We start from the raw sequence: 72,089 nt of genomic DNA on the forward strand, positions 1-72,089 counted from the left end.
TGCACCATTACGAATCGAAACCGGGCGCTTCGGACATTTACGAATGCATGAACGGACTTGCTTTATGTGTGAAAGTAAAACTGAAACTGAGGAACATGTACTAATTGAATGTCCGCTTTATGACGATTACAGGAACGAACTTTATGAATATATAAACAGTGTAGATGAGAACTTTAACATGTTAACGAACCGTGAGAAACTGTCTTTTGTGTTGGGATGTCAAAACATTAATGTTATTTACAAATGTGCCAAAACCTGCAAATCCATTTTAGACAGAAGAAGACGTTTTTTATATCGATAACATTTTTTTAGACTGTAAAGTTATTTAAATTTTTTTAAGAAAGTTTTATAGTACATGTACATAGTTTTATAAAGTCCTTTTATTGTTTGATGAAATTTTACTTTGTTGTCTCTCATAATTCTTTTAAGAATGGCATTAATATATATTTATGTTTTTATGATATATGTAAATATTGTATTGTGTATATTAATGGTGAGACGTTAATAAACTATCTATCTATCTATCTATGTTTCGGAAATTTGTTTTGTTATAAAATTAGGTCGAAGCTTTTAAAACCGACAATACGATATAGGTTTTTCTCATTGTTAATGGCAGTGCGGATTACATATTACTTAAATCATTTTTAAAAAAACTTTGGTGGGGTAGTTGTCTCATTCGTACCATTTCTCCTTATTTTTATGTCATTGGTAGTATATAAAAGAAGTTGACTGGTTAATATAGTTTGAGTTAAATATGTTTCGGAGTGGATAATTTTTAAAATTATTATTATTAAAGAGTTGCCACATATTTAGATGTGCATCATACTTTAATTGACATGGCAGCAGAACTACATTTAAATTTAAAATAATCACTGAAGATTCAACAAATTGGAATATATAAAATTGCTTAAAAAAGAGCCACGAATAAAATGAAGTTGTTCTAAATGAAAAACTTGATACTCGTGAAACGATCAAACAAAATCGTACACAAACTATACGGACGCTGGTTAATCTGATCGGACGAAATCAACAATGATATGCACTATATCCGAAGTTCATTTCACGAAGCAATTGTTTGTCTTTTTTCAGGTAATACAAAGACGACAAGATAACCTTACTGATTTTTATAGAACTTGGTCAGACTATAAAAAGGGGTTTGGAAGTCTGAATGGCAGTTTTTGGTTAGGTAATATTGTTTAAATATTTCATTTTTTTCAATCATGATTTTTTTTTCATTAATATTTCTTACATGAATGTGTCTCTGTTGGCGCAGGACATTTGAGCGAAAAAAATAAAACTACTAGGGGATATTTCAGCGACAACATTAGATTCAATTTTCTAATTTCAGACGACATTTTTGTCGCTTATAAAGTAAAATCGACATTCAGTTATCACTATCAATTTACATAAGTCACTTTTAGAACGTAATGGTTAACTTCGAAAAAAAAAATTGTTATTTTTTATTTTTTTTTATATTTGTTTCAAAGATAAGTTATTCATATATACATTGTACGTACGTGTATCTGTAAATCCTTTTAAATTTGCACTGTATCTCCTCCGGCGGTGAAAGTATGGTTATTTCTTTTGAAGGTTTCCATTGTCAAAACATTGTTTTTTTTTTTATTATTCATGTATCTCTAGCGTGTTTTTTTTTTAAATTTAAAAATGGTTATGGCCAATCGTAAGAAGATAACATATCAGCTTACCGTTAACAATGCTGCTGAAGCAAATCTTGATCAAAATACTATCTTAAATAGCTTTTCACTACTATATCGGCGTTCCATGATGGCACTCTATGAAGATATTTTTTATCAAAATTGAGATATGGCAAGCGACTAGCATCTTCACTCGGCGACAAATAAAATTTAAAGCGGTACAGTGTCTGCGTTTTTTTAATTACTTTTGTAGATATATTGTAAAGAAATTATTTGTACTATTTTACACACTGATAGACGTTCACTAAACGGTCAAAACTTTACAACAGCAGCCGGTTAGTGTCAGGGTGGATATTTATTGTCAAGTCGTTATAACGACTAAGCTTACTTGTTATAACGACTAACCTTACTTGTTTTAACGACTTAACTTTATAAAAAAAGATGTGGTATGATTGCTAATGAGACAACTGTCCACAAGAGACCAACATGACACATACATACGATCTCTCATCACTCTCGTTTTCTGATATGTCGCGTGGGTGATCTAACGAAACCCGCTATGAGGTCACATGTGATTGATGATGATACATGTATGCAAATAAGTTGACGACCTATTAATAAGCCAATCAAAATAGTTTATGAATTGTTTGGACTGACGATTTCGTCGTAAATAAAATGAGTTACATCCCTTTACCTTACGATAAACTTTCAAGATTGTGGAAGACTCATTTGCATTGGTCAAAAAAGACACACATGTGACCTAAAAGCGGGTTTCGTTAGATCTCCCAAGCGACATATCAGAAAACAGGAGCGATGAGAGATCGGTTTTTAATTAGATTGGTTATGTATGTCATCGCTATATATTTTTGATTAATTCCGTCTTAAATTTGTTGGGGTTGAGATAGTACGTGCTAAGTTTTCATTTTTTATTAAGGAAACGACAATATTCACAAACTCACGTCAAGTGGACGGTATGAATTACGAGTGGATTTAAGTGACTGGGAAGGAGGAACATGGTACGCTGTGTACAAGACGTTTAAAGTAGAAAACGAATCATCCAAATACAAACTTACTGTTGGTGATTACAGTGGCACAGCAGGTATAGTAATTCAATATATCATAATTGACTATGGACATTTGTATTGGCCGTTTCCGCATATATTTGCCTTTGGTTATGCCTACGTACTCCTCGTGTATTTAATTACGTAATTGGAAGTCTTTATTCTTCATAGCTGTGTCTTTTATGAAATATTTCCCATGTTTCATTTTCCTCTTTTTTCATTTTAGTAATGGTCATAAATAATCTCATATTATGTAGTTCTTAAAATAAGTAACAAAATATATAAAGAAAGTTACACAAAAATACCAGACTGCAATACAAATTCAAAAAGTCATATGTAAAAACACTAACAAAATCAAACATTATCAATCAATGAAAAAAAGGGGAAAACAAATGTCTTATTCGTAACATTGTACAGGCAATTCCCGTATAATACTATTCAATGATCGACATATACAAGGGGTCGTGGTGACCAAGTCTTCTAAATAGTTCTACTGTAGCTGTAATCAATAGCCAGTCAACACGTCTGATGTTTTGAGTTCGAACCGCGCTCGTGTGGGTGCACTCGATTTTAATCTTAATTGACTAAGTTGTCAGTTGTCCTAGTTTCTCCAGGTATTCTGACTTCTATCACAAATAAAAACTGACAGTCACGAAAACAGCCCAAAAGTGACGCGTAAAAGTGACCTTTAAACAAAATAATTATAATCAATCAAACCTTTCACAATGTCACAATTTTCACAATCGAAATTGAATAAGATAAACGTTCGTCTCACTTCGAAAATTAATAAAATGACTCAGGTTACCTTCTGACTACTCCAGCTCTATAAGAAACGCATTGTGATGAAAAGTTTACATAATTATCAACAATATATCTGTTATTTTGCATTATATCACGGTGGGTAAGTTTGTTCGACAAAACAATGTGCTATGTTGCTGATTCAAAAGAGTTCTAAGTGAAACAAGGCAGCCACTTCATTTTCTCTTATTTCAATTTTAACAATGTTTAACTTAATTTGTTCATATGAGATAATGCAGCCATGAAATGTATCCTAAATGTCTTTTCCCATCGATTAAACACTAAACTCCGAAGCATAACATAAACCAAGTAAACAAGACTTACAAAGGCTAGAAATTCATGGCATGGAACAGTATTAAAAATACGACGGGTTTTTACATGCATTGTGAGATCCAAACCGTCCCCTAATCATCATTTTAATGTAGAACAAAACACTTATTGAAAGAATATTTACTGTGCAAACTAGGCAAAATTACAGTTATCAACAATTATCGATACTAACTAATAAAGGACTGCTGCCTGTAGCAGTCACCGACAAGACATGGAGTTTAGTGTGGTGGCGTTTTCGCTAAAATAATATATGCATTATTGTTTATGGGCCAGCCGAAGCCCACATTTTGTTGACGAATTCTCTCGCTGCGTTGATGACCCCATGCTGGCTATGGAATGTTCTCTGCTTTTTCGTCTGGTCAAATTCCTTTTAACACAATCATACTTTAATAATGGAATCTGGTATATCTCGTCCCTTTTCTTTAATAATGGAAATAAGGTAACAAATCACCATTCACATTTTGTCACCACACCTTCGTATCGGCGCTTTTAATATGTAGCGAAGTTAAGCCTATTTGTAACGCTCAAACTTAATCTAACATAAATCAATTGCGACAAGAACAAATAATAACAAAAAAAAAAAGAAACTGTAAAAAATTATCCAAAATGGATTGACACAATAGATCGGTACAAGTGTTTGTATATAAATTAAATAATAAAAAGTATATAAATTACAAAAGCTTTAATGATATACATTATCAAAGATTGCTTGCAGTTACTAAAGGCTGGCTAAACTAACTATACCTACTTATTTGAAATGATGCCGTCCTACATACTTGTTTAAAAGATGTGATACGAGTGCCAATGAGACAACTCACTATTCAAGTCACACTTTTAAAGGTAAACCAGTGTAGGTCAAAAGCAAGCTATAATGATAACAATGATAAAGTGTCCCAAAATAAACCTAGTTTTATAGTTATACCATTCAAACGGGAAAACCAACGGTCGAATCTATATAAAAAACGAGAAACACTTATGAAGCACATCAACATATGACAATCACTGAACATCAGGTCCATGTTTACCTATAATGAATGTGCGTTTATTAAAGTACTATGGAGATAAAACTGTTTTAATAATTGGTCAAGTTATGATATCTTTTTCGACTGTGTGTCATTTACGGAATAAAGTAAAATACAATAAAATGTTAAGCATTATATCTTGAGCAGGATTTACAATTGGTCTTTTTTATGACAGGTGATAGTCTCAAGTCTCATAATTCGGAAAAGTTCTCTACAAAGGACCAAGACAATGGCAGTGATTACAAAGACTGTGCCCAAGTAGCACAAGGAGGATGGTGGTATAACAGTTGTCATGAATCAAATCTAAACGGTATCTACAAAAGAGGCAAATCAGATCATTGGAACGTGGTTAGTTGGAGAGGAACAAAAGGAGACGAATATTCATTAAAGTTTGCTCGCATGATGATAAGGACATATTAAATGTAAAATGCACTGTTTACTTTCTACATATTGAAACAGGGAAAGACATTACATCTGACACGCAAATGCATATATTTGAATTTGAAAGTTATGAACTATGGTCAGAACACGCGATTTTTATCTAAACATTTCACAGTCCCTTTTTACGCAATCAATGGCGAAGATATTTAATGTTGAACTTATTTATTTGTTAGTGGTTTTCGGATCAGTGTATAAACTTCCAGTTTGACAAAACAAGTGGAGGTTTACCGTTTAACATCATCTAATTTGACCGTAGTATTCATTTCATAAATACTCTACTAGAGCAATTTAGTTGACACTTAAATTTTTCTAATAGGTTTTTTAGTTGCTCAACACTTAGTGTCGTAGTCATGTTTTTTTACTGATTTTGTTATAATTTTTTTTTTGATATCTGAGGATCACACCATTTTGTGTATTTTCATCTGAAATATTTTTGAATTTATTTTTAAATTAATATGGAAACATGTTTACAATTGTTAAGTTAGTCAGATATCATTATATGGATTGCGTTTATGTTATATAACTTGTCAAAACATAGACTTTTTTTAATGAGCGATTTTTCTTTTCCCCGGTTGCTGCACCAGGTCCTTCCACTGAACCGAACCAGGTCCTTCCACTGAACCTGGTGGTCGCAGTTGTAAAAAATACAAATAAGAAGTTCATTAGTTTAAATGTACTTTTGTCGTCAATGTCTTCATATTTCAAATTTGTTTGTGCATTTGGGTTATGTAAAAAAGTACTTTCAATGTATTTTCGGGATATTGTTTTCAAACCATCAGAGGAATTAACTGATTTAAAGGTTATTCCCAGCTCGTGCCATTTGAGATCGATCAGGTATATTAATGTAAAGATCCTTGATCCTTAAACCATATGTTCGAGAAGAATTTAGCAATTGAAAGAGTGTGTTCAGAGTATAATTCCTTGCTTTTGAAAAACGTTAAAATATTTTTAACTAGATGGGATGCCCGTCAGCCAACGTTTTGTTTTCGATTGCTACCATGTTTTGCTGATGGCTTATTTACCTTCTTTTGTGTTATATTTAAATCTTAATATATTAATACTCATAACATGTTTGGTGTCAAAACGGTAAGACACTATGTATGAGTAATCAAGATACATGTATGATAAGGGAGATTGTGTGTTAACAACTATAGCCTTACAGTACATTACATTTTAACGGATGTCGCTCTTTTGTAATGTTTGATAATTTTTGTAATACAATGTATAACTGTTGTAAATCATGAATTGTTGTTGTAAATAAAGAGTTTAGCTGAATATTTTCGTTAGTTATTGCAAGCTTTTGGTTTGCTGTCCAAAAAATGTCGTCTTATCAAAACACAAAGGAATATCTTTATCCAAGTGTTTTTCAAACGAAATTCTTAATTACCGCTTGTTTATCTTTAAGAGGCCACATAATAATGAAGAACGTTGAAATTGCAGTTGCATATCAATGTCTACCGATTAATTATATATAATAAGAGATTTCAAAAATCGTTTAACAATTGTAAGCCAGCGAACGTTTAACAAATAAATTAATTACAATAAACAATTTATTATGTTTTTGGACAATGTGCGGCCTGTTGGAAATGCATTTGGAAACAGTGTTATTCAAGCACTTTTGCTGGCTGATAGAGATATATCTTCTACATATTCTGGAATAGTTGGAGATTGCTATACATTGTCTAGATGAATAGTGTTGTCTAGCTTTGATGTAATTACATATGAATCAAAGACTATGCATATTAAGACATTTACTGTTTTAGTAGAAACGAAAAATAATGCATGCATATTCAAGGCAAACAAACAATTATTACAAAAGATAAAGTCTGTAAGGATTGTCGACCGCGATCAAAGACATATATACACATATGTGTATATATGTCTCTGCCATGACGAGGTACATTTTTTTCTTCACATTTTGATTTCTAAAATCAAAACAATTATGATATATAACTTTTAGTTACATATTCCAAAAGACAATAGCTAATCAGACATCAGGATAATCATTATTGAATTGTATAGTTGCCTTTGGCTTCAAACGCTTTGCACATTATTGAACACGGCTACACTAACAGTCAGAGCTGCCTCATTTTGATTTCTTGAATTCGAAATGAGTCTGTTTAAGATATGAGAGGCCTGGTTTGGGGAGAGGGGGTGATACTTGTATTCTTCAATGTAAGGGCACTATACTTTATTTTGTTTACCCATTATTCTCAATCTATTTATGTTTGCATCCAATTATGATCTATTCCTTTTCTGTTTCTTGTACATGTTCTGCAAATATTGATCTAATATTCTCCATTCTATTAACACAAAAGCAGAGTACCGTCAGGTGCAATCGAAAGTGTTCACTTGTCTAAAATTGTTTTTTTCAAAGATTTTATAGGGAATAAAGTGTGTGTGACATGGTACCTTTCTATCAAATTTGTGAATTCCAACATCTCAATCTCCGCACACAAGAAGTGACACCTCAATCAAAAGATCTATGTTATAGCCTCAAGATTGTTTCATCCTTTTTATTTATCATAATAAAACCGAAACTGCAACTTTTTTTCACACAAAAAAATATTTCGAATATTACGTAGTAAAATATCTTTCGTGGATTACACATGTTACAAGTATCACCTGTATTCATAAATGTATTTGTATAACTATTAAAAATAAACCATTATAGGTCAATGTACGGCCTTCAACACGGAGCCTTGGCTCACACCGAACAACAAGCTATAAAAGGTCCCAAAATTACTAGTGTAAAACCATTCAAACGGGAAAACCAACGGTCTAACCTATATAACAAAAAACGAGAAACGAGAAACACGTAAATATTACATAAACAAACGACAACTACTGTACATCAGATTCCTGACTTAGGACAGGTGCAAACATTAGCAGCGGGATTAAACGTTTTAATGGATCCAACCCTTCCTCTTTCTGAAACAATAGCATAACATCACAACATAGAAAAACACACGATAAAATATCAATTGGCAAACTAAACTCAATCAAAAAACGTATATTAATACACAATGAACAAATAAAGGAGTAGGTTCGATAAAGCCCTAAATTGGCCCCCTTTTTTAGCCTAAATTTCAAACTGGGATTTATTGACAAATACCACAATGAATAATACCTAATTTAGTGACAAGACAGAAAAAAAAAATTTTGTTGCAAAATTACGTTCTTGAATATTATTGATCACGTCACAAATAGTACTCTTTTTGATTTTGTACAAAAATACAAGGAAAATGGGTAAATTTCCATTGAATATTTGGACGGGAAACATAGAGCGCATACGTCGACAAAAAAGATCTTTGACAAGAATGTTTGTAAAGACATTTAACATGTTTAGCTTAATGTTAAGGTTGTCGACGGCTGCGCTCTATGTTTCCTGATCTTAAATTTGGCTGAAATCATGCTGATTTTGTCGAATTTCACCACAATCCCTTACTTTGACCTAACTCGGATGAAAAAATAAACGCTTTTAGAATAAAACTATGACAGAAATTGTTCTATAAAATTTTCTCACATGTATTTATGTCAACTTGAAACATTTTTTATCTTGTCCCATTGAACTTTATAATTGGGGCCAAATATGACCGTTACCGAACTTACTCCTTTGATCTGCGATATCTAAATGCAAATGCACAGTTAATAAAATATTAGAGACAAACATTCAAGACAAAAAAGCAAACAAACAAGTTCATACAAAGCCATGGCAAGACACCACTGAGAAATATCTTTGAGAAATTTTTAAGTAAAATGTCTATATGTACCACTTTTACCACCTAAATAGAAAAGTCTAAAACCAAATAGGACGATATTATTTTTTTTTAGACACTGCAACTTTATAAAATGACATCTGATTCCCCTTAGAAATGAGTAAAAAAAAGTATTTTAATGGTCTTCTCTTGAAGCGTAACACAATTGTATGTCCTTGAATCACATTAAACCTGTGTATAGAATACATAATAGTTTCTGTATCGGATATTAATTGGAAAACGACACACATTAGGCTTCCTGAAATTATTTCCCCTTTTGAAATGAACTATTAATTTTCCAAGATTGACGTATCTTTTTTTTCTTAATCACAATCATTGGCTTCTTACGCAGTTTTCAATTAGTCTGTCATCAAAGACCTTTCTACTTCTTTCGGACGGTCACACAATTTTATTTCATGAGTCATACTAACTACTATCATACATCAAAACATTATCCTACCCTTTTTACAATCAATGTCAAAAGAATGAGAAAGACAAACGTTTTTCATAAGAAAAAAAATGATTAGACCATTTTTGTATTTCTATAAAATGTAATCATAAATATCACAATATACAACACAGAAGAAACATATACTAATACAAAACAAAATATACATGTATTCTTCTAAATGGTACGCAGGTCCGTGTATATCTGCGTCCATTCGTTTTTCGTTTTGAAATATCAAAAACAAAAAACAAAAAACGAAAGTGTTTTCATTTTTCGTTTTTGATTTCTTAAAAACCAAAATGAAAAACAAAATTGTTTTCGTTTTTCGTTTTTGATTTCACAAAACAAAAAACGAAAAACAAAAGTATTTTCATTTTTCATTTTTGATTTCACAAGAACAAAAAACGAAAAACGAAAAACGAAAGTGTATTTATTTTATCTTTCAAACACTGTTTAATTGTCATTAAAAAATAACAGTGTTGTCATTTGCCATTCATTTAAAGGTTGTTAAAGTATACATGCACAGCGGTTGTCAGATCAATACTACTTTAATCGAAGATAATGTCGACGAATGCAAAAGTCTTTAGCAATCTAATACCCCAATCCCACTAGGCCACGATCGCACTACGATCTGCGAAAAAAAATGCAAATTTTGATGATCGTAGTACGATCGTGTAGATCGCAGTAAGGTCGTAGCACGGTCGTGGTGAAGTCTTCAAGATCGTGATGAGCGTGGCCAACTTTGAACATGTTCAAAACAATCGTGGTGCGGTCGTGATGAAAACAGGTCGTAATAGAAGCGTAGTGAGAGCGCACTAAGGTCGTGGAAAGATCGCAAAGGTCGCTGTGCCATCGTAGCGAGAGCGTAGCAAAAGCGTGGTTCTATTCGGAGAGACTGCGCTACGATCTCACAGCGACGTTATTACGACCATCACGTTCTCAACGCGACCCGACTACGCTTCCACTACGACCATACCACGTTTACACCACGCTGTTCAAGATCACAGTACGATTCTAGCACGCCCTTGCCGTCCTCATCCCGCTCTTCTTATGACCTCACTACGTTCCTACTACGACTTTCATTCTTATTGTCATTTTCACATAAAATATATGAAATCTCCATAGGTTTTTGTTTGTCTGTTTGTAATAAGAATTTCTTGTCCATTTTCCCAACCATGCTTCTCGTTTTTATATAGATTAGACCGTTGGGTTTCCTGTTTCCATGGTTTTACACTAGTAATTTTGGGGCCTTTTATAGTTTGCTGTTCGATGTGAGCCAATGTTCCGTGTTGAAGGCCGTACCTTGACCTAGAATGGTTTACTTTTATAAATTGTTACTTGGATGGAAAGTTGTCTCATTGACTCATACCACATCTTCCTTTATCTACTAATATTGACACATGTGCGTCATCTCTGCTATCGTTCACTAGAGGTCGTCGTTTGAGCTTGATGAACCAGCAATAGTTTGTAATTTATGTTGCATTGGTCTGTCCGTCATCTCTGCTGGATCAGGATTCGTTACTATCAGAACTCCCTTTGCCTCTACATCAACCCCTACTACCACGCCTACGTGTTCTAGTAGATTTTGGTGGCATGACTGTATTGTTTCAGAGAAATCTACGTGATAATCAGAAATAGAAATAATGGAACTGTATTGATATGGAACACGATGTTTACTTTTTGCTGAGAACGTAGTGAGATCGAAGTATGAAATAAGTATAATCGTGGTAAGAACGTGCTAAAAGCGCAGTAGAAACGTGTTAAGATCGTGTTGCAATCGGATAACGCGTGGTATGGTCGTAGTGAGAACGTGATGATTGTAGAAAGATCTTGATAAGCGAAGTGAGGTCGCAGAATAAGCGCGGTGAGAACGTATTATAATCGTAGCGCGTTCGTTGTAGAAGCGTAATGAGGACGTAGAAGCATCTTGCAAGCAATGTATGCCGCTCATACTGCGACCTCACCACGATCTGAATTTATTTTTATTTAGATCGCGCGGTGAGCGTGGTGCGATCGTGGTCTAGTGGGACTGGGGCTTAAACAATAAGGATGCGTGATCTTTACTTTTAAGTTTGAAGAGGTAAATCTAAGATGATAATACTGAAGCGTAATTAGCCTCTTTTACAAATAAAGCAAACTATATATTGTTGGCGAGTGAAGGGCTCAAGGACCCCAGAAGAACTGGAAAAAATGATACAAAATCTTTCAGACCCTTTCTTTATCTTAAACGCAAGTTTTAATTTATCTATTTAATTATGTTCTGGTCTCGGAGCAAAAATATGTAGATACAGTGTAAGACTTTTAGTATTTACATGTATGAACAATTATAACAAAAGACATATGTAGGATGATGGAAAAAAATAATGTAATCCACGAAGTCAAGTGCGTGGCGATTGTTAATAATAATAAATACAATATTTATAGAGCGCATTATATCATAACAAAAATTACTCTAAGCGCTTCACATTAACAAATATATAAAATACAAAAATACATAAATCATGATAGATTACAAAGCACTATCTTAAAAGAATTAAACAAGCAAATAAAAATTTATAAGATACTTATAAAAGAAATGAAAAATGCATAAAACTGTCTAAAACTAATGCAGTCAATTAAAAGTATATAAAAACTACAAGAAATCCTTAAAAGCAGTCCGAAATAAATGAGTCTTGAGTTGCTTTTTAAAAACATCTAAGGAATTTACACTCCGTAAAGACGATGGCAAATTGTTCCAGAGTGTAGGCGCAGCCTTGTCAAAACGCCTCTCATCGTAGCTTTTCGTTCGAACGTCATTTGGAGGATGAAGGAGCATACTATTTTCCGACCTGTTTAAACATATTTATTAATAGGGGATTGGAAATTTTCTCCCCGGAACGGGGATCGAACCAGGAACTTATGTTTTTGTATAGTCCGATGCACTAATTAACCTATGTTACTTTTGTATGATGAGGATCAATGGTCTAGTTCCTCGTTGAAGACCCTCCAGCTCCTTTCAAGATGAAGAACAGGAATAAAAGCCCTGTTCATTAATAATTTGTATTTTTTCTATGTATTGTGTGCGATTTTGTCCCGTGTACATTTACTCCACATCTCTTTATTTTCTATTTCGGACCTGGGCACGGCTCAATGCTAGTTCAACCCTCCAATGTTAAAGTTCATATGTTTACGCAGTTTCTTTTGAACAAATTGTACCAGTGGTTTTTTTCGTGAGTAGCTGAAACTCAGCGAAATATAACAATGAGAACATTGAAGATTTATGACAAACTTAATTTGTTAACTAAACATAAATATAGGGATAATACTATTATATACAACCACTGACGAGTCTTATTTAGAATCTATCAAAAATAAAATCGTAAAAACTCATAAATTTCAATTCGTTTCATGTGTTTGGGCTTTTAATTTTGTCAGTTGATAATGGACTTTCAGTTTTGAATTTCCCTTGGAGTTTTGTCCTTTCGTTTATTTTTGTTTTTGTTTATAGCAACCCTTCCCTTTTAAACTTTTCGTTAAAGTGTTTTGTGATATTGGCTTATCCTTTTTTGTTTGTGATTTTCTAATTATTCATTAAGTAACAAATACTTTCATAAAATAAAGAGGTAAATCGAATCGGTATATTGAAGCTCTGATAGAAATACAAAGGTTATGGGGTATCCATCCATGAGACAAAGTCATTACATTCACAGAAAATTACACTTTTTTTTATATAGACACTTTTCGCTCAAATGTCCACAAAGTGAATCAACAAACGGTGTATTATTGGAGTTTTGTGGTGTTTGAAAAGAGAAATAATTATATGATCACTAAAAGGATCTATTATAAATAATAAAATACGATTTGCTGTTAACGCTTATCTCAGTCAAATTATTTTATTAAATTATCATGATGTGAAACATTAATAAAAAAACGATCAGCAGTATCGTTCTGAAACCTAATGTAAATTCATTTTATTTTGAAATGGAATCTCAAGAGAAGAGATAACTTGATTGGGATTAAACCATTTTCAGTATTTAATTTTCTACAAATAAGCGGGAATAATACCAAACAGATAATTCAATTTATTTAAAATAGTCATATTCAAGTCATATTCATTATCAAACTTGATAGAAATATCAATTTTAGGAAATAATCTGACAAACCTAAAGGAATAATATGTCTCATATCGGTTCGGAGTTTTTGTCTCAAAGTCCTTTGAAAAAGATATCATGACATTATGATTTAAATACGACATTTTAATGCAGACATGATGTACAATATAACTTTTAAGTTCAAGTAATCTGAGAAAAAGAAATGATGCTTTCTTTTCTATTCTTTTAAGTATATGAGGAAGATTGGTTGGTTGAGATTGAGATACAGGTGCTCTTGTGAATCCTCCGACTAGTAAACATACTAAATGTGTTTGTGTGGTTTACAGAAAATTGATGATTATGGTATGTCTTGAATAGTAGCTCATTACTTTCATTACTTTATATTCTTTGAGATCCGGGTCAATTTAAAGCTAAACAAACATATATATTGTGCATCATGTGCAAGCGTCTGTCATTGTTTTCGATCTTTTTTATCACTTGACATCTTGGGTTTGATTTTAGTCACCTAGTATATGTTTATTGTTAATGTTAAACACAACTTACAGTTGAATGTAATATTGGTTAATCAGTTGCCCAATAAATATACATCGCTTACAAACAGTAAGCAGTTTTTATTGTTGTATTGTTTACTTTGCAAATAATCATGCAATAACAAGCACACTAGCTTGTAAGACGTCAATTTACGAAAAGAGATGCACTCGTATTGCTTTCGTATACTTCATATCTAAATTTGCATAGCGTAACGGGAATACAAACTATTGGGCAAAGTGGTAATATGAATTCTGAGATACTATCAGCTCTATATTGAAAGAAGATAGCAGCTGTTTTTACGCTAATGCCACACATATGAAAGATACATGCGTTGTATGTAGTCTTTTTCAAGCGCTGTCGATTCACTGCAAGTCTGAGCGAAATATTCTGTTAAAATAAGATCACTCTACACCATTCTGTACATTTAAGAACATTTATATAGTAAAATCACAAAAATACTGAACTCCTGAGAAAAGTTCAAAATGGAAAGTCCCTAAACATACCAAAATCAAAAGTCCAAACACATCAAACGAATGAATAACAACGTTCACTGTCATATTGCTGACTTGATACAAGCATTTTCGTAAGGAAAAAATGGCGGATTGAACCTAGAAGGTATAGTTGGCAAAGATGTTATAAATAGGGATTCAACGGTCAACAGTCTGTTATGTTCTTAATCACTATAAATCAAACAAACGTGTAAACGAAGAAATACAAAGAGGCATATAGACAAAGTACAGTTAATTTAACAAAAATGAAAGACAAAAGCAAATTTACAATTAAAGTACAATAACGCAATGACGGGATGTATAAGTACAGAGCCCCGTCATATGTGTCAAAGAAACACAAAAAGGCATATAGACAAAGCACAATAGCAAAATGAAAGACAAGAATGCAAAAATTATCGGGAAATGGCGTTGTGTGAAAATCGACTAATTATAATATACAGTTGATAGAACAGAACAGGAAAGATCACAATGACTGCAATTTTCTAATGTTATTAAGACTGGTGAAAATAATATTTCAAGTTTTAATTGAAACCATTTTTACCACTTCCTTATTCCCTCATTCAATTAGCCAGTGACATATTGAATGGCTATTCAAGTATTAAATGTCATCCTATTATTCAAGCTATCACTTAAAACAAACCTGCGGGGTATTTCTTATTTCACCAGACAACATATTCATTACTTAAGTGACGAAATAACAAGTCTGTAGAATCAATATTGCAATCTAAAATATTCAGTATGAAAGTGACGTGATACTAAAATTCCTGATACTTATGGCTAGATGTAAAGCGTCCTAAATTCACTTTAACTTAAAATGACTTGTGGTGAACTAAAGGATTGTGTTCTATAAGACTGAGCGCGAACACGTACATATAGCAATGCCTTCATTAATTCATAATGTATCAAAATGATCAAAACTAAATTCCATAAAACAATTCAGATGATATAAAATTTAATTTAGGAATAAATTGAGAAACCGGCCTGACCTCTAACACTCTAGGTGATCAACGAATGTAAACGAAACTGCCAAATAAACTATTGTAGCAGCATCATTTATGGATTGTATGTATAGGTGATAGCTATACTTTATCATGGATGGAAAGTTTCCAAATTTCCTTCATTGTAATTTTCATAACTAAAATATGTGAAATTATTTAGATTATATGACTATCCATACGAAAAACGTGTTTTTTCTTATGAAGTTGTGTTCTTCTTCTCAGGAAAAAGTAGGATTGACTGCTATTCAACTGGTAGTACTGACATTTGTTATGAAGAACCACTGATGACAAAAAAGTCTCCCAAAATCAAAATCATTAAAAGACAACGGTAGTATACCATTGTTAAAACAGTAAACTATCGTTTAAGCAACATCAAATCCGGATAACAAACTAAAACCGAGGGGAAAACATCAATTAAATGAAGAAAATAACGAATCAGCAGAAATTAACACTGACCTACAAAAGCTGCCATCTCCCACATACACAGAAACGAATTGTTGATAACAAACATTCACATGCCTAACTTTGTACAGGACATTTTAAGAAAAGATGGTTGCTTGGACCTGGCCTCATGTCTCGCCAAATTTAGCTCTCTCTTTTTTTTTAAAGTTACCGGCTAAAAGGATAACACTTCGTGAGAAGAATACGATTAAAACAAATTAACGCAAGTCCACTCAGCACAGATGATTACATATTGAATAAATAATATAATATTATAGAGTGTACAGTACAACATGTAATCCGCAAATGAAACAACGCACACCTCATAAGAAGTAATGGCAGCACACTATGACACCACAAACGAGATGTTAACTGTGCGTTACAGGAATGGACTCACGTCACAAATCTGCACACAATGACCCATCGAACCAATGTGTACAATCACTTTTACGGTAACAATTTTTCCGCACCATATGCGCATTTCGACAATACATGTCTTTTCAGTGATGCCCGAGGCAAACATTTTGTATAAATTCTTATTACAAAGATGAAGAGCCATACTGCAATAAGGAACAACACGTATAGACAAATCGATAAGAAAGTAACAACCAAATGCGTGAATGCCAGACATATATATGTCGTGTAAAAGTTGCGATTTTGTACAGGTTATAACATGTACAAAAATATTGTACATGTTATAACTTGTATAATGCAAAAATACAAGTTATAACATGTACAAAAGTACCTCATACATGTTACAACCTGTACAAAATATTGCTATACAATGGTTTTAACTTGTACAAAGTTTAAAATAAATCTTAATGAAGAAAAATATACATTTAAATTCACCAATGCATAAAGAACAACAATAAATAGTCCAGAATGTGTCTCTTTCTGTAGAGGACAATGACCACAAAGTTTAAGAAATATATGTGTCAAGACTTATGTTGGCAAAATGTGTTTTCATGTAATTGTATGTTTTATGCAGTCCTTCATGGCTTAAATAAGTGTGAAACTATTTACTAAAAGCTTGCATTCCTCAATGACAATTACATTAGATACTAGTAACTAAATTCTTCCGAAAAAATTTAAAACGATTCCTAATAGTTTTGGGTAATACTCCTCCCTCTCGTTTAATAGCATGCAAAGACTAAAACAATTTTTATACGTTTACTCGTTGAAAGCAAGATAGAGCTGAAATAGTTTTCATTTGAACACACTTCATTATCAATGTCTTAGGATCTACTCTTCAACATTTTTGGCCTTCAGCATGACTTATGTAAATTTATAACTCATTTTTTGTTTATAAAGTAGTGGCGGATCCAGCCATTTTAAAAAGGGGAATTTCCTAACCAAGAGTAAAGTGGGGTTCCAACTATATGTTCCCATTCAAATGCATTGATCGGCCAAAAAAAAGTAGGTTCCAACCCCCAGACCCCCCCCCCCCCCTCTGGATCCGCCACTGTAAACTATAAGATCATTGCATGAGGCGAATGTCATTTTGATATATCCTGTACTTTGAAAGCATGTATTTGTGGCCTTTGGATGTTGTCTGCTTCATGGGCGGGTTGTTGTGTTTTAGACACATACCTCATTCCAAATGCCAAGTTTATTTGTAGACACATCTATCCTGACTATCCCTTTATGTCTTTTAGTGTCAACTAGAATGAAAGTATTTTACTATTGCCTTCAAAGTGGACACTCACAATTATAATTCACCAAATAAAGATATGTCCATAGACAGTCAGAAGAGGATCTTAAGACATGTCCTAAGATATATCTTATGAAAGGTCTTAAGAATGCTTCGTAATACCGACCCCTGGACAATAACTGTATCAAAAAAGTACAAAACACACTAACATGACGGAATACCTGTACAAAATTGCAACTTGCAAACGACATTTATACCGAATCTCGTCGCCCCGAACGGCGAACATAGACAAAACCCTTGTATTCATAATTTAAAGATGTGTTCTTCATCTATATTCCCAGTACAGTATTTTTAATAGTAAATGTCTGTCTTATGTATTACAGATGTTCACGTAAAACTTGGATATCGAATAGATACAATATATATTGTGACATATACATATGCATGTATGTATACAAGTTACATTACATAGTAGATTATGCTCAACCAATAGATTTTTTTCCCCAAAAAAAATCAACATCAATGACTTCTTGCTTTCTTCCATTATGATGTAATTATTTGAATGGAAGATTTCATGTTGTAATTTATTAGGTTGAAAAGTCGTCGTACGAACACATTTTTTAAGGAAGCTCAGAATGCAAATTATGTCTCGTATATAACGCTTTTACGCTGAAATGAAATAACACTTTAACAATAATATTAATCTTGCTTCATCAAATGAAAAGGTTAGTACGGAAGCGTATTAGCGCCACACATTTTTTTTAATTTTTCTTCCTATGTTTGCGTTCTCACGCAAACCTTTGCGTTATAACGCAAACATTTGCGTTACAACGCAAACCTTTGAGTTTTGTATATATGTCCGTCATTCATTCATTTCGGATGTGATTTACTAGTAGATAAAAAAAGAAACATACATACAAGGCCAAATCATTATAATAAATATGCAAAGGAATAATGGAATACTTGAAGTGCAATTATACATAAATTAAGACTGATTTGTGCATCAGAAAAGTATAAAATTTAACAAGAAAATAGATATAGTTTAGTATATAGTCATATTTAAATTGAAAGATCAAAAATAATGTCATACAATTGTGAAACCTCCAAGTCAAATAGACAAAATGATCTTACTGCTTTAAAATGAATTATTAATAAGGAAACATTTTTTTTAAATCTCAGAATATGATCAAGATTCTTTGATAGAAAGTCATTGAATTTTCATTTCAATATAATGTAGTATTTTTGAGATGCTTGGGTAACAATGTGAATAGAGAGAACATATTTTATAAATAAAACATCTTCATTCTATACATTTATTGCCAAAGGGTAGCTTCTGGAATCTAACCTACTTTACACATTTCTCAAACGAGAGCTTACTTTGGAAGTATATTTATATTCGGTTATAGCTATATTAGCAGGATTGATTTTTTTCTTAGGTATAATAAACCTCAATTTACTCAATTTTCTTTGTAATATATATACTAGTAGTAACATGGATATCGTTTTTGGGGACCTTTATAGTTTGTTGTTTTTTGTGAGCCAATGCTCCGTGTTGAAGACCGTAATTTGGCCTATGATGGTTTACTTTAACGAATAGTGACTTAGATGGGGAGTTTTCTAATTGGCACTCATACCACATCTTCTTATATTATTCTGCTCATTATTAGTCATTGATATGATCTAATTATTCAAGCATTTTACTTTGCAATGACTACAAAGGTGATAAATTTTAATATATACAGCCACCTCCATTAATAACTACTGTTTCCTTTGAATCTTAAATAAGAAATAAGATAAAACAAATGTTTGCGTTATAACGCAAAGGTTTGAGTTATAACGCAAAAGGTTTGCGTAATAACGCAATGTTTGCGTTGTAACGCAAATGTTTGCGTTATAACGCAAAAGGTTTTCGTTATAACGCAAATGTTTGTGTTATAACGCAAAGGTTTGCGTTGTAACGCAAACTTAGTTTGCGTTTAACGCAAATGTTTGCGTTACAACGCAAACATAGGAAGAAAAATAATTAAAAAAAAAGTGTGGCGCTTATACGCTTCCGTAGGTTAGTGTACTTTAATCGCTTTTATTCAAATTCTTGATATTTCAAATAAAGATATGCAATGTTTCATAAAATTTTCTTTTAGAATACATACCTTTAAATTTCCAATAATTTCATTTTGAGAAAATAAAAATCATCAATATGTTGGCATGTTCAATAATCGCTTTGTTTATGATATTTCTTTATAGTCAAAAACGGCGATAAAAAAAAAATTATATGAAAAGATAATAACAACAGCATAAATTAAAGTTCTTAATTGAAATAAACACATAACTTTCCCCAAGATATTATGATAATTATAACATGTATTCGAACAAGAATTATTTCTCCATTATATAGAAAAGATCAAAGAAAAATGAAAACATATAACAATAAAAGAACAGAGTTCTGTAATGATGCAGTACTATCAGTTTAATAAAATGTTTAAAGCTTGAGTCACACAATAGTTATGGAAGATTAGATTGTATGATGTTTAAGTGAAACGGATACCGCGACACTATATCAAATTCTTTGATAACACAGATTTATGAACAATTTTGTGCTATTTATTTCAACCCCTTTCCGTTCTGACAGTCGTTCCTGAACAATATTAGAGTTCAGATTTATTTAATTCGTAAGTTACGCATTGTTGCATATTTTTAAGTCGAGGGTACTCGTCACCAGTGACTCAGCAAAAGGTTGTTGAACGAGGGTATGTCAAATAAAGTCGCGTTCTTTTTGTAAAACGGTTCATCGAAAGTTCTTGTTGATAAATATTCCGTATCAACTTCACAAATAATACACGATGGTCTTGAAGTATATATGCAAGGTCCATGTACTGACATACTTGTTTGTTTTATAGTGATTACGATTATTACAAGGTAACTTAAAGGTTTACCGTAGAACAAAATTGAACATTTATATAAAAAAAAAAAAAGAACGAATTTTAATAGTTTTTCCCTAAAACATGTTTTAAACAGTTCTACACTAAACTTATTTAAACAGTTCAAACCTGAAAGAGATCCCGGCAGTTATATTATACAATATTACAGTCCGTGTGATGGTGGTTTTTTTTTTACTTTATAAAAACTTCTTCTAAAGATACATGAAGATTTCAAGTCTGATCCCAATTACATACAAAATCAAGCACCGGAAGTCATTTTAAGCAACCATGCAATCAAAATGTCTGCTTTGTGCAATATTAGGCGTCCCATGTGATGGAAACCCTCCCTAAACTAATATTAATTTTAAGTAAGAAATGGAGATGTATGGTTAAGAGAATCATAATGAATAGATTTGCCATCATATCAACCACAAGGAGCTTTCTGTGACTTAATGTATTTTACAGATGTAATTAAATTAGGATATAGCGATTCAGACAATTATGTAAATAGTCAGTGATTTCCATAATTGTTCCGTCTATCCATAATTGAAGAAATACAGAGTAACGGTTTGAAGCCACAGTTTTGTCAATTGCTATTACGGTTTTGTAAATAGCGAACGGCTTTTTCATCATCTTTCTATTCAAAAACAATTTTCATCAACGGCAACGTAAATTGATTTGTTAAAAATTCCGCGGTAATTATTAGAGTACTTCTATTGCACGAAAATATTCACGAAAGGTTTACACTACGGTAAAATCAAGACAATTATTTAAGAAGATGTGATAAGATACCAGTATTTGACTTAGTAAGTTTTTTTTTCTTTCATTTGGGGTCCAAAAGAAATTTAAAGAATTATATCTCCTTAAAGTTTTATTTAAAAAAGTATGAATAAATTGAATTGAGAGTGTATATAATTGAGACAACACTAGTACTTATGAAGTATAACGTTTGTGTTTCATCAAATCAAACTGGTTGCATTAAAACGTGTTCTACTAGTCCGATTATCAGCAAAAACGTTCTATGTATTCCTATTAAAATCGAAATCATTCTATCATATAAAGAATATGTGGTACGAGTGCCAGTTATTCTTGGAATTGATGCTGAATCTAATAAGTTAAGCAAAACTTTAACTTTAATTAAAAAATTAAAATAATGTGGTATGATTGCTGAATGGGACAACAATTCTTCAAAGACCAACCGACACAGATGTACGCAATAAAGAGTTAGATAACGGCCTTCGAAAATGAAATTCCAGAACAAGGGGAAATTCACTAATGCCAACCGGACATAGGTAGGTTTTTCAAAACCTCGCATAACATTCAATGTGTCAGTCTTTGAGCGACTTTATTAGTTTTTACTACAGCCACAAATATGAGATTTCGTAGTTATCTATGCTCGTCATTCCATCATTCTAAACTCAACTAGTTCATCGACTCATTTATAGTACAATGTTTTATATGAAAGAACGACCTAGACTACATTGTATGTGCGACAAGACTGTATGCAGACTGAGGTATATGTGTTATACCAACATACACATGTACTTATTAATGTCATATTATTCTCTTTGTTCTTTCTTTCTTATAATCAGAATCGTTCTTAATATCTTGTAAATGGGCATAGGACATTTCAACGAAAATAAAGATATGAACATAGGGTGTTTAAGCGCCGACCTCCCAGAAAATATTAGCGCCATATTTTTAACCTTACCTGGATTTGTATGCCCTACCTACGATAGTAGATGGGCATTATGTTTTCTGGCCTGTCCGTCTGTTCGTCCGTCCGTTCGTCCCACTTCAGGTTATTTTTTTTGGTCAAGGTAGTTTTTGATGTAGTTAACTTAGTACAAATGTTCCCTATGATATGATCTTTCCAATTTTAATGGCATATTAGAGTTTTAACCCCAATTGCATGTTCCACTAAACAGAAATTGATAGTGCGAATGGGGTATCCGTGTACTATGGAAACATTCTTGTTTTAATCGGACTTTGATCGAAATTTCCTTTTACTAATAGTTTTATAATGTTAAAAAAAATTTAACAAGAAAGAAAAAAGAAGGAAGTTTTTTTTTAAATTAACACGTTTTATTTGTTTTACACTCGAGTAATTCGTCCAATTCTTGCTAATTATTGGTAGGATAGTACTGAGAACTATAATTCAGTGGCCGTGCAAATAATGTTATGCTATTTTCATTTTCGTTCAAATGTGTGATAAAATATCGATGCTCAAATACTCTATACCTTTGCGCTCAAAGGTCCTTTTTTTGCGCTCAAATGTCTTGTCATTTCACTCAAGTGCCCATTACCGCATTTTAGTCGTTAACCAAATTGTTGAAACATTTGAACTTGGAGAGTATTTGCTTAAGTTTTTTCTAGAAATAAACACTGTGTCTGTCAATTTGGAATAATTTTTGATTCAGAATTATTACGATTTTGATTAATTCAATTTTGTAGTTTTCCTTTAACTTTTTTAAGAACTTTTAACTTATACCTCGCAAGTCCTTAATTATTCAATAGCATTTGAATTGAAAATTACAAGATCCTACAAACTTTAAAATGAATGCACTGAATTTATAAAACTAACAGTTCCATGTTTATAATGACATTTTCATCTGTATGAAATCGAATTCCATGTTGGCATTTTCTGCTAATCGCATTCCTTTATATAACAATTGAAAATAGTGAAGGAGAATTAGAAAAGTCATACGAATTCGGTAAAGTGACACGAACACATGTGGATCTATTATTCAAACATAAATCAATTCATTAAAACATTATCAGAAATGACTGTCACAATGGAATATTAAAAGCCATAGAATTTCAAAAGCGTCAAATCGATAATCTTGTTCAATAAAAAGGAGATGTGGTTTAGTTGTTTTTTTCTGAATTTTGTGTTTCTAAAATATTTTTTCTTAGTCCGCCTTTGCATGCTGTCATGCTACACTGCATCATTCGGTCTCTTTATTTGGAGCAGCATGAATATTTTTGTTGATACCGAGGCGACATCAAAGCTGGTAAGATTGAATTATATTAGGAATTGTATTTACCATATTCTAGTACATAGACAATACTTCGATTTTCTGAATATACAGAGTAGTTAAGCTATTACAATTTCGGGTTGTAAAAAGTAAAGCAGGAATGCAGGAATGCTAGCAAAATAAAAATGGTCTTGATAAAATATTGCTATATGAACATATGGAGATGGAGATGTGGTATGTTTCCAAGGAGACGACTATCCACCAAAGGTTAAATGAAGTGGACGTAAGCAGTTTTAGGCTACCTTACGACCTTCAACATGGACGGTTACTTATACATTGTACATCCCAAAAGACACTTCGTACAGATAAGCGAGTACTCACAGTTACTGTTTGCTAGATCTAAGCCAATAACAACCTATACAAATATAGTTTATCTAGTAAAACTAAAATATCAATCAGTACACATTCCAAATCCTATGTTTTTTACAAAATCAACGTAAAATTTAGGATGTGCTATTCTGTTTGAAAGAACTTTCTTACAGGTACAGACAAACTTGTTGATCAAAATTCTTTGTTTCCATTGAAGAATTAAATAAATGTTTCCAGTAATATGTGGTAACGACATTCCTGATGTATTTACCAGTAATGCATAGGTTATAGAAATTTATAACAGTAAAGGAGGAAGTCTGTTATATTAAAGGGCACAATTGACGTCCATAGGAATAACTACTGTCGATAAACTTTGTTGCCGAAATGTTCAAAAATGTTGTTTAAAAGAACATTAAGTGTTTTTAATCATCACATTAAAACATCCAGTAAGTATATTTAGCATATCTTCCTATCTCGTCAGAGTATAAAAATCCATTCAGATTCCTGTTAAAATTAAGTTAAGTAAAGTGGCAACTTCAGATGATGAAGCCTCTACAAAATTTGAATACTGCTTTTAATTGAAAAACATACTTTCTTTAATTTCTTTGGTAAATAAAAGAGAATCAACAAATATATCTCGTAATCACCCATTACATACTTACGTTCCTAACCAAGAAGTTTCTTTATCCTATTACAAAGATTCTTTTAAATGTTCTAATTACTACCAGAAATGGCTTCCAGTTATCTTCTGAAGATGTGTATGCCACTATCGATAAAAATCAAGGCAAGAATAATTCATCGATTTTCAAATATCAGTTCACCGATTTTCAAATATCGTACATCTCTTCAAACTTGGAAGAATTACATCAAAGCAATACACATACACTGTTTTGTTTCATGCATTTATTTAAAAAGTTGAATTATTCTAGCACAAAAATTTCAATTTTCATCAATTCATTCCGTTTTTACTTATATGCGTTGTTTTCATCCTTATTTATTTCTTACGAAAAAGACCAAATCGAAATAATACCTTTACCAATTAACTGGTTGTATTTCAAATATTTGATGTGTCCTTAACACAAATGACCATGCAAAACATTTTCATTTTTATAAATACTTATATACATTTATAAGTAAGAAGATTTGGTACAAGTGCCATTGAGACAATTATACACTGTAAAAATCGTGCTCAGAATTTAAACACTTACAGGTACAGACAAACTTGTTGATCAAAATTCTTTGTTTCCATTGAAGAATTAAATAAATGTTTCCGGTAATATTTGGTAACGACAGTCCTGATGTATTAACCAGTAATGCATAGGTTATAGAAATCCAAAATGGTGTAATACTGAAATGTTTAAACCTTGGAAAAGACAGTTATTGATGTTAATATTTGGTTTATTTTAAATAAACTCCTTTAAACTCCTATAAGCAGTATAGTTAGAGAATTCTTGATTATTTAACGAAAAATTATCATCAAGATAACGGTGGGTGTTGTTGAATTTATCAATTTAATGGAATTGAGACGGTTATTTACTGTGTCTGGTCTTAAACTGTGATTTATAACAGTAAAGGAGGAAGTCTGCTATATTAAAGGGCACAATTGACGTCCATAGGAATAACTACTGTCGATAAACTTTGTTGCCGAAATGTTCAAAAATGTTGTTAAGGAGAACATTAAGTGTTTTTAATCATCACATTAAAACATCTAGTAAGTATATTTACCATATCTTCCTATCTCGTCAGAGTATACAAATCCATTCAGATTTCTGTTAAAATTAAGTTAAGTAAAGTGGCAACTTCAGATGATGAAGCCTCTACAAAATTTGAATACTGCTTTTAATTGAAAAAACATACTTTCTTTAATTTCTTTGGTAAATAAAAGAGAATCAACAAATATATCTCGTAATCACCCATTACATACTTACGTTCCTAACCAAGAAGTTTCTTTATCCTATTCCAAAGATTCTTTTAAATGTTCTAATTACTACCAGAAATGGCTTCCAGTAATCTTCTGAAGATGTGTATGCCACTATCGATAAAAATCAAGGCAAGAATAATTCATCGATTTTCAAATATCAGTTCACCGATTTTCAAATATCGTACATCTCTTCAAACTTGGAAGAATCACATCAAAGCAATAAACATACACTGTTTTGTTTCATGCATTTATTTAAAAAGTTGAATTATTCTAGCACAAAAATTTCAATTTTCATCAATTCATTCCGTTTTTACTTATATGCGATGTTTTCCTCCTTATTTATTTCTTACGAAAAAGACCAAATCGAAATAATACCTTTACCAATTAACTGGTTGTATTTCAAATATTTGATGTGTCCTTAACACAAATGACCATGCAAAACATTTTCATTTTTATAAATACTTATATACATTTATAAGTAAGAAGATTTGGTACAAGTGTCATTGAGACAATTATACACTGTAAAAATCGTGCTCAGAATTTAAACACTTGTGATACATGTTTAGATCTTAATGTGTTTAGGATTGTGTTTAATTTCTTCACACATTTTTCAGGATAATGCATTAAGCACATAATATTTAAACCTGACGTGAATTTAAACACGTTTAAAAATGAAAGTGTATAGAAATTAAACACATTTTTCTAAACTAAACACGATTCTTAACACAATCCCAAACACATTGTACCGAGACACGTTTAAATCTGCACATGTAAAAAAAAAAAAGCGCGCAAAACATGTGTTTAGAATTGTGTTTAGGATCTAAACACCATTTTTACAGTTTATTCATCCTTTATAAATATTATTATGATATCAACATACTAGCTTACATTCAACTCTTATTTATAATGTTCTTCGATTTATGTATTTTTGTCAATTTCATTAAGCTTTCATTCATACTATCATTGGACCAAAAAGGAAAAATGAACAAGACTGACTTACACTTATTTTGATAAGTTAAAATGTCTCTAAATCTATAATGATTTTCTCTTATACTTTTTAATTATGTTTTGAATACCTGCATAGCTTTTTTTTGTCGAGGTCACACCTAGTTTGCAATCATGGTCTTGTTTAATTATAAAGTTACTTTCAATAAAATGGTAGTAGAACGATTCTATTCATTGCTTTTAGTGATATCAAGGAGTGATGGAATAAAAAGTTACTTCATAAAAAAATCGATTTCTAATATGATGTCAAACACGTTTTAATTCAAGTTAAATACAGATGAAGTATCATAAAGAAGATATACCACTGAAATACTCTCTGTCATGTAATGTTAAAGAAATACAACATATTGATCATTTTGTCCCACAGCTTATATTGGGATGAACTACTGCTGAGGCCTTTGATTAATTGCTAGTAATATCCGGTAACAGATCGTATGAGAATAATCCACTCACAGAACGTGACTCTGCTTGACAGCCAACAGCATACTATTAACACTGACAATAACTTTCGTGGACTAAAACCAGGAATAAAACGTTGTGATGACAGCACTGATTAAGTTACTTCGTTTTACTTGAAACGCACGGATAAAATGATGACAATAAAGTAAAACAGGAATTCGAAAGATCCAAATTTGAATTTGCAAAATTCGATTGGACGCACACAGTAGTGAAACATAAATTGAAATAAAATTTGAGCTATTAAATCATTTTCAGAAGGTAAGTTTAGAGGAGTATATTTTTTTGATTTTAATAGTGAAATGTATTGGATGTAAGATGCAATGAAATTGAATAAATATATTTTGAACTTCACACGTCAAGTTGTCAACAAATTATATCATAACATGCATTTGGATGAAAATTTGATTAAGGAATGTAATGAGTATACGCTACGCATATATTGAAGTAACTAATCTTTTATTTTATTAAAGTTATATTTATTTAATAAATTTCATTATATTATTGAGGTGACAAATTTAACTTTATGTCCACTACATGTATATTATAGTATGCAATAAAACTTAGCAGACAGTACATCATCTCTGTTGTTGTATTTTGATAATACAAACTCAAAATTGTTTGAGCCTATATATTAAAACTGACTAATCTATATGGGTATGTTGGGTTTCTTAGTGGAGCTTAGTAGATTTTTGTTTCTTAATATTTTGTTGAATGTTTCATTTACATGACTATTTAACTTTAAAGTTTACCACGTTCCGTTGTAAAACCTTATCCTTAATACTGTGCTCATAATTGAGTACATTAGACCCATGACAGTTCTACCCTTGAACAAATAATATTATTAGATACTGACAGTTCTACCCTATAGAACACATTCTGACATTTCTACCCTTGAACAAATACTGACAGTTCTACTATTGAACAGAAATTGTCAGTTCTATCCTTCAACAATTAATGGCAGTTCTACACTGGAATATATACTGACAGTTCTATCCTCGAACATATTCTGACAGTTCTATCCTTGAACAGATACTAAGTTCTATCTATGAACATGTTCTGACAGTTCTATCATTGAACATGTTGAACAGATACTGACAGTTATATCCACTACAAAAGTCAAAATGTCTGAAATAACCATTTTTTGTCTGAATTTGCATGATTTTTTTTTCGACATTTTTAATTTGTCTGAATAATTTTTAAAAATTCTCGACATAGTATGAATTTGTCTAATAAGGTCCTTGATTTCTCTTGACAAGTGTCTTGACAGTATGAACATTTTCTTAAAATTTCTCAACAATTCCTGTATCATCTGATAAGAGTCTGGATTAGTCTCGACCAAAATTTCTCGACACTTCCTGTACCATCTGATAAGAGTCTTGATTAATCTCGACCAATTCCTGACTGTCTTAAAGTTGTCTTGATCTGTCTTGCCATATTTATGACATTCTTAATAATATCTGAATATGTCTTGACATATTCTTGACATTCTAAATAATGTATGAATATGTCTCTACACATTCTTGACATTCTGAAAGCTGTCTGAATTTATGTCAACACATTCTTGACAGTCTTAAATATGTTTTGACACTATCTCAACAGTATAAATTTCGCCTCATATGTGAGCAGACTTATTCTGCACTGTTTTATGACATTCTATTGCTGTTAAATACTCCTTTTTATAATGATTAAACTAAATATTGAAGAATCAACGATTAATTTGGTATAGTAAGATACCCTTTTGGTGCAACTAAGTTGGAATACCCTAATTAATCACCCATGTAGTTTAATTTTTATTTATTATTATTAAAATTTAATTAATTATTTTTACTTGGAATACAAGTCGAAGTTACTGACAAACAGCATTTAGATTTTGCCTTTTGCAAAACTGCCAGTCAAATTTGCCTTATTAAAATAGTTGCCTTGTAGGCAGTTTTTAAATATTACATGTGTCTCTTTTCGACCCCACAATTCATCTTTTGGGTTTGTGTGGCTAAAAAAAGGGGGGGGGGGGGTGAATGTTATTATTTTTTCTATCAAAAATTAATATTTGGCGATACCTCCTGTCTGAAAATAAAATAAATGTTTAGATCTAAATAATGCATGTCGACTGTTTGAGATTCATTTCATGAAACCAATGATTTCTATAGAAATCGTTGATGGGATCCATTATGAATACATTTTTTTATAATTCAATTTGTTTTCATATTAATATAATTGACTTAATAATTTTGATGAAGAAAATTCGTTTTAATTAATTTTTTCCCATCAAAATTATGATTTTAATTTTCATCTATCAACAAACTTTTTAAATTGTAGTGGGATTGTCGGTCAACTGATAAGTTGAACGGCTGATTACAGGTAAAGCAGTAATTTCTATTTGACAGTTGCGTATACTTTGGGTTTGGAATACCTTAATTTTTTGGGGAATATCCTCATGATCCTGTCCATGTGTAATACAATATATATTCCAACAGATGACACTAAACAAATTTTTCTTCTGTTATGTAAATGATTTGTATATCATCATAATTTGCTATTTATGTAAACCACAGTTTGGTACCATGATTATTCACCATATTAACATTGAATATTGTAGAATGAAATATGTCTACAGTATGACTGGTTTTAATCATTTAATTAATAAAATTTAGGAATCACAATTTGTAATTATTTAAAAAAAAACATTTAAATTATTTCATACTTTAGATTTCATAGCATTTGAAAAAATATTTATATACCCAAATTTTCAATTATTTTAAATGCCCAACTGTTTTGTTGTAAGAACTTGAAACAACAGTATATCATATAAAGAGAAATAAAAATTAAAGTTATATCATGAATATTGGTCAGAATATAAGCGCAGAACTGTCAATTACATTTAAGACACAATTTAAAATATTCAAAATATGTCAAGCCATACTGAGAAAAAAAAGAATGTCGAGAATATTTTAAGACATTTCAAGACAGTATTCAAATGTCAAGAACTTGTCATGAAATTTTAAGACCATATTCAGAAGGTCGACAATATGTTGAGTAAATTTCATACACATTTAATATAAATGAGAATTTGTCAAGAAAAATTAAGACACACGTCATACTTTTGAAGAATGTCGAGTAAAATTTCATGTAAATTTAGACGAAAACTGGTCTTTTCAGACGTTTAGTTTTTTTGTAGTAATCCTTGAACATATTCAACCACCAGATATACTGAGTATTTGGAGAAATCAATGAAAAGTAGAAGATAACAATGTCAATGAGAAACCGCTTAAAGTCAAATTACTTTCCCTTCGTAAAATATAAGACATTTTATATAACAACAACATTATAAGACAGGAATATAACACAGGGAAACCATAGAGTGATTGCCCATTATATTGTGTTATTTAAAGATTTATCACAATTAAAGTTGTATATAACACAGACATACCAAGAACGATTGGAAAATGTCTATATCTAATGAACTATCCTGTGGTTTTCGTTTGTAGTAATTACAAAACTAAATGAAAAACAGACGAAATCTGGATACAAAGATTTTAAACTGTTACATACAAGACGATTGACAATAAAGGAACGAATCAAAGACAAAAGCAACCAATTAAAACTTCAAAGAAATCTAAATAAAAATCATAAACCATTTAATATATAATTTTGAATAGAAAATTTCAAAATTAGTTTATTATCATATTTAGTCATTTGACTAGTCTTTGTCTTTCATTATAACGAAATTGTTTTGTAGTTGCAATTAAATAATAAGAACAAACTTAATAAAACAGTTGATAAGCAACATTTCTAGAATAAACCTGTCTTCGATATTGATGTATGCAAAACGGGATATTAAACCAAATGCAGATGAATTTCTGATCGTTTTTAAAGGACAATTACACAAATAAGGTGTCGTTGGACGATTTTCTTCATATAACTTTAATAGTAGACCTTATCTTTTTGCTGATCATGTTGCTAATTATTCAGTTTCTATCCATCTAATTATATTAATAATAATAGGTCTTTTTTGATATAAAACTTGATGCAAAAACGAAAATTAAAAGGTAATAAATGGGCAATAACTGTAATTGGGAGACGACTTACAAATTCAACTTTGCGGACTTATTTGTAGAAGTTTGTTGATCATTTTGGCACTTTAATGTTGCTCTTTATCTATAAAGTTTTCAAGATAATAGGAGAATTAATAGGAGATACATGTAGTAACATTTTTCATTTAAGGGCAATGCATCCTCTAATAAGTCGTCTGACAATTTTGACGAATATAGACAACTGGTATAGCTCAACATTTAGAAATTTTTTATTAATATCATAATTTCAATATTTATAACGGTTTACAACATAATAGACAAAACTTGCATTTTACTACTATGTTCTATATTTTACCATCACAATGATGAGTGTGTCCATTGTGAAATTTGGTGAAGTGGTTTCAATGGATAATAACTTCATAAGTTAACAGATGACGGACTTGTCTCTTTATTAGGTTTTGTAAATTTATTTTTTAAAAGACGTATTCTGTGTTTAATCATTCTTACAATCTCATTTTACATGTTTTATTTTGACTTTGTGTGCTCGTGTACGAATTCATTCATACTGCTTACTAACACGTCAGGTCATAACAGTAATGGAGTATAATTGCAAGCAACTCGCCAATAAAAGTTGTTTATAAAAGGATTGCAAAATTGATTAATGTTACTTAACAAAACAAGAATTCCTGTTTGAATATAGTAAGGAATATTCAAATAAAGATTATCAAACGATAACGGGAAACACATTAAAGTGTGTTTTTTTTAATATTGTATTTTCTTGTATGTTGAAGATGTACCTGTACACAATTTGTGCTATTTTCCTGTTTGAAAAGTCCGAGTGTCTGATTGGATTACGTCCACCGTCGGCAGATCCTACCTATAGAAGACATCAACATCTAAATGAACCAGACTCTCATCATAGTCCTCCACTGCCTAAACCTCACCAGCAGAACTTAAATGAAACACAAAAGAACATTGCAAAGTTTATATTACAGAGGTATGTTTTTGCATTAGTAGTTGTTAGTTTATTAATACACATATGTGTTTATATCGGATTGGGAAACAAGTTATTTTAACTTAGATTAATCCCTTTTCACTTTGCAGGTGCGAGTGCTGCAATGTAGCGCCCATTAGCCTGCTCTATTTTGAAATCTACAAGGGTGTCTTTTACGTACAATACCATACTTGCAAATGGTGTCAAGGGAGAGTCGAACATTAACTCCCTGAAATTATTTCCCCGGAACGTAGATCGTAGCAGGAACTTTTGCGTTTGTATTCCGATACGCTTTTTTTCCTCTTGATAAAATTTATTCAAATTTGTACAATGAAAAATTCACCAGACAGGACATTAGTCCCTAGTGTCACAAACAGACAGTTACGAGGGGGGATAAGGCCTTTATCGGGACTCCGGGATCGGGTGTTTTTAAGATCGGGATTTCGGGATTGACCCTTTCGGGATCCGGGATTCTTTATTCGAATTTCGGGACCTCGGGATTTCGTGTTTTTAAGTCCGGGAATTCGTGATTTCGTGTTTTTAAGCCCGGAATTTCGGGATCAGGACCCCTTCTATCCCCCCTCAGTTACATATTGTCAGTTAAAACAAAGAGAAATTCAATATAAGTTCAGATATGTTTATGATTAATGCAATGGTTTTGCACGGTTATCTAGATCTGTAACTTTGATAACGGGATTGCCCGATATGATATATTTTTTTACTAAGAAATGTTCTTTTCTCCGATGCGCTATCCACAACACCACGACTCTTTTTAGTATTTATAGTCAAAGGCGTTGTTAATGATTTATATTCCACGTAGCGAATCCACTACCACGACATATTTTCGTTTATTTTGGTCCTAACCGAATATGAATCCACAACAAAGCGTTTCCTGTTAATATGACAAATGCATGCGCAACTAGGCCCTACTTACTTTCCCGCAGCTACTTGAGTTCTTTCCAGTTCAAAAAGGGTTCGCGTTGCCCAATCTTTGTTTTACACTGTAGTGTTGAGTGTGCTGATTGGCTGTTGGTTGTTTTTATCTCTTTTAGAAATGGTGGTGTTTATCATTCTTTCCATGTCTAGTATTATTGCATCTTTATAATTGAACACTTTTCTGCTTTTGATGCGATTGCATTACATACAATTTTGACATTCACCTCTGCTGGTGGATTATCAGTCCCAGAGGGTATCATCGGCTCAGTAGTCAGTGCTTCGGTACTGAAATGAAATTATTATGAAACTAAGGTTTCAACTCCCTCAAGCAAAGTTGGCTTTTGATGAATTTTGCTATTTATTTCAGGTATTATTGATATCTTCAACAATTTTCGGTACTTATCTTTCTTTGGATTGCAAATGTTTGGCTTGTGAGCGTTCGTTTGATGTGTTCGAGCTCATGATTTTCAAAAATTATTATATCGTATCAACTTCATTAGATATTAGAAAAAGTCAATTGATGTATAGGATATCTTATGGTTTAATTAATATATCAGATATCTTTTGTTTAGTTGGTATGTCATATATCAGATATCTTTTGTTTAGTTGGTATGTCATATATCAGATATCTTTTGTTTAGTTGGTATGTCATATATCAGATATCTTTTGTTTAGTTGGTATGTCATATATCAGATATCTTTTGTTTAGTTGGTATGTCATATATCAGATATCTTTTGTTTAGTTGGTATGTCATATATCGTACTAAATTTTTAAAAGATATCTATATTTGATATATATCTGATATGTCTTAGACTATTAATCATAAGATATTTTATTCAATTTATAAGATGTCTCTATAGGTTTATAAGATATTTCAATTTGTTTTTAAATATCACAGTTAATACATTACATATCTTATAAAATTATCACATATACTACCAGTTTATCAGATATCTTATTTATGGCATAACATTGTCTTTTTTTTTTAGATAAAAAAGATGTGTGAAAAAAAACCTTTAAAAATAGTAAAGCAGATCTAAATTAAATGTATTTATTTTGCTAACTTTATAAGATATCTTACAAACAAATTTATAGATCATCCTGTATATAATTTAAATACATTTTGAAGCGTTGTACTCACGATCAAATTATTGTTTTTTTACAATAATTTATCATTAATTTACTTCATGTGTAATCAGTCATATTTTACCAAACCCCAAGATATTGGATGAAATATGCAGATGTATTTTGTTTGATTTCAAATGGTATAATCATCACCTGTTACCATAAGGAATTATATAGTTCAAGCCATTATTATTATTTCTGCTATCTGTGAAGTGTTAATGTCTCTCCGATATGTCATCTCCTAATTTAATTCGCAATTTGATTGTAATCTGCGTCAGCCCTTAACCGTAATTGAGTCTTTCCAGGCCATTGTAGTGATTCTATTATTTTACGACATCCACATTTATCCAATATGTACAGTACACTAGTTTTCAATTACATTCTATAATATACTGCCTCTTGGTTACAATGTACCAAATAAAATTACATGGGCGCAGCCATTTTATGAAGGGAACATGACATAGAGATAAAAATAGATGGCTCTCTGTGATTGGTTGTTATATCTTTTATAAATTTTTCTTCTGGAAAGCATTATGAATGAAGTTTCATGCAAGCACAAATTTGTCCTAAAATGTATAGTATGAAATGCCGAAAATATTTTTTTTATGTTGCTCAAAATTAGGGAAAATTTTCTGCGAAATCGTCAGGTATCGTGAAAAACCCCAAAATTCACCAAGAAAAGCCATGGGACCATATATATTTGAGTGCGGTAAAATCACAAATAGATATAGAGCTTCAATTAGACAACAACAGATTTTCCATAATTTGTTTAATGAAAACGCCTTATTAGGAGATAATTGCTAAAAATAGCATTGCCGGCAACGGGGCCACCATTTAGTTCTTTATATCCTATAATGGTCTCAAAATATGTCAAAAATTGTATTTACAGAAAGATTTAGACATCAAAAACGCTTTACTAGTGTTGTGATTTGTGTGAATAATTCCGTTTTCATGCTATAGTCTGTTTCTTATTTGCTTTCAAAATACGGGTAGGTACAGGATTTCATCGCCTTGGTACGTGTGTCTTTTCTGTTTTTATCCAAAATTTGTCTTACAAGCTTGATAGCCATACATAGGCCTAACTTTTGGCGATACTTGTTTGATCTTGTCACATCACATGACACAGAAATCTTCGGATTTAACCCTCCCCCTTTTTTGGTAAAAACGGCTCCAAGGGTATTTGCATACGCTTAACGATTTCGCATCATTCAAAACATTTACCATACTACTTGTATAGCTAATATAGACCACCAGAAGATGTTTTTTACGAAAAGAAGCTAAAATGTGCACATGTATCCGATTTATAAAGCTATAGTCCGTTTCAAAATAGTGAATTTATTTCATATTGAACTGGTCCGAATTTTTTATTTGTTTTTCAGTACAGTGTCACTCAAATTAAATTTTCTGTTGATCAATATCAGAAGCACATGATTACCTCGAAAAGGCAATACTAACAAAGAGGCAAAATATTACACCTGCAACAAACAGTACCGTAATGTCTATAAAAATCAGTGTAATTTTTTACCAATTTTTAAACAGGGGTAGGCTCCAGAAATTAATTCCTGTGTATTATACAGTTAACAATGAAATATTTTGCATAGTAGAATGAAGTCAAGCCATGTTCAAGTAACTAATGCGGCAAAAAAAATCTAATTTCAAAAATTGTTTATTACCGTATAGGTTACAATGTACCAAATAAAATTACATGGGCGCAGCCATTTTATGAAGGGAACATGACATAGAGATAAAAATAGATGGCTCTCTGTGATTGGTTGTTATATCTTTTATAAATTTTTCTTCTGGAAAGCATTATGAATGAAGTTTCATGCAAGCACAAATTTGTCCTAAAATGTATAGTATGAAATGCCGAAAATATTTTTTTTATGTTGCTCAAAATTAGGGAAAATTTTCTGCGAAATCGTCAGGTATCGTGAAAAACCCCAAAATTCACCAAGAAAAGCCATGGGACCATATATATTTGAGTGCGGTAAAATCACAAATAGATATAGAGCTTCAATTAGACAACAACAGATTTTCCATAATTTGTTTAATGAAAACGCCTTATTAGGAGATAATTGCTAAAAATAGCATTGCCGGCAACGGGGCCACCATTTAGTTCTTTATATCCTATCTTGATTTAATCAACAAGGAAGTTAGAAGTATTTTTATAAAGTGCTTAATAAAGGAAGACAATATTCGACCTGACACTGGTAGGGGTAATGAACAAGAAGACACGATCTTGTTTTGACATACACAAATTGACAAAAAAATGCTGTATTGCATGATGTATGAAGACTGCTTGCGTTCTAAGCTTCCGTAGTGTAATTATTCAATCGAAAGTCACCGTACAACAATTACTAGTAAATATTTTTTCCTTTAACAAATTTTCTACATACCACTAAATCTAAATAAATAAAATATCAGAGTTTACGCCAATTATGGCTGTACAAATAAAATATACATTCCACTAGTGTAAAATCTCATTTTTCATCGTGATTTTAATTGCACTCTTAAAAACAATCTGTTTCAATTACTTTTAAAATATATAGTTTTAAAATGTTAAAATTATTCTAGTTTCAGAAAATGGGTTTCTTGTATTTACATGGTGAGACAGTATGGTTTCATATATGCAAATGAAGTACTTTTCAGATTGTTTCCGGTGCTTTTAATGCTTGCAAGCGTTCTCTAATTAATTCAACATTCTAATTGTGTTTTAAAAAAGTGTATGCTATATTTTAAACACTTAGGACAGGCATATACATACATATTGTGGTTGGATTTAACATGTTAAAGGGCGTCCAATCCTCAATCTACCCTGCGACAGTGGTGTAAAAATACAATATAAGAACAAACTATAAAAATCTGTTGAAATTGACTTAACTCTTTCGATGTATACAAATAGAAATACATCTAACAAATTTCAAACATTGATTTTTCAATTTTCATGGACTTCCCTTTCTTGACTTTGTCTTGGAGTTAAGCATGTTTCTTATTCTTTTTTCAATATGATTTGTCAACATTTAAATTTCGAAAACAGGTGTATAACATACATCAAAGAAGAAATGTACTCTCTCCTTTTTGTAATCATGATCTCTTTACAATGCCAAAGATAATTAATTAATTAATGTGATTTTATACCAATATGGTAAACATGTAAAATAAACTGAATCCAATGCAATGTTTCTAATAACAATGTAGTAAAACGATGAAAAAGAAACAGCAGACTAAAAATAAAGTGTTTATGGATTTTAAAACTGAAGGATCAAATATATATACTTCAGATTTTATTGATTGCATAGAATATTTAATAGAATGTAGAATTTGAAAGGCTAATCGAATATTCATGATATAATATCCAGTTTTAGTCAAAAGTCTGTTGTCTGTTTCCTTAATTATGTATGTGCATGATTTTATTTTTGTTCTAATTCACATGTAGTTATTTCTTGAGTAAATAATGTTTTAGAACATTAAACTGCAGTTGACAAACTATAATGTGTCATTTCCTAAACACTTCAATAAATCAATAATTATTCTTTTTATAAGGTTACTTCGTATAAAGCAACATTATAATGTAGAAGTAATATCAGCAATTGTTTTCCGACATATTATTTTGACAAATAGATTTTATAATGGTTTATTTATATGATTCTAATGTCTTTTAACTGCATGAGCTGGTTTTCTGTGCGAATTTCCGAATACGTAACATTAATATCAATCGACAAAGTTAATAGAATATTTTTTATTTAATACCGACTTTTGACTCCGAGATATATGTTTTTTTTAACAGGTTACCTTTTCTTTGATAGGACGTTCAAGTAAGAACAATACAAAGAAATAAGATCAATGTTTTGGCGGAAAAAAAAACCCACAATATTATATATTGTTTTCTGTACACGACAAAATCATGGCAAAACAAGTTAACTGTGTCCTGCAATTGCACCGATTGTAAACTTGATTTTACCTCTTTTAGTTGCTCTTTCTTAGCCGAACACCAGCACTTCCTGTGGTTAAGAATGTAAAAACTAGTCAATAATTATATACTCCGGATTCGGTATTGTTAAAATAGTCCATAATGATAAACATGACATTGAATCATAAATATATATAATGGAAAACATGTTGAAGGGATTAAACAAAGGTGTGCTAAAGTCAGATGTTTGTGAAAACGAAGGCATGTGTATACTGTTGACAGAAATATTTTTGTACCCATCTCATGAAATTGGCTACGCTAAAAATCAGTTTCAAACACCCCTCGTATCGGGACCGTATTACCCGTGAAAATGACAAAACTGGTGCCATTTTATTATACAGTGGATGCATTTATTGATCAGTTGGTACACATTTTTGTGGATTAAAAAAAATATATATAATTATATGATATATTTATAGATACTAAAAATATGATTTCGTGGTTTAAATAGGACAAATTCTGAATGAAAATCTATTATAGAAAGATTATACTTCGTTGATTATTTAAATTCCTGTTTTATCTGTAACTAAGAAATCCGAGAAAATTGGTATTCCACGAAAATTTCTAAATCCACACTTAGCAAGACTATTAGTAAGTACTTCCATATAATCACATTATAAAGATACAAATTCCAGACAAATAGACGTTTATCGTCTGACGGTCAAAAGAATAACATATGTTTCGAAATGTCTTTGTTTTGAAAAAGCATCACATACATTGTACCATTAAAACGTTTTATCCCACTGCAAATGTTTGCACCTGTCCTAGGTGTAAGTCAGGGATTTGATGTTCAGTGGTTGTCGTCTGTTAATGTGGTTCATAAGTGTTTCTCTTTGTTCATATATATTAGACCGTTGGTTTTCCCGTTTGAATGGTTTTACACTAGTTATTTGTGGGGCCCTTTATAGCTTGTGTTCGGTGTGAGCCTAGGCTCTATGTTGAAGACCGTACCCTGACCTATTTTTACTTTTATAAATTGTAATTTGAATGGAGAGTTGCCTTATTGGCACTCATACCATATCTTCCTATATCTGTGTACGTCTATCGATGATATATGTGAAAGTTAATTCGGAAAATACGTATCTGTTTTACATGCTGACCATCGCTTTTTTTTATAAAATTTTAAATATATCAATGGAAGCCCAAAACGAGAGAACATTTCAACAACACAAAATGGACTTCTTCATAGATTTATTCGTTTCTTTTTTACGATAAATGTACGATGACCATGTTATTTCTTTTGTTTGTAGTTGTTATCGGCGCGTTACGTTTGCGCGGATTGATCCTTCATTTGCATGAAGAAAAAAAAAGTTTGCGCGACAAAACGCATTACGTTTGCGCGAAATTTACCTGATGAAAAACTACTACATTTGCGCGGATTTAAACAAACACATATGATAAAAAAAATCCATAACTTTTTATAAAAAAAATAAATAGAAATATTGTTATTGATGTTATATTTGTTATTTTCATAGGATTTTGTGTAATGCTTAGTCCGTTTCTATGTGTGTATGTTAAATTTTAATGTTGTATTATATTTAATGCGTTTCCATCAGTTTTTGTATGTTACCCTGATTTTCTTTTTTGTCCATGGCTTTATGAGTTTTGAACAGCGGTATACTAATGTTGTCTTTATTTAATCTTGACCTTAAGTTTCTTTTTATCTATATGACTTGTATGACAAATCTCCTATAATTATTTGCATCTCGATCAATAAACATAAGAATCATCACGACATCCGTAAAACATGACAGTACTTGCATTTGTAAACTATAGGTTCATAATACAATTATATTATTATTTTATTCTAGCATTGTTGGGAACTATAAAATAGTTCGTATTAGCGTTCATAGGATTTCAATTTTAGAGTTATGTTTATTAAGATGTTTAAGCTATCAGCGTTCTTCATAGCCTGTTATTTAATAGAGCCATAAACTATATTTTCTCAAGTTGTAATTTGATTTTTACATAACACATTATTTATTGAAACAAAATTAATCATACCTTTAACAGAATCCTTGGACGAAGTGAGATATGAAATTAAAGTATAAAGTGAAGACCATGCAATAAAGATTATAGCACTCACATTAGAATATTTATGTCTTAATAAATCTAAACTCGCATGAAAACATTTAATTTTCGAGCGCTTTTAATAGGATTTATGTTTCGTAAGAAAATTACCAAGTTCTTGGAGAATAATAAAATTTGGAGACTTCAAGAGTTTGTTATTGATTGTATGCTTATCAATATAGTTACGAGGGGAAGTCTTTTGAAACGAAAGGAAATAACATTTTAATATTCATTCAGAATGCTCCCAGAAATTTCAGCATTTACTAAGAATCTTTATTTCATCGTGGTACACGTCATTGAAGTTGCTAAGAAATGATTCATGGAAATAAATAAATAAATGAATGAAGGCAGGAATGCATTAACGAATGCAATACATTAGATAAGGACAGTTATATAATGATTGATTTTGGACAAATGTAATGTGTATTTCCATATACATGTATTATCTTGACTCGTGCTTTTTTATTTCCAGATCGTACAAAACTTTTGTCCTGAAAAAAGACGTGTATGATAATTTAAAGAAAATTTCATCAAAAGGAACGAGTCTACATAATGAATCTTTATTGACTACTGGTGAGTATTATACACAATATTTCCCAAGTAGAAACTTCTTTCCGGAAGAGGGATTACAATTATTAGTGGAAACCAGTAATCCTTATTAAGACTAACATCTAACTGCTATTCTACATCAATGATTAGAAATAGTGACAAGTACTATGTCTAACTAAACTACCACTACACATCTATCCTGGAGTCCAGATGGCGTTGATTCATTTTAATATTCTCAAAATTGTCATGCCATTTTCTCTTTTCTGTATTATGGTCGATTTTTCTCTATTTGTTTATATTTTTGTCAATTATTCGTTATTTGTTGTAGATGTTTCCTCTATTATTTATATGTTTAGCCCTTTATTTTTTGTACATGTTTCCTCTATTTTTATATATGTGTAACCCTTTATTCTTTTTGCCTATTTTTCATCATTCTGTCAAACTCATTTACACCAATACGCTTGTATCTTATTTTCTATTTTAGTTTCCTAAATACATCACATATATCAATATCTCTTATTTAAAGCAATTCTGACATTCTAAAGTTTTGAGTCAAGTTAATCATGTCACACCAGCTCGTAACAAAATTTCCATGGTGATTTTAAAACCCCCGCATGACTTTTCTTTATCCAAAATGCGTTATATACATTACTCTACGGCCCGTTCCGTTTCATGTCAAACATTTGGTTTGAGCATGGAAGTATTATATTGACAGGAACTACTACGACCCGACTTCAAACGTTTCATCTGCGATGCCGCGCGCAATTTAATGACATGTTAATTAGCTTGAAACATGGAACGTTCTTTACATACCAGCGTGTGGTGGCCAACAATATTGTCATTATCGGCTGCTTTCGGGATTACGGAAATAAACGAGGAAATCGAAAGTTGTTATAAATTCTCAGGAAACAGCAATCGGAAAACCTCGACAGATTCCGTTACCTTACATCTGCATATGTGTGCCGATTGAGTGACTGATGGATTAATGCGAGTCATCATTATTTCTTTATTAAAACACATTTACGATGGAAATTTGTATCAAATTTATTGAATAAATGCCCCATTTTTATTGATTTATTGTTCGGTAGAAATTTGACGATAAGCTGTGATTATATGATAACTACCGTGTTTACACCACTGAGTGGCACACATTTCCTACATATTTAAGACGATTGTAAATGATCGTTCTGATAAAATAAAAAGATCAAAGAGATTTTAGATAAATGTAGGAATTATTAAGCTTTGCTCTAAATCCAGGGTAAGATTATTGGTTAGTATATACGAATGTTCAGCGGCGAACCCCGATGTGTTGATTTTTTTTTAGTAATGGTACTCAAGGATTTGTATGGTGACATTATGCAAATTCTTGGGCGACTGTCCACTTAATATTTACCAGTATCATATGGTCGGATAGTGATAACATATTTTAGGGAAAATAAATGTATTACATAATTAGCTATATAACGTAGTTATAGATCTGTTTTCCTCTGCTGTATTTTATTGTTCGATAAATTTTCGACTTGCTCGATTAATTTTCGTATTGTAAACTGGAAATTTCTACTTTCCAGGATTATCCAGTAACTTAACCATATATATTACTATAAACTTCACAGTCTTAATATTTATCAAATATATTTATTGTTAACCGGCGGTAACCGGAACACACCTTAATCGCGATTTAAACTTCACCCACAAAATAATAAAATAATGTCACTCACTATTTCAAATCGTTGTAGACTAGTTAATTCTGGGCCGATTTTCATTTTTTATGCATAAGTCGATTTGTTTAAATAAGTTGTTCACGAATAAAGGTCTACCGACGCGATTGACATAAGTAAAGGTGTTTTCCGACAGGTAATATTGTTAAGCTGTCTCGATTAAAACCACGTGATTGATAAGAAGTATGTCTGGTCAGTTTATGACGGCGGCATCGCACATGGTCACAAAGGGCTATTAACGATAACATACTAATTAGTCAGTTTCCATATCTTTTCTACAGAGCTCCCCGGGTTATAAATAAGTGCTAATTAGTCAATTAGTCGTTGTAGTTCCAGTCAATATAATACTTCCATGGTTTGAGGTAGGTTAATATCTCAATTTGAAAATTTTTGGTCGCATTCAATAAACAGGAAAATGTAAAGAGGTAAAATTATGCTTAGGAACAAAGTGTGGTTTTATGTAATTTGTGGTCACAGCATCTTGAAACTGGTACACAATCATGTACATTTAATTAAATATTGGTTAGATAAAAAACCAAATTTTAAATGTTAAATAAATGCATGGTCGCTGTGGCCATGTTATTACGGGGGACCTCATTTTCGTTCAAGGCCAAGAAGTTAAAACCTTCATCTTATAAAGATTGGACAGTGTTTCAGGTGACAAAAGACGATCTTTCATCTTGTTGTAAAAATTAGTTAACAGCTCACAATGTGGTGGATGCATGCCGTAAATGCTTCACGGACTATCTTAAGAATGATATTTTAAATTAATTTACATTCAAGTCCTTGCACTCAACAGAGATAAATAATGTAAAAAAACAAAGCATGACCAGATAACTGCTCAATGCATCTTCTGATACTTTGAAGGTCCCTACCTATGTATAAGTTACATAAACCACGCATATAAAAATCGTTTTATCTCGGACTCTGCCTGTCCCAAGTCAGGAACCTGTAATTCAGTGGTTGTCGTTTGTTTATGTGTGTTACATTGTCTTATCGGGGCCTTTTATAGCTGACTATATGCGGTATGGGCTTTGCTCATTGTTGAAGGCCGTACGGTGACCTTTAATTGTTTATGTTTGTGTCATTTTGGTCTTTTGTGGATAGTTGTCTCATTGGCAATCATACCACATCTTCTTTTTTATATTTGGTTGGCAGTTTTCTACAAGTAATCTTTCGGTGGTTTTAATTGGCGCCTCAACGACTTTCAAATAACTCATTATCTTTTGTCAAAAAATATATCAAAACAGTGGAATTAACTATTTGTGGTGTCAAAAGAGACTGCTTTAAATGTTGCTTTTGGTGGTCCTGTTATGTCTGTTGCCCGTTTTGACTTTTCAACTCCTTCCACACAGTCTTATCAAACCAGTGTTTTCCTATTTGATTAAATGATCGTTTGGTTTATCTTAATGAAAATAAATTTGCTGCAATTCATTAAAAAACTTCTTAGGTAAATATTCTAGATATCCTAACCGAAGGTGTGATGAGATGATTGAAGCTGTTAAATTCTCTTCTCGATAACATTTATGTTCGTTTCGTCAATAAAGTAACTTGACAGGTGAGTGGTATTCCCATTGTACCCTTTTAATAGCAGACTTATTCTTGTACTGTTATGAATCACAGTTTATTATCAAAGATTTGTCTAAATTACATTTGATTGATAAATTCAACAATACTAACTGTTATCTTGGTGATATTTTTTCTCTAAATAATAACGAATTTTCGAAATATACAGTCCATATTTACCCAAAGGATCTCACTTTAAATAAAAGATAAACCGTTATAATTGCCCTTTCTCAGATTTAGATATTTCAGTTTTACACGAGAAACTATACAGTCATTTAATTTACGACAAAATGGACGATTTTCGTTATCTATTGTTAATTTTCCTTTTTTTAATGAAAATGTTTCTTTGGCATCATGTTATAGTGTTTAGATAGCACACACCTCTTTAAATAAGAAATATATAATATGTTGCTAGCAAATATTCTTTGCCTTTCAGAAAAACGAAGTTGTGATAATTATACATCCCTGAAATGCAGCATAAGATTTCTAAAATCTACAATCCGAGAAGACCATAACCACTGCGAAAGTTTTCAGGTAAATATACATCTGTACTACAGTATTACATATCGTGAATAGTCTTGTCATGTGAGCTTAATATGAATTCTTATATTGGTGCCAGTGTATAATCATAATTTTTATTTATCCATTCGATTGAGTTAAATTATGTTATTATTAAAAATTGATAATTCACCTATTGAAATTAGAATAATATATTTATTCAATTATTTTAATTTAAAATACAATTATTTTTCCGAATCGAGATGTATTTAATTCAGAATACATTTATTTGACATAATATGCAGAAGATGTATCATACACATATGCTATCGCTCTTCCATCATGTCTATGTTTAAATAATTCTATTGTCAGTGCATCGTCTTTATCAGATGAATGTATGAACACAGGGATTTGTGAGGCCTTGCTATACCTAAATTTGAATAACTTGTGACATTGTTTTGAGTTGTTACAATCAGCAACAAACCTTTTTATTTGTGTCAGAATTTGTCTGTTTTAGTAGTAAAAATATTGTAGATAATTGATTCAATGTGCTAGTTAAAAAGAAATGTAGCGTTTGTACTTACAAACGATGAACGACAAACTGTAGACGCATTTTCAGTGATCGTTTTAAAGAGTGCATTTCTTTCTTTTGTTTTTTTTGGAATTTTAGATCCTCAATGCTCTTCAATTTTGTACTTGTTTGGCTTTATTATAAATACTTTGTATTTTGATCTGAGCGTCACTGATGAGTCTAATATATGTAGACGGAATGCGCGTCTGGCGTATTTAGTTATAATCCTGGTACCTTTAATAGCTTTTTACACAACTGGGTCGATGCCACTGCTGGTGGATATTTCGTCCTCGAGGGTATCACCATCCCAGTAGTCAGCACTTTGGTGTTGACATGAAAATCAATTATATGGTCATTTTTATAATGTATACAAAACTTTGAATTTTTCGAAAAACTTTTCGTATCCCAGGAATTAAATACCTTAGCCGTATTTGGCACAACTTTTTGGAATTTTAGGTCCTCAATGCTTATCAATTTTGTACTTGTTTGGCTTTAGTATCAATATTTGATGAGTCTTATGTTGACGAAACGCGCGTCTTGTGTGTTAAATTATAATCCTGGTTCCTTTGACAGCTTTTTAACCAAATATTTGTAAACGTTGTTCGGCGTTTGTTGTTGTTTTCTAAACGTTACAAAAGTAGAAACAAATACATCGTTTAATCAGTGTTAATTAACCCTGTTTGAACTTTCAATAATGCATGCACATGTTGTTGGTAAACAGACTTTTTACAAACGTAGAAACATATACATCTTTTAATCAGGGTGAAGTTAGAAACAAATACATCGTTTAATCAGGGTGAAATTAACCAACTGTATACACCTATTGACTGGGTGTGAGGGTAAAAGCAAGTTTGTTGTCCCTGAGGTACCAACTATAGCTCGAGGCAAAGCCGAGACCAATAGTTGGTATGCGAAGGGACAACAAACTTGCTATTACCCGCACAACCAGTCATTAGGTGTTTTATTATACTGAACAACACAGACATTTAATTTAAGTGTTTTTTTTATATATACCAAATAACTAATTTTTTTAAAAGTGTATTGTATACCATATGAAAGAAAAGAAAAATGTCACATAACTTTATATGCACATGATGAACTATACTTTTTTTATAATTCGTTTTGTATTTATAAATATTTCATTAATTTCAATCAAGACTAGAAATACTTGTGTTAAACTTTCCGTGGTTATAATAAATTCTAGCTAAAGTACACCAAACGCAAATTCACTTTTGATATAGCGAGAGCGAACCCATATTATGAATAAGGTACTATAATTTAGATTTTTCAAAAATTCCCGTGAATATTTTTTTTCTTTTTTATTATTGCTTCTTGCATGTCTTGTTAATGAAATTACAATCAACACAAACAGATTCCACCGTTAACAATGTTAGAGTGAGTTTGACGTTACAAAGCATACGTAACCAAGCAGAGTAGTCAATGAAATCATTATCGTCCAATGAAAAATAAGCATAAAAAAGTACGGGAAAGACGATTATGAAACTATTCACCGGGGAAATAGTCTTTGAAACTATTGACTGGCAAATGGTTCTGTGGAATGAAATATCACAACTATTTCCTTACTTTATATATAGAAAAAACATACTGAGGTATAATAATAGCGTTTGTTCTAACAAACGATGAACTACAAATAGAAGAATTTTTATTGAGTGTATAGTTTGTCAAAGTTTATGTATCAATACACTTTGCAAACGTATGTTAGACTTTACGACAAAAGAGATGATTTCAGCTTTCCAATTGTGAACTTTCCATTTCTAAGTAGCAACATTCCAACAGCACCTGCATTCGGGGTATATATCTCCCAAATGATACGATAGTCCCGTGCTTGTATTTCCTATCATGATTTTCTTGATAGAAGGTTGCTGCTCACAAGAAAGCTATTGAACCAAGAGTTCCAAATGGCAAAGTTGAAATTATCCCTTCGTAAACGTAAATTTTACGGACGCCATCACGAGTTGGTTGACCGTTATGGAATAACCGTTTCACAAATAATATCGGATATGTTCCTTACGTCGTAACTACAATCCCCTTCCCTTTCATGAATGTGACCTACCGAATGAGGCTATTTACCGGATTTGTAATCACATAATCAACACGACGGGTGCCACATGTGGAGCAGGATCTGCCTACCCTTCCGGAGCACCTGAGATCACTCTTAGTTTTTGGTGGGGTTCGTGTTGTTTATTCTTTAGTTTTCTATGTTGTGTCATGTGTACTATTGTTTTTCTGCTTGTCCTTTTCATTTTAAGCCATGTCGTTGTCAGTTTGTTTGAATTTATGAGTTTGACTGTCCCTTTGGTATCTTTCGTCCCTCTTTAAGAAACAGATGATCGAAACATGTGCGCGCTTATCCGTTTGTATCGTTTGTGTTAGAAAGAAATGCACACATAGTTTGTCAAAGTTTATGCAAACTATGCAAACGTATGTTAGAAACGAATGATCTAAACGTGTGCTAGCCAACCCTTTGTATCGTTTGTGTTAGAACGAAATTCACTCCTCATCGATTCGAATATGTTTCAGTTAATGTGCCTTTTGGGGGTCTTTTTTTATCAGAAATATTCATAGCCTTGCTGGCACGTCAATGTGAAAAAGATTCACACTAATGTGTAGCTTAAATTAAAAAAAAAAAACACAATAAGTTCGAAGATTCTGTAGCCAACCTTGCCTTCGGAATATGTGCATCAGTAACGAAAATCTTTAAAATAGAAATGTAAAATATATATGCTTACCATTCCGGAGCACCTGAGATCACTCTTAGTTGTTATATGTATGATATAATTCATATAAGTGCCAGAACAGTAATAAGTAAGCTCACGACGCCCTCGTTAATACACAATACATCAGCAAGTATTAATATAGAGTTAGTTAATTGGCGACGAACATGATGAGTTGGAAGAATTTGTGTAAGATTACATTCCTTTAAGAAAGCTCAGATCTAACATTTGAGACAAAGATGTCTATAAACCAACGCCTTTCAGCTGTTATCAGACAGGCAATAAACCCTTTGGTGAGGAAAAATATCATAAAGTGTTTACTTCACAATTCTGAAAAGTCTAACAAAATACATATTGACATTTTCAATTTGGATAACCATACAATATGTCTTCATTCTTGGTGTCGTAAATGAAATTTAGACTATTTTGTATTGTGATTTAATACTTCCCCATGGGAAATCAGTCCTGCCAAATGTAGATAAAGACGCTAAGAAATAAAACTATTTCTTCATCTTTATGTTTTACTTCATCTTGCCAAAGGATAACTGTTCCATTATATCTAATCATTTCCTGTCAATCCACTGATGGATCAAGTCTTAATACGACACGGTGCTGGTGATTGATACACTGCTGACGGATCACTAATCCCAAAGATAGAAGTGAAACTTTGAAAGCGTGTTCGGTCATACTAATAGCAAGCTGCTGACAGATAAGGTCTTAAATGAACATAACGCTGTTGGTGAAATTGCTCTTATAGACAAAATGTGATTTTACGGACATAAATGTTAGCTCTTCCTCCATAAAGAGGAAATAAAAAAGACGGCTTGAAAAAAAGATGTTAAAAAGTCGTATGACGTAAAGCCAATCAGTTGTTTATATATAGATTCTTACACTGCAACAAGTGTATTACGATATTTCTCCACTCGAGACAGTTAAATTTTATTATTTAAAGCGCGAGGCTTGCCGAGCCCTTTAAATAATAAAATTTAACTGTCGAGAGTGGAGAAATATCGTAATACACGAGTTATAGTGTCGGAATCTGTTTCTCTAATGCTTTTTATCGTTCTTTTTCAAAGATTTTTAGAAAATTGTGCTCTTTATATGCGACGTCATCAGGCAAGGTCGCCTTTTTTCATGACGTCACAATAGGAAAAGTTGAGAAGAAAACAAAACATTTTGACGTCATAATCAAATTTCGACTAATCATTTGCCGAGAACAGATTTTTCACTAGTGAGGAGAAATATTTTTCTCACACCGGTCAGGAAATGTGAAAATAGCACAAAAATTAGAGAAAAGGTTATAAAGATGTAATGTTCCGTATAAGTGTACACACATAAGATACTCTAAGTCTATTAACTATTTTCTGGAGAAAAAAAAAGTAGCAAGTATAGGAACCCCGTTCTTGTTCTTGTAATTTACTGTAAGCATTTTCTGAAGAAGAAGAAAACAGTAAATATGCACTATCAAATAGTCTAGATCTGTTCAAAGCAAATTACTAGTGTTGTTTGGTGCTTAATCTGTATTTCCCTTCATCTACTATAATACTTTGAGAACCTTAAACACCAACTTATAAATAAGTATTGCAGTAACTGTGGTTGTGTATTCGCACGTTTCATGTCCCCCTTTTCATGCTAAAGAATTGATTTTAAAGTTTTGTTTCAGGAAGTTTCCGATTGCTTGTGCCCTTATTGTGTTTCACATGAATGCAGTATACGTCACACACTTAATTCTATAGCAGACGACAAGAGTTGTGTGGTTCAAAGTATTTCGTCAAAAGGTAAGAACATATTTGAAGATGGCGATATTGGTGATGAATACCAACATCTCATTAAATGCACCTTTTTTTTACAACAGAAAGAAAAGGACACTTACTTTTTAGTAAGATAAAAATTCTAGAATAATTGTAATCATTCTTAAGTTAAGGAAACTCAAGAAAACATTAAACAATCTTCTATCAAAAATGTGTGTCATTTTTTAATCATAAATAGATTCTCTCAATAAACCTTCTCTCTCCTTTCCATATTTTAAGGTCTTCCATTTTAAAAATATACACTACACATTCATAACACTAAACATTGTATGTATCTCTATTGTATTTATATAGTTCATTTCTTTGACATATTACGTACCTTTGTATAATTGTTTAATGTCTAGTATGTTCTTCTCAATATCTCAAATTGGGTTGTTTTTAGATAAAAACAAAACGCTGCAATTTTCACTAGATCTATTTGTAATAACTTTTAGCAACAACAACCATGTATATTTATTTCTTTTAAATCCAAGGATCAACATTTAAAGCAAGACTTTCTCATGAACATTTGGGTGAATAAAAAATTAAAGAGGTACAAATGTATGATTGGGATCTGATTGTAAATGAGATAACTATCCACTAAGTTCAATAGTCATTGTGCCAAGTAGTTTCAGAAGAGATACATGTCATTTATTTTAAATTTTCAAAGACTCGGTTTCAAGTAATGGCTAAAGCTCCCATGTTTATTTTGTTCAGGTGTGGTAGGAACAAAAGTAGTTCACTTATTTTAACAATGGAGTAATATAGAAATATACATCGTGCATTGTTTGTATTTATCCATTCTAAACAGTTTTCAAATAGATTTTAAATACCTCAAACAAACAATAATAATGTCAAAGCAAGTTATACTTTTCTTTTACTTTTCTACATTGGCTAGAGGTATAGGGGGAGGGTTGATATCTCACAAACATGTTTAACCCTGCCACATATTTGCGTCTGTCCCAAGTCAGGAGCCTCTGGCTTTTGTTAGTCTTGTATTATTTTAATTTTAGTTTCTTGTGTACAATTTGGAAATTAGGAAAATTAGTATGGCGTTCCTTATCTCTGAACTAGTATATATTTGTTTAGGGGCCAGCTGAAGGACGCCTCCGGGTGCAGGAATTTCTCGCTACATTAAAGACCTTTTGGTGATCTTCTGCTGTTGTTTTTTTCTATGGTAGGGCTATTGTCTCTTTGACAAATAATTGGATGTCTGTACTTGAGCAAGTCGGTTGTGTGATGCTTTTGATTGATTCGTAATGGTTTCTCTAAAAGGCTGTACAATCAAGAACTTGTCAATTCACCGTGGCTTCTTTGTTTGACAAAACTGCTAGATAATCCTCATGACATAATGCCATTATCGTGATCTAATGAACTTTGCAGTGTAGGCAGACACCGAGAGGGATTTACTCAACAGGCTTCGTCTATATCATCCAGAAAATGTACTTCGATAAATGTTCATATAGTTTTCATTATAGCATGCCAATGTGGATACAATATATAATAAAATGGGAATATAGATTTATAAAAGCATATAATAAAATTAAAATGTTTACCTAAATAGAATCATATTCAAAACAGTGTGGTCCTGGCCATTGATTGACGACCTAAGTTATCCCTTTGACTGGGACAGATAAGTTGAACGTTTGTCGGTAACAATCACTGCTCACTATGTACTTGACACTGAATCCGTGGGGTCACCAAAGGTTCTCAACACCTAACTAAAGCAATTCGAAAAACGAATCCGGAATAATACGATGTGTTGATTTATATCAATAATATTAATCAAAACATAAAGGCTATTCCTGAATATTTTTTCGAATTATTTTATTATTAAAGACGTTAAGAACCTTTGGTGACCCCCACAGTTTAAATTCTATAATTAGTAAGAAGTAAGCAATGGTCGTTACAGACAAACGTTCACCTAATCTTTCCCAGTCAATGGGATAATTTAGGTCGTCAATCAATGGCCAGGACCACACTGTTATGAATATGATTCTATAAGACAGGGCTTAAATAATATATTTGTGATTTTTATACTTCGAAAACTGATCTTAAAGAGTTGCGATTCTACATTTTTATTTATCTTCGATTGAAGTATGCCACAATATAAGTACAACACTATATCTTCACATTTGAGAGAAGAATGGTCTTATTAAAGTTATTCATGAACCATGCCTACAAAATTAATAAGATTAATCAACCGGTCTGAAACTAGACTCAAAGCCCTTTTAAACACTTAGATGTGATCTAACCGGTCTGGGACTAACCACAAAGCCCAAATAATCACTCTAGTAAAAGTGTGTTTCTCAAGTTATATGTGACAACATTCCAACAGCGCTTAAATAATGAATATATGTGTCCAAGTTGATACTATACAGTGCATGCGTTTCTTGTGTAAGTAGCATGTATTCCTATCATGATATAATGGTTGCCGCTTCCGACGAAGCTATTAAACCAAGGGTCCCATAATCAACATATCTTTGGACACCATCATGACAAGCATTAAGCAATGAAGGTTTATAATAGAATAAATATATTCCTTAGTTGACCGTCTCGTTTTCATCGAATATGCCTATGCCATCATCGAATATGACTAGGACATCATCGAATATGAAATTATCGAATATAACTATGAAATCATCGAATGTGAAATCATCGAATATAACTATGACATCACCGAATATAACATCATTAAATGAGACGTAATATCACACTTGTACTCATATAGACATCCTGGAATTAGACGTATCACCACCCTTGTACTTGCATAAACAACACGACAACGAGCCTATACTGCTAACCATTTCGGATCACTTTACATCACTCACGGTTTTTAATTGGGTTCACGTTTGTTGAGTCTTTAGTTCTCTTTGTTTTGTTTTGTTTTGTTGACCTCTTCGACTTATGAGATTTTTAAATATTCATTGTTTTTTATGCCTTTCTCCGAAATGAATCACGTGTATGTTTATATATTTACAGGGACAAATAAATGTTGCCAAGGAGAGCTGCTGAAATGTACTATAGACACATATCTAAGTATGAACGAAGGTTATGGAGGTTGTGATGCCATCACAGAATTTACGACATGCGTGTCACGATTTACGACACATTTGTCAAATAAGAATTTTGACAGAATATTTGAACTTTTACTATCGCTTACAAAAACATGTATATTCTCAATAAAACCTTAGTTAAACATAAAAATATTGGTTAGTTCTTATTTATCTGTAAATATCTTCACTTCATAATACAACATTAGTTTTAGACATTTAGAAATCAACAACATTTTTGTTTCTCACAAAGTGTATTTTTTATACGACAAATTGTCACAACATTTATCCAAGTTATAAAAAGTCTTAAAATGAACAATATACCGAGCATGGGCTCGATAATATATATCTTCGTTTCAAGTGTAAGCAGAAAAAGGTTGTTGATAAGTTAGGGAGGTGCATAACGAGACCAAATCACGTATACGTTAGCACCGTACAGCCTTCGACAATGAGCAAAACTCATACAGCATATCAAGCTTTAAAAAACAACGACGCGACACAATGTTTATCAATTCAAGCGAGAAATCCAACTTTAATTGTAAATCGAATAATATGCAATTTTCTGTATATCAATTTGCTGAGATCACTCCCATTTTTTGTGTGTTCGTGTTGCTCAGTCTTTAGTTTTCTATGTTGTGTCTTGTGTACTTTTATTTAGATATAGTGGTGTGATTGCCAATGAGACATCTCGCCATTCAAATAACAATTTATAAAAGTAAACCATTAAAGGTCAATGTTTGGGATATACCACGAATCCTTGACTCACACCGAACAACAAGCTATTTAAAGGGCCCCAAAATTACTAGACTAAAGTTGAACCATTCAAACAGGAAAACTAACAGTCTGAACGGTTTTATTTGTCTGTTTTTCTTTTAAGCGATGGTATTGTCAGTTTATTTTCGATTTATGAGTTTGCTGTTCCTTTGGTATCTTTTCGCCCCTCTTTTGTAGTAGTTTTGATCTAGTAATATTATATTCCCCGTCTTTTTTGGAACATTTGCGTTTTCTCGTCTCTTATATACGTTGTGCTTATTTGGAAGGAAGACAAAGACAATCACAATTACAATAACAATAACAATCAAAACCAAGGAGTAAACAAAGACTCATAAAACCAGAAGACATTTGCATCAACAGTTATAAATAATAAATAAGAACTCCACAAAAAACAGGGAGTGAAATCAGGTGCTCCAGACGGGTAAGCATTTCCTGCACCGTATACAGCACCCGTCGTGTTAATTCTTTGTTCGGTTCGGTAAGGAAAGGAAAGAAATTATCATGGTTAAAAAAGAGAAAAATCAAAAGAAAACCAATATTCGATAAAAATTTTCATATTACACAAAGAAGAAATAGAGATCGATCAACACGAACTGAACTCAAACTTAAGTTGAACCCAGTGCATAAATAATGCCGTAAAACATTTCATTTTAAACACAGGAAATCCACTTTTGTAATCTATCGTATATTATTTGAAGATATAAATGGACAGTATTGTCTATTGGAATTAGAATCGTGATCTAAAATAATTATTGTGTTGTCAGTCAACGAACTGTATTGAAAGGGCTTTACGTTCGTTTAGCAATTTGTACAATACAAAATCATTAAAATGCAAATACAATTTTAATGAATTGTTAACAACATACTATTGCTGAAGTACTATATATACATGTATTTATGAAATGTAACAGTTCCTTTGTATAATTCATATTTGTTCTGTTGAATGGCCAGATTATTTTGTTAATATTTTACGACAATAGGGTTTACGGGATTGGGACAATGGTGCCTTCTACAGTGCTTGTAAAATTATGATTATAATGCAATTACTGTGTATGATTTGTCAATACATGATTATGGTTTTTTTTTTTGGTTTTTTTACCTTGACATCGAGTTTTTACCATTTTCAGCACTTCGTCCAACGCAGCATGTTTTCTGTTGAAACTGGGCATAGAACTGTCTGTCAATAATAAAAAAAATAAAAAATAAAAAGAGAAGCCTTTCTATAATCCGTGCGGGGAAATGTTGAACATGTCTATCTTCCGTTCGGGTAAATGATGAACCCGTCTATTTTCCGTGCGGGGAAATATTGAACATATCTATCTTGCATGCGGGGAAATCTTCAACCTATCTATCTTCCGTTCGGGGAAATGTTGAACCTGTCTATCTTCCAATCGGGGAAATGTTGAACCTATTTATCTTCCAATCGGGGAAATGTTGAACCTATTTATCCTCCAATCGGGGAAATGTTGAACCTATATATCTTCCATTTGGGGAAATGTTGAAACTGTCTTTTTTCCGTGCGGGGAAATGTTAAACCTGTCTATCTGCCATTCGGCGGGGACATGTTAAACCTGTATATCTTCCGTGTAGGGAAATGTTGAACCCGTCTATAGTTTCCGTGCGGGGAAATGTTGAAACTGTCTATCTTCCGTGCGGGGAAATGTTGAATCTGTCTGTCTTTCGTTCAGGGGAATGATGAACCCGTCTATTTTCCGTGCGGGGAAATGTTGAATCTGTCTATCTTCCCTGTGGGGAAAAGTTGAACCTGTCTATCTTTCGTTCAGGGAAATGATGAATCCGTCTATCTTCCCTGTGGGGAAAAGTTGAACCTGTATCACGGTGGGTATGGTTGTCCTGCGAGAGAACGTACTGTGCTGGTGATTTGGTCCTGACGGGTGCTGGTGGGTCCTGATTCTGTGCTGGTGGGTTTGTTTTGTTGCTTAATTTTTCTCTGATGTGTCATAATTACAATACAAAGTATATTACAACAATATTATATTGCAAAAGTCGTGCAAGTTCGTTAAACGGAATTGTCCTGACGCTGTGCTGGTGATAAGAAAAACGGTCCTGGTTCTGTGCTCCTATGTCCTGGTTCTGTGCTTTTATATTTTAGTTAAAAGTGGCATATATTCAAGATAATTGATGCTGTACTGTTATTGACTAACTAGCTGTTGTCTGCTTTCTTGAAACTGACATTGTGGTGAAATACCCCTATTTTTTTTATTTTTTTTTAAATTAACTGTTATCTTATTTATTGTCCTGTTAATGGAACCCTTCTTGCCCCCTTTTAAGATAAGAAAAAATGTTTACGATTTTCGGGATAACGATCATTTTGCAAGATCACCAAAATACGTTGTAATTTATAGAATACTTATATAAAGTAGATGATGTGGTATGTTTGTTGTCATTGGACAAATTTCCATAAGAAACCAAAGGAAGTATAATATGTGTTAACAACCATTCGTCATCGTACGACCTTCAACAATAACACATAAAATAAAAATGTAAAATGTTTTGCATAAAAATGGAGAGCAAAAATATAGAACAAATGACTTTCTGAGCGTTTGAATCATGTCTTTAGCAGCTTAAAACACATTTGTTTGTGAAGAATTGAGTGCTGACTATAAGAATGACAATAGTATTGCGGGTTTGTTTGTTTGGTGGTTGTTTTTTTTTGGGGGGGGGGGGGATAAGTTAGAGCGAGGTTACAGTGAAAGCTTGGAATAGTTTCCCGTAAGATTTAAAAGTTGTATTGTAAAAGAAAAATGTATCTTATAGCTATTAAGAATCACTTGCTGTAAGATTTTTCCAACACAATTTTTTATGTCTAAACGGTTATCAGGTAATTTTTTTTTTCGAAAGTTCGATATTTTATGAAAGGGCAGGCTAGAATATGTCAGAGAATGAAAATGAGATAACCTAGAGAACACTAACAAAACTAAGATTTCTTAGCTTTTTCAATTCAAAATAAATATTTTTGATAAAGAATTACGAGAGAGGAAGTGAACAATGTGTCCTACTTTTCTATATTTAAATATTTTTCATGAAAAAAAATCAAATGTGCCTTGATTACAATTGAAAATGAGAAAATGGAAAAAATACCCAACTAAAATACACTTTTATTTTAATATTGGTAATATCACTAAGCTTTCAAGTTTTGGGTGTCAAACACACCATCTCTGTAGTAATGACTCCTTACTAAGATATTTCACTTCATTCATTTTTTTTCTGCATTTTTTTATATTGTGAATTCATAGAATTATTATATTAAAATGTAGCCTTAATTTATATTTAAAAAAAACTGAATCTAAAGCCAGATGTATCAAACATTTTTGTTTCCATCTATCCGTTTTCAGGACTTTAACAATCAACATAAACACGCATGGAAAGTAAAATGCGTACTCGGCTGTCTGTAATCGACAATTTTTAGACACCCAGGCTCCTAAAAAACAAGCCGGGTGGGGGTTCAAAGATGCAAATTAGGTACTTTTATCAATATTTTATCTTTTCGTGTACGGTTTTTGACCCCTCCTTTGGCCTGTCAATTACGAAATGTGCAAACTGTAATAGTATCAAAACAGCACAGACAATGAATAAAAGAGATATAATTTTGTACATATATCAAGGGGAAACTTCTTGCAAAGCATTATTATTTAAAGATCATTATTGTATTTAGTAAAAAAAAGAGAATTTTATAGTAAAAATAGAATCACTATTTTTGTAGAAAATTCACAGACCTTTGCACAGAGATTGTTGTTATTTTTAGCATGGGATCAACACAAGGGTTCATTACCGAGTAAAAAATTCAAAATGTCTATCTACCTTGCACATTTCAGAAAATTCAGATCAGATAACGAAACTCGGTCCAGCAATTTTGACTCTCACAGTTTCCATTCACCACAAATATTCTCGTTACAACGAATCATTTTAAATACAAAAATACCAGATGCAGCCTTTTGTTTAACTATTAATATATGTATACATGTCATCTGAAATAAATGCTAAGCATAGATCTTGAAAGCGACAGATAATCAAGACATTAAAAAAACTCTCTTCTTTTCGACTTTTTTCGAACAAATTGACACATAAAATAAATTATATAGTATTGTGGAATTTTTATCTTATTTTAGATACTATATATATTGTTATCTGATATTGGACGAAAGATGCTGCCCTTTTATGTTATTTAAGAATTGAATGCTTCTTTTTGTAACTTCATTGGGGTGTAAAAGCGTTGACCGAAGTACATTTTGTATGAAGCGCTTCCATACTAAAAATGTGCGCACGATCAACGCTTTTACAATCCTAAGGAGTACAAAAAGAAGCATTCAAAACTTATAATTACATTTTTTAGCAATGATCATGGAAACACGAATTTATTGACTTTATTATTGTTTTATTTAATTCACCTGACGTGCACTATATTTTGGGACCACGTGTTATCACGAATGAAAAGTTTTTATGAACAATGCAATTGCTTACGGAATAACACGTGATGTGCAGTAAGCGAATCGGAATAAAGTATCATTATGTAATTAATTAGTTATCATGTAATACAAGTTAAGATCATTTGGAAACATATATTAAACAGCCAAATGGATGAAAAAGTACGGAGCCCCGCTAGGGACATACAAAGAAAAAAATATATATTGTGCGCACAAAATAATATATTGTGCGCACAACTTAAATATATTGTGCGCACAAAATAATATATTGAGCGCACAAAATAATATATTGTGCGCACAAAATAATATATTGTGCGCACAATTTAAATATATTGTGCGCACAACTTAAATATATTGTGTGCACAACTTAAATATATTGTGCGCACAAATTAAATATATCGTGCGCACGAAATCCTTTGACCTTACACATAGTACGGGTCTTCAATATCTCCTTTTTAAAGTGACAGAATGGAGAAATGCATAAGGTTTCTTTTGAAATGGGGCTAGAATACATGGAAATATTCATCACTGCATTTGTATCAACTCCTGACAGGAATACTGAAGAAGTTACGTTTATTTCGTCTGACACTTGGTTTACCAACAAATGCGTTGGAAGCCTCCACTTTATATCAGAGTTTATTGGAACGGTTTGAAACAGACTTGGCAAAAGAGCGAGGAAACTATCGAACTTATGTAGACTTTGATACTATGGTTTTACCTGTTTTCTTGTAACAAATATAAGAAAAGTACTTTTTGCACTGATGCATTATACTTTATGTCTAATAATCTCAAGATTTTGTTTATGTTGATTGATTCTGAGTCTCAAGACTGACATGTAACTCAATTCACGACTTTGATTTTGTTACCCTGTTTGGCGATAGAGATGGTCGTTATATTTAAAAGTCTTTACGTCCGTTCATCCGTCCGTCTCTGTTTAATGTAAATGTTTTGGTTATAGTTTATGATGAAGTTTTAGTGTCACCAACTTTAATGAAGTATGCGGTTTCTTAAAAGGTATCATTGTAAAAGCGTAGAGTAAGTCAAATCCACTGAAAACTGAATACACGTACACGTTGTTTTGTTGGTTTTTTTTTTTTTTTATTGAAGTTGACTATGTTTGATCATGATTACGTACGGTTCTCACCCAAGATGTACTGTTCGTTATTGAAATATGACGGTGTGTTCAGTCTAAGAAATTCACCATGAAGTTGTGATCAAATAAAGATAAAACTGGGTACATATAAAGCAGAAGAATCAATATGAGTGCCAATGAGACAGCTCTCCACCCAAGTCATAATTTATTAAAAGACTTTAAGTTAACAATCATTGGTTATATTACGGTCCTTATCACGGAGCGTTGGCTTACACCAAACAGCAAACTATACGGCCCGAAATGACTATAACAAAACGATAAACAGATATGAACCACACCAATAAACGACAATCACTGAATAACAGGCACCCGACATAGAACAGTATGCTTATTATGATTTAAACTTTTAAGCGTTGTATACAAATGTTTCAGTCAAGTTATAGTTTCATTCTGATTAATAGAAGAGGACAAGAGGTCACTTATAGTATCTATTTTTGATCGATTTCATTATAACATTTTACAGTATTCCTCAGTGAAATATTTTGAAAACAATCGAAACAATTATGATTCATGTTTTTAAATATGTAAAAAAGAAGATGTGGTATGATTGCCAATGAGACAACTATCCACAAAAGACCAAAATGACGCAAATGACACAAACATTAACAATTATAGGTCACCGTACGGACAATGGTCCGTTTTGGGGTATCATTTATTCAAAACCTTGTGGCCCGATTGATCCCGATCGATCGAAATAGACAACTACAGAATATACATATACACCATAGCTCATACAAATACGGGTTAGATTCTTCTCATATATTTTTATGATGGTATGATACTAAACCCCTAACGGGGAGGATTGTGCTTGATATTCATATGATTAAAACATAATCTTTCAATCAGTTTAATTGAGGTGTGGAGCTGGCATATCAGTAACTGCTTGTAGTCCTTGTCTTTTAAGGTATCATTGTCATTTTGTTAAGTTTCATTTGTTACCTATTCTGACAACGGACACGGGCTTCTTTACTGTCAGTATTGCTGTGTGTGTGTGTTTTTTAATCTGCATTGGCTAGAGGTATAAATGGAGGGTTGAGATCTCACAAAACATGTTTAACTCCGCCGCATTTTTGTGCCTGTCCAAGGTCAGGAGCCTCTGGTCTTTGTAGGTCTTGTAGGATTTTTAATTTTAGTCTATACTTTGGATAGATAAAGGAAGAGGTGGTATGAGTGCAAATGAGACAACTCTCCATCTATAAGTCACAATTTATAAAAGTAAACCATTATAGGTCAAGGTACGGTCTTCAACACATAGCTTAGGCTCACAACGAACAGAAAGCTATAAAGGGTCCCCAAAATTACTAGTGTAAAACCTTTCAAACGGGAAAACCAACGGTCTAATCTATATAAAAAACGAGAAACGAGAAACGACTGTTAAGTTTAGAATGACGTCCATTATCACTGAACTAGTCCATATTTTTTTTTATTATAGGCCAGCTGAAGCACGCATTTGGGTGCGGGATTTTTTCTTGCTGTATTGAAGAACCAAATGTATCTGAGAAACACACCTTATATGATTTGTGCGCCTTACAATTATTTTGAACAATAAATAAAGTTTAACTATACCTTTATCATCATATCTGAAAAACAGACCAATTCTGAGATATTTAACATAAAAATCAAATGGAAGCTCCCTTATAGTATCTGAAAAAAATACCAAACAAGAATCAAATAACATGGACCAATGAACCATGAATATAAAATCAAGGTCAGATTAATATAATTGCAAGATAGACAATTTCACCATACTAACATTCCATACCCCAAATATATATCTAACTAAATGCTTATAGTATCCGAGAAATACACCAAAACACAAAAATTTTACTGTGCCGGACCACTTTACCCTAAAAATGGAGTATGTCAAAGTCAGATGACACCTGTGAAGTGAACATTTAACCATTTATATCGCTCAATACAACGGTGAACTAAATATAGAAGAACTATTGAATTTTGGTATCTATGATTTTGTCTAAACCACGAACACTTTACACGTAAAATGAGGTCATGGTCAAGTGAAAACTGTTTTCCGAATTTTGGGAGTACACCATATTATTTTAGTGCGCACAGTATATTATATTGTGCGCACAATATATTTAGGTTGTGCGTACACTATATTAAAGTTGTGCGCACAACATATTTATGGTGTGCGCACAATATATTATTTTGTGCGCACAATATATTATTTTGTGCGCTCAATATATTATTTTGTGCGCACAATATATTTAAGTTGTGCGCACAATATATTATTTTGTGCGCACAATATATATTTTTTTCTTTGTATGTCCCTAGCGGGGCTCCGTAAAAAAGAGCTAAAGTAGGAGTCATAGATCCTGTTGGAAACACTTGTCTGCCCAATTTTATTGATTTTGTAACATTTTTTCAAATATGACCAACTTCTTATCCAAAATCACCAGCACTGTATCAGGACCCACCAGCACAATGACAGGACCCACCAGCACAGTATCAGGACATGAATAAATTGAGAAAATGATAAATTTTAATAAATTGCAATGTTTTTTCACAAAATTGTTTTGTCGTGTGGATTGCGGTATAGAAAGCGGACTCTATGAGCATTTTTGTTTTATTTTTTCAGTTCGAGATTTTCTGAAAATGAGCATTTTTGTGTTACGCTTACCGAAACAGTTAAGAGGGTCATTTTTTTAATGGTTTATATATTAACCAATGAGAAACGAAATTGAAAAATCTCAACTGTTTTCTTCCATTTTTTATGAGTGAAAACGTCAAAAATCATCATTTTCGTCTTTGTTTACATTTTTTCCTTGTTCACCAGCACCCGTCAGGACCGAATCACCAGCACAGAACATTCTCTCGCAGGACAACCATACCCACCGTGTGTATGTAATGTTCAAAATAATTGTATAGACAATACTGCGAACGCATTGCAATTACGCCGGTTAACTTAAAAAAAATGAGACAAAAGCGCTCCAAGGTAATATTTTAATCGCGCAAGGAAATAAACAAAAACTGCGTGAGTGCAATTTTATTAGTAAAATATAACGGAAAAGTAATTATACATTGCATCTTGCCATACGAGGACTGTACATGAAATACCCACTGGTTAATTAGATCAATCATCTCATACCATATGCCAAAAAAACTGAAAATCCAAAATCACAACCGACTTTGACAGCTAAAGCATTATTGAAAAACAGGTTGAATAAACACAACCACGATGTACCCCCAGCAGAAACAGGTGGAATAAACACAACCACGATGTACCCCCAGCAGAAAGTAAAATCTCAACTATAAGGAATTAAAAAATATCTTATAACACTTCTGAAAAACCATCAACCATCATCCTGGTTTACCGAAAAAAAGAGCTTCATGATGTACATGTGTAGTGATTAATAATAAATACAAAAAAATGTATGTAAAAATTGTGCAAATATAACTTGTTTTGAGATTATTATGAAACGTGTCTTTCATTATAATTATTTCTGCGACTGTATCATGCGATTCATTACGATAGATATTTTACTAATCTGCAATCAATTCCTTCTTGATTCCTAATATATCACGAACTGTGTTTTAACTCTAGATTCTACTGACAAGGAAATATAACACTAGGCCACCGAAAGCTGAATTAATGGTTCAGTCTTGGTAGCCGAGTGGTCTAGAGCTCTGGAAACAGTGCAGGCGATATTCTCTCGATATACCAATAGCTTGAGTTCGAATCCCGCCGATGAAAAAAATAAATTCTCATAGTCGGCTTGAAAAGGTCTTGTTAATGTTTGTGTCATTTTGGTCTTTTGCGGATAGTTGTCTCATTGGCAATCATACCACATCTTCTTTTTTATATTGACAAGAAAAAATATGAAACCATTCAATTAAAAATGCACAAAAAGACAAATTTGGGAACAGTACGTGACACATAACGACAAACATAAGATCACTGTCCTTAAACACTGAATACTAAAAATAAATCAGAAATATAGATCCAAAACATAAGAGAGCGTCGTCAGAGGGTGAACAGTACTTGCGTTTTGCAAGCCACTCGCCATGAAAATGTTTTGTACAATAAATTGCATCAATGTAGTTACAATGCAATTTCTAGCTCTACATAGCGGCACTAACATACTATAAACTAACATTTAGTTACTGTTACCGTTAATATCAGATCCAAATCACAGTACCAGAATGAAATCTTTACCACTTACAAAACAAATGTAATAGTACAATATTTAAATCGTATAGTCGGCTATAAAGGGCCCCCAAATAAAAAAAATATAAATATGAAACCACCCAATTGACTGAAGGCCTTATTTATAACAAACCAATAAACGAAAAAAACAAACATGACTGTCACAGACTTGAACCAACAACAACCACTGAACAACAGGTTTCTATCCTGGGACAGGCACATAAAGAATGTTACGGGGACATGTTTGTAAGCGCTCATCCTTTTCCTTAACCTAGGACAGTGGTGTAACAGCACAACATAAAAACTAATTATTCATCTATTAAAAAAAATGTAAATAATTTCATAATTTAGCAGCTGTGTAGTAGAAATAATTATTACAATATCGTGATGTTGTTACATGACACTTTTCAGCCATATTTCTATTTCTGAAATAATGTTAGTCTCTTCTAACATTATACAAATTAATTATGTATGATAAACTGTTAGTTTATATCTTTAAATAATTCAATGACTATTGTGGTTATCTCCTTGGATATTGGTTAAAGGGAAATTCCTCTCTGTAAACTTTATCCTTCCATACAATTACATTGTAACGCCATATCATCGCCTGAATAAAAGATCTGTATTCTCCTCGACAATGGAAAAATTTGAACTAATTTGTACAAAAAAATTATGTACCGTAGCAATTAAACCATTAAGCAACGTTAGGTTTCTTAGTTATTACAGCTTTAGAGGATTTTTTTTTATGATGCACAGATTCTTTTCACTATTTCATCTGAAAGTTTACATATTTTTGTCATACAGATTTGTTTTCTTTTAATTAATGTATAATATATAATAATTAAAATGAATAAAACTGATCTTTATATGATTAAAAACTTCACTTGTGAGCCACTTTATCGTTGAACTTTTCAGTCAGTTTATATATATTCTATTACCATTAAATGCCATATCGTATATGTGTCATAGATTATAGTTTGCAGATTTCCATAGTTTTTTTTAAGTTATGCACTCTCATGTGTCGCTTTGAATCGAACTTTGACAAATATAACATTAAAATCTCCTTTGTATGTTTTTTTTTAAATTCCCTCAATATTTCGGACAAAGAAGTCGTGAAGTTCTGTTTCATCTGTCAACAGGAAATACATTGTAAGACGTCACTAATGCTTGTAATTTCTTATTACGTCGCAATGATTCTTTATGAAACGGATATTCGGTGTCTGTAACGTTTTAATAAATTAATTATTGTCGTCTGACACCGATCAATAAATAAATTTAAAGTACATTATATGTCTCTGATACTTCCTGCAATTAACAAGCATCTTCTTGCAAAGGAACAGCTTGTAAAATAGATTAATAGGTTTTTAAATCATTTTTCCTTCTCAAATATGTATAAGTCATGATAAAACAGCAGATAATTATTGATTTGACACGTGTGTGCATTTGTAGGAAACCAATTAAATTCTAGTACTTTGGGCCTCGCGTTGTCAATAGATATAGGAAGATGTGGTGTGAGTGCCAATGAGACAACTCTCAATCCAAATAACAATTTAAATAAAGTAAACCATTATAAATCAATGTAAGGCCTTCAACGCGGAGCCTTGGCTAACACCGAACAACAAGCTATAAAGGGCCCCAAAATTACTAGTGTAAAACCATTCAAACGGGAAAACCAACGGTCACAACATAAAAAACCACACGATAAAATACAAACAAAAAAAAAACGTAAATTAATCCACTATGGACAAATAGATTTGATCGGTTATTTTCGATTTATGAGTTTGACTGTCCCTCTGGTATATTTCGTCTCTCTTTAAGAATCTTTAAGACAACTGTCCATATAATGCATAGCTTAAAGAATTTGGTTTGTCATAGGGCAGTCAGGCGACGAAATATTTGTGCGAATTTTGAATTTTGACAGGTTCGCGGGAACAAATGTTATTGTTTTAAACTTTGCGCGAATTTACCTAAGTTTTTTTCAGTGTGTTTAGCCAGAGAAAACCTAAAATTTGTGATTTTACGTTTATCTTAAATGATATTGATAACACATTGATATAATATTAAGAGTAGAATTACGAACGGAAACGAAGAATGTGACGACGAGACAGCAACCCGATCAAAAAAGCGCAAAACAGAACTAAAAAGAAATAATATTACAATACAAGACTTACACAGGCCATAATATCCTGACTTGGAACAGGCGCTATTTAAAATGAAGCTGTGTTAAACATGTTTTGATATCTTTATTTTGTGTTGTCTATGAATATTCCACATTTCCCCTGCAACCTTTATTGAATGATTTAGGTAACGGAATTGCCATACTAGTAATGTTAAAGCCAACTGTTGCTGTCATTCAACTGATTGATTAAACATATTTATATTTAAAATAAGATAAAATCGTGAAAAATGTGCAAACTGCATTTTTACATTTCTACATGTAGAATATGTACAGTTTTAATCTTATGTTTATAAGGTCACTCTTGTTTTTAAAGTATCATTTCCAGAAATCGATGTTGAAATCGCTATCAATTTGAGTGCATATCTAATTTTTTCTATTTTTTTTTATCAGATTTCAGTAATCTTTTAAGTACCTAACTGTCCACGTATGTTTACATTGTTCATCACGGGTTTTTTCCTTGCATATGCGCTGTGCGTTGGGCAAATTAAGATCCAACTAGAGGTCTCGTAGTTAAAGTCACTGAATACGAAAAAATATCTGTGAATTAGTGTACGGGAAAGACGGTAATAACCGATATATATTTATGAAGAATTTGATATTATAAAGAATTTTCATTTACGAACACGTCCACGAACATTTTATAGTAAACTAAGCCATTCAAGTATATAAAACATAATTTATTTAACTCTTTTTTTTAATTGAAGTTTCATATATTATATGACTTTGATAACTTGTTTATTTCTTTGAGTATTGAACATTCTGTGACATTGTTGGATACTTGCATCTCCTTTGGAGGTAAGTTTGCTAACAGTTGACCGTTTTACTTCAATACTACTTGTACCATTAAACGTAATTGCATCACAATGAACGAAATATGAATTCCTTATCATCGATGAGAGAGTAACCCAACGATCTAAGAACGAAAATGTATAAAAGACATCTATAGGAAAACATACATATTGTATTTTCCCTCTTTTATCATGAAATATCGCGTACGTTTTTTTACCACCTTCTAAACATTGTTGTTTGGTTGGGCTGTTTTTTGGTGTGGGGGGATATTTTTGAGTACATGTTGTTGTTTTTTGTTGTTTTTTTATTATTATTTGGGTATTTATTGTTCTTAAATTTTCTGAATCATATTTGTAATGGATTGCGTACTTTATCCGTTCAATTTTATTTTAAGATATAATTTGAACAATAATTTTAAACCATTTTATTCAATCGCATTCTTTATTACTGGTATTATAAGTAATGTGACAGGAAATAATTGCTAGAACAAATTGCTGTTATGCTTGACAATACACCATGATGAACTGATATTCAATTAGTTCCGGCATATCTGACAATCTTATAGAAAAACATTTCAAAAGCTTTCAGACATTATTATCAAATGCTATAAATTATTGCGTGTTTTTTAAGGATATTTTATATACTAATACTGTGACAGTGCAAAAAGAACTGATTATTATAGATTGCATTCAGAATATACAATTAGATTTCAATGGTAATATCTAGTAACAAAATGTATTTCAAAACATTCGTCTATCAAAAACAGTAAATAAACTCATCATAGATACATGTACCAGGACTAAATTTAGTATATACGTCATACGCGCATTTCGTCTACAAACGACTCATCGTTGACGCTCGAATCCAAAAAAGTTAAAAAGTACGAAGTTGAAGAGCAAGTAAAATTCTTAATATATTGACTAATAAACAACAAGATATTGACTTATTTGTTTCATGATACAATTTGTTACATAAAGGTAAAATAACACTATGATCTGACACATAAAGATTTATTTTAGAAGATACCTGTAAGGAAGTTAAAAAATTGATATACCGGGCGATGTATCCCTCCCCCTTAAAAATGATGTGAAACTCTATTTCAGGTCGGCTGCTGAGTAAAGTTTAATTTTGTAAAATAATTATTAAACTCTTGGGAGAGTTTTTGGTTTTTTTCGGGTTTTTTCTGGGATATTTGTGATGAAATCTGAAGAATGTTACCCATATCATTAGGTCCGAGACCACACTTATTTCGTAGTGCATTTCTTTTAGAACATAAATGAAAATAAAAAATATCGCATCTGCGCTTTCTCAAAGAAACTTTTACAGTGTGTTGTTCTACTTTTGGGACAAATTATATAAAAAATATAGAAAACTTCATCGACTCTAACTCAAAATATGGACAATTTTATGTTTAGGGCGTCTTGAAATCTTTTGACAGCATCCGAAGTACTAATTGTAAACCTTTTTCAGCTGGACCAAATCACTACTTTCCTTTAAAATTCTGGACCCAAATTTTTATACAGTGCAATTTCACCCCTTACTTGCAATTTGAGGCATTAGACATGGAGAAATAAATTTGGAAGGGGTATAGAAATTAATGGCAAGTAAACCACTGTCAACACTAGGGACTATATTTATTGTGTTCTCGGACCATAAAGGCCGCTGCAAGGTAGCTTTCGTTTATATGAGGGGGGAGGAGGTCATAAAAAGTAAGAAGATAATACAAGTCAGCTGAAGAGGGAACACATATCTTCAATTAAAAACGAGGTTTATATTATTAGATTTCTATTTTTCATAATGTTTTTGCGTAATGATTGTAATCACCCTCTCATCTTTCAATGTTCCTTTTACAAACAGATATTTTTTCAAAATCAAGTGTGCTCCCCCAAGCAATCCCTCGGCGGTGATACAATGAAATTTATTAATTGTTGGCATTCAATTCAAACAATCATCAAGCTAAAAGCAATGTATTTTCCATAGAGTCGTATACAAAACGGTTGCAATGGCAGTATAAAGTTTTACGAATCTTAAGCTTTTGTTCAGTGTTATGTATTTTAATTATGTTGAGACTAATGTTGATATACAATTAACAATAAGTACTATGGATTTTATTCTAATTTAAAAGGTCCTTTATCTAGATTTTCACGAATAGTTTCTCGAGGGAAATAAATGCAACTATTACGATATGTCGATATTTATGATACATGTTGGGTATTTTGTTCCATTAATTAATGAAACAAACAGAAGTTATAATTCCATGTCAACAAATGTCTTCGAGAAATTATAAAAATGAAGGGATTATAGACTCAAGATACATGTACGAACAATAGTTTGTCATTAATCTGTTAATATGTTGATGCACATTTGTTTCCGGAATTTCTTAAGGGAGCACATATGATAGATTGACAAGACACAATACTCAAAGTTCCTCTCTGTTACTTAAATCTTAATAATATAAAATCATGGACTGCATGATTGGTTTACTGTCATTCCAGTAGACTTATAAGTCATGATCTTTAATCAGATGTCAGCCAAGTGACGACTTCTTGGATTATTTCAGTACCCTGGGAAATATTTATTAAAGCCTTTGTTCTGCACGATTTTTGTATTAAACATAGAATCTTCAAGTGCAATCTAAAAGGTAAAAAGAAGGAAAAATGGATTGTCGGACACAAAAACAATGTCTAGTTCATGGTCAAAGAAGAAATCAGATGCGTTGCATACATGTATATAGAATGAGTATGCAAAAATTATTAAGTTAAGTGATAGTTAATCAAAGCTATATTGCTTTAATTATTTATATTTTAATAATGCTAAAAATCCAAAGTTCAAATTCCTTTGATGGATTATAACATAGCGAAATCTTAATACAAAAAAATACGTGATGAAGGTATGGTGTCATGCGCATTACATTCTATGTCGTATGTTTATCCCCCCCCCCCCTCCCACCACCATAAGGTCATGCTGGCTGTACCGTTTTTCAAAAAGCCATTTTTATTCTCTGTTGCCACTAAAGCGACACATTATGACTATTTTCCGTGTATACAATGCTGGGACTATCTAAGATGCACTCTCAGACCGTACATGTATATGTTATAGTGTCTTGTGCATTAGGATTGATCATAAACCTATTGTATCCTGCAATTGGGTGTTTTACTATACAGATACAGCCCTACAGATATCACTATGCTGTATCTGTATACTATACAGATATATCGCTTTAGAGCTCCGCCCACTGCCGGATAGGGTATTGTATGAACCTGCGTGACCTTAGAATGGGTATTGCAGTCGCATTCCAATGACGTATCAATTGCGAAATAATGATTACTTTTGTACGTTCTGATTGCTTTAAAACATTTCTTAAGAGCAATTAGAACTCACCGATTTTCTGATAACATACACACATGAACAGCAGTCTTTTCTACGATGACAACTATCGATTTCAAAACTTTAATGTGTATGGTTGTGTAACAAAAACAACCATGTCAATTTCAGCATGCATGTTTAGTGCATGTCGATAATGAAGCACAGGACAACTCGTACACTCCTGTTTCAAATTGGGCAATGTTTTGTTATTTGTTTTTTCTGTTGAAATTATTTGCTGTGTTAAAATAGATAATTATTCACTTTGAGCGATAATAAAATTGAGAATGGAAATGGGGAATGTATCAAAGATACAACAACCCGACCATAGAAAAAACAAAAGCAGAAGGTCACCAACAGGTCTTAAATGTAAAGAGAAATTCCCGCACCCGGAATCGTCCTTCAGCTTGCCCCTAAACAAATATATACTAGTTCAGTAATAATGAACGCCATTCTAATTTCCAAATTGTACAAAAGAAAACTAAAATTAAAATAATACAAGACTAACAAAGACCAGAGGCTCCTGACTTTGGACAGGCGCAAAAATGATGTATTATTGTGGACCATACGATATTCTGTTTTACGAACCCGTCTTCAGCTGAATGTGTGATTACTGTATCGTAATACTACACGGGCCTCAAAGGGATTTCAAATAGAAAATAAATGCAAGACATGTGTTCTTGTGTCTTTCAAAACACAGGTAATATACCGAATTAATTGCTGGATAAAGACAATAACTGTTAAGGGTCTTTAAAATCAGCTGTATTTGTACTCGACTCGAAACAAGTATAATTGCTCGCTAAAAGCTCGCATATACCTTGTTTCTTAGCCTCGTACAAATACAGCTGATGTTTAAATACACTAAACAGTTATTGTCTATATAAATTTGCAATTCCAAATTCCAAATATTATACATAAACAATGTTTGTCGTTCACATGAGACAGTTATGTGTTGTAATTACATTTTGTACTCATCATTTTTAATATATTGTGCCAGATGAAGATAAATTATTAAGAATTATCTTTCTTCGACCAAGACTTCAAGACTTTCAATGTTTTTTCCTTGTATTTTCTACATCAAAATATGATTTTTTTTCGTATATTTAGCAGATATAAGGAATTCAATACAAATTGGACACTCCATATCTACTCGTGTTATTGTCCCTAATCATTGATGTGCTGCATTCAGTTTATCTGTTGAAAACCAAGACTTATTAGGTGATCTATCTTCTACCATGAAAAGGTTCAATTACATGTTAAATGCATGAAGAAGTGAACATTAGGATCCTTTCGAAAATTATTAAATTCCATACAGATTTTGTTTAATCAAAAAAGATTCAGTAATAAGTCCTTATATATTAAAGACACTCACAGACACAAATGTATACAATTCAGAATATTCAATGCTCAGTAGTATACGAAAGCCTGCTAGTCTACTTTTTACAATTTGATATCACAAAGTATTTCGATATAACAGATTTGCGATTTTGATATAACAAATTATTTATTTGATATAACCGATTATTAATTTGATATAACAAATTATTAATTTGATATAAAAAAAAACTATCAATTTGATGTAACAAATTATTAATTTGATGTAACAAATTATTAATTTGATGTAACAAACTATTATTTGATAGAACAAATTATTAATTTGATAGAACAAATTATTAATTTGATAGAACAAATTATTAATTTGATAGAACAAATCATTAATTTGATAGAACAAATTATTAATTTGATAGAACAAATTATTAATTTGATAGAACAAATTATTAATTTGATAGAACAAATTATTAATTTGATAGAACAGATTGTAAATTTCTCTACAAATATTGTGATTTTATTATGAAAATGATGATTAATTAAAAGTTGCATAACCCGAACTGGACAATTCGTGTATAAAGTGATTGTTTATCTGACGTCCAGTGACAAATATATAATGCATTTTCCAAACTTAATTTACAGGTTTTATGTTTCTATAACCAACCCTCATATGGAATCCCCTTTCCCTTTCATTTTAGACAGTTTTCGCGACTTGTTTCTCAATTTTGTGTATGTGACCTGGTGCCTTAGAACTAACAAAAACGATCGGAGAAAGAAAAAGGGGGGAGGGTCTATTTGATAAATTTAAATTGCATATTTTCAAGTCAAAGCGAACCGAAGATAAAATATGCTTTTCCTTCTTAAAAAACCCTGGCATGTTGCTTTAATATTTTCAATAGGAA

At 31.9% G+C, this 72,089-nt stretch overlaps 2 protein-coding genes across 2 annotated transcripts in view; both read left to right on the forward strand.

Annotated features, from left to right (window-relative positions):
• The window catches only part of LOC134723471 (angiopoietin-related protein 7-like), a 21,756-nt gene extending 15,174 nt beyond the window's left edge, over positions 1–6,582 (forward strand). Inside the window, exons 3-5 of the mRNA XM_063587075.1 lie at positions 1,090–1,186; positions 2,590–2,754; positions 5,042–6,582. Coding sequence (XP_063443145.1) covers positions 1,090–1,186; positions 2,590–2,754; positions 5,042–5,286 — 507 coding nt within the window. The 3' untranslated portion in view covers positions 5,287–6,582. The remainder of the gene's footprint in view (positions 1–1,089; positions 1,187–2,589; positions 2,755–5,041) is intronic.
• A 20,639-nt stretch (positions 6,583–27,221) lies between these two features.
• LOC134722756 (uncharacterized) lies at positions 27,222–53,131 on the forward strand. The gene is made up of 6 exons (XM_063586382.1): positions 27,222–27,642; positions 32,207–32,412; positions 40,983–41,083; positions 44,780–44,877; positions 49,811–49,925; positions 52,920–53,131. The coding sequence occupies exons 2-6, from the start codon at positions 32,207–32,209 to the stop codon at positions 53,129–53,131; spliced, it is 732 nt and encodes a 243-aa protein (XP_063442452.1). The 5' UTR covers positions 27,222–27,642.
• The last annotated feature ends 18,958 nt before the right edge of the window (positions 53,132–72,089 follow it).

The sequence above is a fragment of the Mytilus trossulus genome, chromosome 6 (assembly GCF_036588685.1).
Source record: "Mytilus trossulus isolate FHL-02 chromosome 6, PNRI_Mtr1.1.1.hap1, whole genome shotgun sequence".
In the NCBI taxonomy this organism is placed as follows: Eukaryota; Metazoa; Mollusca; class Bivalvia; order Mytilida; family Mytilidae; genus Mytilus; species Mytilus trossulus.

Excerpts from the sequence above, each read along its gene's own strand:
- LOC134722756 (XM_063586382.1), top strand. The coding sequence starts at position 32,207 with ATGTACCTGTACACAATTTGTGCTATTTTCCTGTTTGAAAAGTCCGAG. Across the intron at positions 32,413-40,982 it reads GCAAAGTTTATATTACAGAG|ATCGTACAAAACTTTTGTCC; the intron begins GTATGTTTTTGC and ends TTTTATTTCCAG. Across the intron at positions 49,926-52,919 it reads TCAAAGTATTTCGTCAAAAG|GGACAAATAAATGTTGCCAA; the intron begins GTAAGAACATAT and ends ATATATTTACAG.